Source organism: Microtus pennsylvanicus, chromosome 4 (genome assembly GCF_037038515.1).
Source record: "Microtus pennsylvanicus isolate mMicPen1 chromosome 4, mMicPen1.hap1, whole genome shotgun sequence".
NCBI lineage: Eukaryota > Metazoa > Chordata > Mammalia > Rodentia > Cricetidae > Microtus > Microtus pennsylvanicus.
This window is the reverse complement of record NC_134582.1, coordinates 143,301,254-143,372,295: the sequence shown is the minus strand read 5'-3', so window position 1 is coordinate 143,372,295 and position 71,042 is coordinate 143,301,254. Positions and strand designations below refer to the sequence as shown.

Here is a 71,042-nt window from a genome sequence, read left to right as displayed (position 1 = left end):
TATGAACTAAAATGTCCTCCAAATTGTTGTCTGCTAAACTGTGTACAGACAACAAGGCTCTAGCCTAGAGGGACATCACCATCATGCCGCTGGCCAGGAGATGGACAAAGTGAGGGCCTAGGTGGTCACACAGGACCAAGGGTTCAGAAAGACCTTTCTTTGCGTGTTCATCTTTTTGGTTTTATTTTAATTTTTAGGTTTTACTAAATATTCATGATATTTTCACCTTTATGAGGTAGGACCTGGTTAGTAGAAGTAGGTCATCTGCCTCTAGCTTCTTCTGTCTTGTCTCCTGGGCTGCAGCTGGTGAGCAGGTGCCTCACCAGCGGACAAACACACCCACTCCCCCTGCCTCCCTCACCATGATAGACTGCCACTGTGAGCCAAGACAAGCCTCTCTCTCCCCTAGGCTGTTTCTGCCAGGCATTTTGTCACAGTATTGAAAAAAACAACCAGTGCTTCCTTAACCATTCTTGGTCCTGTCTCTCTAACACTGTCCTTACCCACAGGGAATATGGAGTCTTCTCAAAAGGAAGTTATGTCTCCATCTCCTAACACAATGATTGTGGCTATACCACAGCTACCTCCTTCCCTATTCCTCCCTTAAGATCAGACATGCAGCCATGTGGTGGTGCACACTTGTAAACAGAGAATGCTCGCTCATTTCCTAACTGCTCAGACCCAAATAATCACACAGAAACTATATTAATTACAACACTGTTTGGCCAATAGCTGAGGCATATTCCTAGCTATCTCTTACATTTTAATTAACCCATTCTATTAATCTGTGTATCACCAGAAGGCTATGGTCTACCACTATGGTCTCTCTCCTTCATCAGCTACATGGTATCTCCCTGACTCCGCCTTCTTTCTCCTTGCATTTAGTTTAGTTTTCCCACCTAGTTCTATTCTTCCCTGCCATAGGCCAAAGCAGCTTCTTTATTAACCAATGGTAATAAAACATCTTTACAGCATACAGAGGGGAATTCCACATCATCTCCCCTTTACTGCCTAAACAATAAGGAAGGTTTTAACTTAGTAAAATTACATATAACAAAACAGGTATCAAGCAAGAATTACAGTTACAGTATTTCTTTGTGAGTCTAAAGTTTTATATCTCATTTATCTTTTATCATAACTAAGGAAAACTATAACTGTCTTCAACTCCATCAAAAAATCCCAGAAGGATATAATATTACCTAAGTAAGCAGGAAGTACATTGTAAGCAACTTCCAAACTTCTAGATGACAGTAAGCTGCTTAAGACACCATATATTTGGGTCTTAAATATGGAAAAATTAACCTCACCTTGTTTCGGGAAATTCTTCCCCTCTGGATAGCTTTCATAGTATTGCATAGGAAACACATCTATTGTCTTATCCAATGCTGGACTGTTCCAGGCAAGATGTGTCCACTGGTGCAGTAGAGGCTGCTTTCTGATTTCATTTGAAGCCTGCCTCTCAGAAGGGTTTAGTGCTATAATCCTGGCCAGAAGATGATAACTGGGAAGAACAGAGCCTGCTATTGTTACTTTGTGAAATGGTTATGTTGCCAAATTGCCTTCTAAATATTTATGTCTATGTCAATATACCTGGACTGCTCTCACGTTTGAATGGAGAAGCTTCTTTCTTCAGCAGCTTCAGTCTCCCTGACTCCGCCTTCTTTCTCCCTGCATTCAGTTTAGTTTTCCCACCTAGTTCTATTCTGCTCTGCCATAGGCCAAAGCAGCTTCTTTATTAATCAATGGTTAAAAAAAAATTCATAGCATACAGAGGGGAATCCCACACTTTTAATCCCAGAACTCAGGAGGCAGAGGCAGAGGCAGATGGATCTCTATGAGTTTGAGGCTAACCTGGTCTCCAGAGCGAGTTCCAGGACAGCCCGTGTGGTTACAAAGAGACAAAGAGAAAACCATTTGATTAGAACCTCCAACTCACTCCTGCTTGACCTGGAAAGCCCCATTCTCTCTCTCTCTCTCTCTCTCTCTCTCTCTCTCTCTCTCTCTCTCTCTCTCTCTCTCTCTCTCTCTCTCTCTCTCTGAATCTCTAAACAAAGGAAAGGCACCAAAAAACCCAGTTCCGCATCCTTGGTGGCTGTGGTGACTTGTGACAGACAGGTCATCACCCCTCCCACAAGCTATAGAAGCTCCCTGCTTTAGTGTGGGAGTGTGACTTCCCTTGCCTCCATCTCCATGGATGAGAGCTCACTCAGGAGTCACTTTGCTCAAATAAACCTGTTTTTTCACCTTTTCAATTTGGCTTGATCTTATTGCATTGTCAAAGAAACCTATTATCATGATACAGAAAATCTATTAAAAACCTGTCTCAAAAAATGAAACAAAAAAGAGTGGTTGTACGTTTTAAACCTTCCATAACAGAACCTGCCCTGCAATTCTTTACCAGCATGAGAGTGTGACCCAGGGCACCCAGCACATGTGTGAACTGATATGATCGTCAGTGGTCACATGCTCAGCACATCTGGGGCAAGAGCCACAAGGACTTGCTCTGTCCACGTTTCATCCCGAGGTGCAGCCTGTATGAATGCTTCAGAATAGGAAACCCTCAAATGCCTGAAGGCGCAAAAGGGTGTGTGGGTATTTAGTGCAATGGTGTTAATGATCAAATCTGTTCTCCTCTCCAGGCACTGGGACCAGTTGGCTTCCCAGATGCTCATCCAAATTAGGAGAAAGGCCTTCCGCCTCTCGCAGCTGCGGGACTTTGCAGATGACCATCCCCTGATGTACATGTGCTCACTAACAACCTGACTCCATTCCCACACAGCAGCATTTCCCCAACTGAGGCAAAGTAAGCACCCTTCATAACATAGACAAGGGACACCCACTTCTTCAGAGTCTGGGCCCAGCAAAGCCACCAAGAGACCAGATGCAAAGCAAAGAGTCTTTTTAATTACAAGTTTGCTTGTGTCCTCCATCTGACACAGTGGGTGGAGGAGAAAAGACCCGGAGCTGGAGTAGGGACGGACGTACACTGGGGATAGAATAAGCGGGGGTCTAGGAGTCTGGGAGTCTGGGGGTCTGCTATTGCGATCTCAGGATTGGCGCACCTCCGGGCTGGGTGAACCTGTCCTGAGTTGGTCGCTCAGCTGCAGCTGCGGAAAGGTTGCTGTACCTGGAGGCCATCTGAGAGTCATTGCTACAGACAGCACTCCATCGTTGTCAATAAAGCACATCCTTCTGATTGGCTCCTTACCAGATGGAGGAAGCCTGGCAGTTTCTTCCCAGTAATTAGGGCAAGGTCAGGCACGTCCTGCTGAGTCAGGGGCAGACATCTTGCTGGGTCTTCTCTGTAGCCTGTCATGGCTGCCAAAGCAGGAGGCTGGGTGAGTTCTAACACAGCCAAGGAAACCGTGTTTAGTCTGGAGAAACTAAAACAAAACAAACAAACAATAAACTAACTCAAAGAGTTTCATTTAAAAAGTAAACTATATAAGCGTACCTGGTAGTGCACTGTTTAAATCTTAGCACTCAAGAGTAGATAGGACGAACCCCATGAGTTTGAGGCCAGCTTCATTTTGTTGTTTTGTTTTGTCTTCTTGTTTTTTGCCTTTGTTTGTTTTGAGACAGGGTTTCTCTGTAGCTTTGGAGCCTGTCCTGGAACTCACTCTACTGTAGACCAGGCTGGTCTCGAACTCACAAAGATCCACTTGCCTCTGCCTCCCAGGTGCTGGGATTACAGGCGTGCACCACCACTGCCCATGGAGGCCAGCTTCATTTACATAGTGAATGCATTCAAGTCTAGTCAGAGCTACATAGACAAATGTGGTTTAAAAAAAAAACCATAAGTCAAGAATATTTCTCCATCACTTTACTGTCACTAAATAATTTGACAAAAGCACAAACCCTAGCAATCAATTCAGACATCTCTTTTAACTGAAATTTACTGAACAAAGTCTCTCCAGGCATTTTGATTATAAATGTCAAGAGTAAATTATATATAATTACCACCGAAACTGTGAATGTACATGAATCAGAACTATTGGTACAAGTTTACAGAAAGCAGTCCCTCCCCCTGTGAGCACATCCTCGCCTCCAGAGATTAAGCTGGAAGCTATATTTCCTGACTCTTTGATTCCTGTTGGGAACAGTCCAGTAAATTGACGAAATACTCAGTCACTTACATTGCATAATTTATTTTATTTGTTTTTAGCAGGTGCCATTAGTATCCCCACACATCAGTGAGCTACATGTTTACTTTAAAATACTGGTGTTTTACAGTTTTAAAATTTTTATGTGTGGGGATGTTTTATCTGCATATTTTGTCTGTGTCCCACATGCATGCAGTGCCCTCAGAAGCCAGAAGAGGGCACCAAATCCCCTCTAACCTGAGTTAGAGATGGTTGAGACTCATTCATTGTGGAAGTGCTGGGACTCAATCCTGATCCTCCCCTAGCACTGCACTCACTGAGCGCATTCATTTTGGGGGCCCAGGGCCCCTCAGATATTTTTATGCCTCATTGCTTCCTATAGCTAAGAACGTGAGGGGACCACTTGGAGCGCTCCTCGTGCTGTTCTGATTTTTTGCTTTTTGTTTTGTTTTGTCTTGGTTTTGTTTTTCCTTTTCAGACCTCTCATAAGGGTCCTCGCTGCTGTAAGGACTGCTCAGAGCAGTCCTAGCCCCTGGTTCCTGAGCAGATGGGCCGGGAATCAGCTTGGCTTTATTATCAACCCCTGTGCTAGCCTGGAGACGTCCAGCTAGTTGCCCTGGGGTTTGCGCAGTTTTCACTGTTCTCACAATTTCAGCAGACAGCTAAATTTAAGTAGTCACACCACAGGGACAACCATGGCTGCCGCCATTTTCTTTGAGCTTAACAAAGGGAGGAGCCAGAGGTTCCGCCCCTAGACAAAGAGCACAGCAGTAGGCTCTCCACATGAAGTCCCACCCCTAGCCAGCTTCCTTTCACTCACTTTTCATTTAACTCTATGTGTTTAAAACTTAAATTCAACTAGGTGTAAATGCACGAATACTTACTGTTAAATGTTATAATTGTCTATTCATTGTATCTCATTCCAGAGTACAAAACCATAAGTCTCATGTTTTAAATTGGTATGTACCTTTAAGTCTCTTACAAAAAATACGTATATGTAATCCAACCCTGCTTTAAATATATTAAGCCATTCTCCACTACTGTCAGTTCCACTGTTAAACTTCCATTGTGAGCAGTTATTTCCTTCTTTGTCTTTCCCATGTATAACTATCTTACCTGTTAAGTTGAGAGCCAGTACAGTCAAGCTTGGACCCAGCTCTTCAGGCAGATTCTATATGTAGTTATAACTTATCTATACCCAATAAACAGCCTTCAACTGCTTGGAGATCTGGGGAATATGACGTTTCAATGTTTAATTATTAAAAGATTTCTCATAACAGAGAGAGCACAGGCTGGAGAAGGTGGGAGATCCAATTGCCTCAGCAGAAGGGGAGGGTTGGGAGTGAGCAGGGCTTTTTTCTTAAAGGGACAGGGTATCCAGGTGACAAACCAGGCCAACAGATCATAACACCAAGACCTGGGAAAAGTTGAATGAGACTTATCTTGTGTGGATCTGATCTGTTCAGGTGGGTGCAATTCGGCTCCCTGGAGCTTATTAGAATTTTTAAGTTTATAAAAAAGGTAAGTTTTAGACACATTAAGAAGCAACCAAAGGAAATTTAAAATTCTGAGCTGTGGTTAGTGTTTTGTACTCTGCTAGAGTGGTTGTTGTAATCTGCTGGCCTGTCACTTGGGTATTCTGTCCCTTTAAGAGAAAAGCCCCACCCCCTAGTGCCCCCCCCACAAGGCAAGCAGATGTCCCACTCCCTCTCCAGGCTCTCTCTCTCTCTCTCTCTCTCTCTCTCTCTCTCTCTCTCTCTCTCTCTTTCTCTCTCTCTCTCTCTCCCCCTGCCCCATCCCTCTTCTGAAGGGATAACTACTGCCTCTCTCCCTTCTCCCCTTCTCCCTCTTTCTTCTCTCTCCCCTCTCTTTCCTCTTTTTCTGACCCCCTTTCCCCCCCTCATAACCCCTTACTCTTATACTGTTCCCAATACCCACTCAATAAACTCTATGCTCAAGCTTTCTCCACATGGTGTATCTGTCTGTCTCCACATGGTATATCTGTCTATCTCCTGCCAGGGTTGGGCCACCATGAATAATAACAGTTTGCTATCAAGGTCTCTGTGGACAGTCACAGAGAGGGGGGGGGGGATATTATCAATTAAACTTTTTAATTGTTACCTGAAACAAACTTTATGGCACCCGTTTTTCTCAACACCATTGTACATCCAGGAGACACAAATGGCTAATAGCTGAGGGCAGTCAATAATAAGCCTTTTATATTAAAATCTGTTTTGTGAGTCTCTCTCTTGAGTTTGGGGGTGTGACTGTCTCTGGAGTGTTCCTTATCACCTGGGCATCTCTGAGAGTCTTTGCTGCTCCAGCTCTGTGGCTAATGGTGGTCCCTGTAACAATAGCTGAGTAGTTGACCTGATATTTGAGACACAGAGTGAAACTGGTGAAGCAGGGTATGTTCAGTAGAGACAGGAGAAGAAGGAGGAAAATGTTTAGGGTTCCCAGTCCAGAAGAGTTGATACGGTTGTGGGGTGAGAATTCATCCTTCTGGAATTGGAGATGAAGCAGTTGATCTCGGTGTCCTGTGGAACTTAAGGGAATAGGGCCCTGTTTGAGTCTCTGTGTCTGAGGAGAGCTAGGTGAATTCAATGAGGGAGGCCCTCCAGCTTAGCAGCTGTAGGCGTTACAAGAATTACCTTAAAGAGGCCCTGCCATTTAGGGAAAAGGGGTGAAAGGTACTGGTGTGGAAGAGAGAGAATGGCCTGCTGACTGAGGTTTCTGTCCCATCCTGTCTCGCAGTCCCAAAGAAACACTCAGAAGTCTACATTAATTATAAACTGGTTGGCCTGTTAGCTTAGGCTTCTTAACTCTTGCATCACAAATTAACCCATAATTCTTGTCTGTGTTAGCCACATGGCTTGGTACCTTTTATCAGCAAGGCATTCTCATCTTGCTTTCTCTGTGTCTGGGTGGTGACTGTAGACTGAGCCTTTCCTTTCCCAGAATTCTCCTATTCTGGTCACCTCACCTATACTTCCTGCCTGGTCACCCTGCCTATACTTCCTGCCTGGCTACTGGCCAATAAGCATTTTATTGAACCATTACAACTGACAGACTTTTACAGAGTACAAGATCATTGTCCCATGGCAAGGACCTGGTCCCAGAGGTTGATTGGAGATGGCAGAGGTTGGCACATGGCTGAGGTAGAGAGTGGTCAGGAAAGTTCCATAGGAGGAAGAGAGGTGGTACAATAATGGGGTAAGTGGGTGGTCAGTGAGGGGTGAGGGTTCAGATGAGAGACTAGGAGGCAGAATTGGCCACTCGTACATGAATTCAAATGGAAAGATGGAAAGGGGTCATTTGGGGAGAGCCCTGAGCCTGGAAAGAGCCAAAGGCAAGAGCTATACCCAGTCAAGGTGAAGTTTCTGTGACCTTTTTAATAAGAATATTTTCTAAGGAGCAGTTAGTTCTTTCTACCTTCCCTGAGGACTGCGGGTGGTATGAGATTTGAAAACGCCAAGGGATGTTGAGAGCTCTAGATAAACTTTGAGATATCTGAGAAGTGAACTCAGGACCATTGTCTGTCTGAAGAGAGGTTGGAATTCCAAACTGGGGAATAATTTTCCAGAGAAGTATGTCAGAAACTGTCTGGCCCTCTTGTTAGAGGCTGGAAAAGCTTCTACCCACCCAGATAGAGTATCTACTAAGACCAGAAGATATTTAACCCATCTGACTGTGGGCATGTGAGTAAAATCAAGTTGCCAGTTAGTCCATGGAAGGGAGCCTGGCCTGGTGGGTAGGAAAAGGGAAGCTACAATATTTGGAATTGGGATCTGACTTTTGATAGATTTTACAAGAGGAAGTGATAGTTTTTAGAACTGTAAGTCCTCAGGAGTGAACTAAAGGTGAGACAAAGGGAGACAGAGCCTGGCTATTAGAATGAAGGAGCAGATGTAGGTAGGATAGAATTTGCCAAGTGTCAGGGGGTAACTGTGAGGATGTGGGTTATAGTGTATAGACTCCCTGAGGTGGGTGAGATGAGTCTGGGCCTGGAGTGCTGCTGCTCTGGCTCTCTGGTCAGCTCGGTTATTTCCCTTAGAGAGATGATGGAGCTGTTGGTCTGATGAGACTGGCAGTGAATAGTTCCAATAGCATTGGGGAGATGGGAGGCTTTTAACATGGCTGGAATGTGACCTGAGTTGGTTATGGATCCTCCTTTTGATGTAAGTCCACGCTTTCTTCAGATAGCAGTGTGGGATGGGAAGATATGAAAGGCATATTTGGAGTCTGTGTAAACATTTAGGGATTGTCCCTGTGCCAATTTTTTTTTTTTTTGGATTTTTCGAGACAGGGTTTCTCCGTGGCTTTTGGTTCCTGTCCTGGAACTAGCTCTTCTAGACCAGGCTGGCCTCGAACTCACAGAGATCCGCCTGCCTCTGCCTCCTGAGTGCTGGGATTAAAGGCGTGTGCCACCACCGCCCGGCTTCCCTGTGCCAATTGAAAGGCACGGGTGAGAGCTATTAATTCAGCTTGCTGGTTAGTAGTGTGGGCAGGGAGTCCGTGTGCCTCTATCACCCCAGTATCTGACAATATGGCATAGGCCACCTTATGGGTCCCCTCATGTAAAAAGGAGCTGCCATCTGTGTACCAGGTATAGGTGACCTGAGGCAATATGTCCTTCTGTGTGTGTGAGGGGTGGGGAAATAGTTCTTCTAGGGTTTCAATGCAGGAATGAGATGGGGGAAAAGTCAGCATTAGGTTGAGGGAGAAGATTTGAGATATTGAGGGGTTGGCAAGATTGCAAAGTAAGTGTGGCATCTTCCGCTAGTGCCACTTGGAGAGAAAGAACTCAGAAAGGAGGTAAAATTTGTAAGCCTTTATAAATTAAGAGGTGGGACAGGTGTTGGTGGGAGAAGATTGGTGACTCAAAGCTTAGTCTCTTCAATTTATGAGTAAGGAGTTCAGCAGCTGCTAGAGCACGTATGCAGGGTACCCATCCCTGAGTGGTCAGATTTCTTTGACAGGTATGCTACAGGTGCAAAAGAAGGTCCCAGCTGATGACCTAGGACCCCAAGGGCATATCCCTCTTTTTCTGATACATAGAGGGAGAAAGGACGAGCTAGGTCTGGGAGATGAAGCTGGAGCCTGAAGAAGAGCCTGTTGGCACCTCTGGAAGGGCTTAGTAATGGGAAGGAGGAGGGGCTCTGCCTCATATAAGGGGCAAGCAAATAGAGAAAAAGAGGAGATCCAGAAACACAGGTGTTAGGGACTGCAGACTTTCAGACCCTGAATTTTCTGTGACCCCTTGCCTGCCGGAATAAACAACTTGTTTTCCTGTGCTTGCAGCTGCTCTGGGCATGAGACCTTCATGAGTTCTTGATGGCAGGGGAGTGGTTTCTGCTGAGCTTGCAGCTGAAAGATCCTGAGAGCTAGGACATGGCCATTAGTCAAGGAGACCCCTATATTCAGTGCCCTGAAACACAATAAAAGTGGCATTCTTGTTTCAAGAGTGACTCGTCTCTCGTGTGTGTGTGTGTGTGTGTGTGTGTGTGTGTGTGTGTGTGTGTGTGTGTTTCAATCTCCAGCCCCTTGCCCGACATGCAAACCATCACACTGTAGACAGGCTGTAAGGTACAGGTAGACTGTACACACAGGAAGTCAGCTATTCTTAGGAATGATAAAAATCTCCTCCTTAGTAGAAGGGACTGCAAGAGACTGAATTAGGTTCTTTCTGTCTAATGTAATAGCTTTGTGAGTTGAGATGATGGTTAGTCCCAAGTAGGTGTGTTGTAAAAGGAGCGGCGGACTGTGTACCACCACCCAGCTAGCTTAAACCCCCAAATAATCACACAGAAATCTGTATTAATTAAATCACTGCCTGGTCCATTAGTTCTAGCCTCTTATTGGCTAACTCTCACATCTTGATTCAACCCATTTCTAATAATCTGTATGTCACCACGAGCTCGTGGCTTACTGGGAAAGATCCAGCATGTCTGACCTGGCAGCTTCATGGCGGGAGGCTCTCTCTGACCCTGCTTTCTTCCTCCCAGAATTCAGTTCTGTATTCTCTGCCCATCTAAGGGCTGCCCTATCAAAGGCCAAGGCAGTTTTCTTTATTCAACCAAGGAAAGCAATATATAGAAAGAAGACCCTCCTACACATAGGTGGCCTGGGGAGTAGATAGTTGGCCTTGGAAGGTGAGACTCTATAGCCTCTGCTGGACAAGAAATTTAGAAGAGTGGAGGTATTCATTTGGCTAATTTCTAAGAACAGACTGCAAAGTAAAATATCATCTATATACTATATGAGTTTAGGTTTGGGGAGAGTAGATCAGAAGCTAGAGCCCGACCAAATAGATGCAGGTGTTGAAAGAGGTTGCTTGTTGGTTCCTGGATGCTCAGCCCCAAAATACTCACACATAAACTATATTATTTAAATCACTGCTTGGCCTATTAGCTCTAGCTTTTTATCGACTAACTCTTACATATTAGTTTAACCCATTTCTAGTAATCTGTGTATCACCATGTGGCTGTGGCTTACTGAGTAAAATTCCATCTGGCTCCAGCAGGGCTACATGGCTTCTCTCTTCTCTCTCACTCTGCCCTTTTTTCTCCCAGCATTCAGTTTAGTCCCCCCCCCCCCGCCTACCTAAGTTCTTCCCTATCAACAGGCCAAGGCAGTTTTCTTTATTAATTAAACAATAATATTCACAGCATACAGAGGGGAATCCCATATCACCTCCCATTTTCTGTTTAAATAAAAAGGAAGGCTTTATCTTTAACATAGTGAAATTACATATAACAAAACAGGTATCAAGTAAGAATTATAGTTACAATATTTATATCTATTGTATGTTTTATTATAACTAAGGAAAACTATAACTATCAATTATCCAACTCCATCAAAGACTCCAGAAGGATATAATATTACTTAAGTAAACAGGAAGTACATCATAAGAAACTTCCAAAACTCTAGAATTGACAGAGACATCTCACTATTTGGACAGTCACCCAAAGTTCTTCTGTACCTTTAGGGCATCCATCTTCAGCCTATAGGCCCATAATATCTGGCAGACTTTTCCATAAAGCAGGAAATTTTAAAGACAGTTCCACCTATATTGGCAGTTTGTCAGTCACTTTCTTCTGTGTCCTGCAGAATGTCTAGCAGACTTTTTCATGAAGTAGGAACCCTAAAGGACCATCTCATATTTAGTCAAGTTCAGCAGTCATTTTTCTGTGGGTTCTGCATGTCAAGCAGTCCAGGCAAGAGCAGCTTCTTGTCCAAATGGCTAACAAACTCCATAAGGAAACTCTTCAATTCCCATCTTCCTCTGGAAGTAGATTGCCACTTCCAGGAGCAGATGTGTCTCATTGACACAAAAAATCCTAAATTCTTAAAATATTTAAATGCCATATTCTGTAGCCTTTGAAAGGTTTGAAGAATGCCTATCTATCTGAAACACATCTCTCTACATCTAGAAAACCTAACATGACTACAAGCTTGACTATTATGGATGATTATCTATTAAGCTATATTTCTTAATTATATGTTACATTTTTAAATGAGCTATACAAACACAATACCTTAATTGAGAGCAGAAATATGCATATAACTAAATTGACCTTAAATTTGTATCAATAAAGCAAGATCCATACCAATGCAATATCTCCTTTTAAATATGGGCATAGTTCTCTAGACTACTTCCTGCTCACTGGGGGTGCTATTAATCAGGTCTTTTGTGGTATATCATGTGTTCTAGGTTCATCTCAGTCAGCAGTTAGGTAAAGTAATTTTTAGGGGTATTCATGGTGACCTTTCAGGGGGTCTTGGTCCATCAAACCACATTAGTCTGGAATGAATCCACAGGTTCTCATCTTCTGTGGAAACAAAAGAACAACCTCTCTTTCAAAGCAACATATCCTTAGACCCATATTTTGAAGTCAAGACACCTTTAAGATATATGGGTTGGTTTAGCTTAGCAGCCTGTACAATGAAATGTCTCTCTGTACTTAGCTCATTCACAGTAATATATACATAATCCAGACTCTCTGTGTATTCTTCATCTTTATGTGGCTTATTTGTTTTAAATTTATTAGTTTTTACTTCTTTTTTATAACTGTCTATATTCTTTTTCTTCTCTCTCCCAAGCCTACATATATTTATTCAACACTGTGACCCATTTAGAGTTCTTTTCCATCTGAATTTGTCTTTATTGTGTATTTATAATTATTTTCTGGCCAAGAACTGCTTCTTAAAATGCTAAGCACTTCTTATAAACTGAAGTGGCACCATCGCTAGGGGAAATATGGCACTGCCTGCTTGCCCTGCCCAGTCTAGCATGGCGGAGCAGTTTGCTGCCTCTGAGAGCCATGCTCACAGCCCCAATTTTAGGCACACAGCCAGTCTTAATGTCTCCATTAAGCAATTTGTAGTGGTCTGCTCACAAACTCCATTTAGTTTTTTAAATTTATTTATTTATTTATTTATTATGTATATGGCATTCTGCCTGCATGCATGCCTGAACACTAGAAGAGGGCACCAGATTTCATCATAGGTGGTTGTGAGCTACCATGTGGTTGCTGGGAATTGAACTCAGGACCTCTGGAAGAACAACCAGTGCCCTTAACCTCTGAGCCATCTCTCCAGCACCCACAAACCCCATTTAAATGCTCCATAGTTGGACCTCCTAAGAAAGAGTTTGCACTGGCAGCATGGCCCAGAAAGCCGGCATTTTAAAACTGCAGCTTGCTTTCTGCTGCCACTGAATCAGGAAAACCTCTCTTAAAGGAAATGCAGTATGCCACCAGCAAGTAAGCCCATTCAGGGAAAAAAATGTGGCTAAACTTTGTTTTTTAGTGTCTAGAATTCCTTCGCAAGTCCTTTCATATTTTAATTGGCCACGTGGGCACCAATCTGGGGTAGAACAGTCCAGGTGAGCTGTCAGAGAGGTGAGTGTCAGGGTCAGTCCAGGTGAAAACAAAGATATTTTGAGACTGGGAGCAGAGAGGGATAGAGAAAAAGGCATCCTTGAGATCCAGAACTGAGAATGGGAGGTTCCTGAAAGCACACGTACAAGGGGGGTAAGGAGGGAGGGAGGGAGGGAGGGAGGGAGGGAGGGAGGGAGGGAGGGAAAGAGCACAAATGAATGAGGAAGTAGATAATGGTGAAGGAAGAATGTTTGGGTTTTATCCCATGGTTACCTGGGAATCATCCAAAACTTTGATCTGTGGAGTAAAACACATTACAACAGTCAAGCAGGTGAAAGCCGTGACGCAGGCCAGAGACAGGGAGAGCAGCAGGCAGCTGTGGCACAGTTATGTCACAGCTGGGGCCGAGCTGTCAGAAGGTCAGGCAATGGCTGTGTGGCAGGCTGCAGGACATCCTTGCCATTCCTATCCCCAGAACTCTAGAGGCTCCTTCAGGTTCTGCTTCTTTCACTTCATCCAGAGCAGCATTCTTGGCTGCCACACACTCTTACGCTGTCATGCAAATTGACGGAAACCATTTGGTTTCCCAGTAAAGCAACTGTGATTGCCTTGTCTTTGGAAATCAGTATTCCATTCACAACCCTGCAAATGCTGCTAATGATGTCACTGGAGCAGACAGGGAGAGATTGCTCTGAGCAGCAAGGATACTCTGGTTAGAGGTTGGAACTTCCCATTCCACGCTTCTGCCATATATACCTGGCCTCTTCACTAACTACACTGTTTGACCCGTTTGCCTTCATCCTCCTCCTATGGCTAATGAAACATGAAATTATGACAACCGGAATAAGACATCATTTCATTAAACTCTGATATTGAAAGACCTGGATAAATCCAGACCTCCCCAGCAGGAAGAAAATAGCCAAAAATCTAAGCAGGAAGAGAAGAATCAAAAATCTAGGATTAGCCGGTTCAGTGGCTGTGTTTCAGGAACTAGCTGAAGATAAAGTTAGATTGTAATCTTAAGAATAATCTTGAGAAACAGGGAGTTTCCCCCTTGTGATTTTAGGAACTAGCTGATTATGATCTTGAGTGATCTTGAGAGGCAGGGAGTTGTCCCCTTGTGACTTTCTGTGACACCCTCCCTGCCCTTATTATTGGGCTGTGGTTTCTTCCTATAAAAATCCCTTCTCCAGCTCACTCGGGGTCGAACTCTTCCCCTGCGTGGGTTATGAGTCACGGCCCCAGTGCACTGGTTCCTGTCTCATCTCATCAATTAAAGTCTCGTGTGATTGCAGCAAGGACAGTTTCTCGTGAGTTACTGGCGGCGGGGGGGGGGGGGGGGGGGGGGGGGGGGGGGGGGGGGGGGGGGGTTCGTGTTATCCCGAGACTTGAGTGAGAGTTTTCCCAGCACTGGGGGTCTTTCAATATAACTAGTAAGATGGTGGCTCTGCCCACGGAGGATAAAAGCGGGGTTTAATCTTGGGACAAGTGGCAGATATAGTCCCCTATTTTCTTCTTCTTGCACAAGATAATTCACAGATTAAATCAACTTTCCCTAAATGACCGACCCTCGGACTATAAAGGTAGCAATAAGACTGTTAGGTCCCAATGCCCACACTTTAACCCCCTACCCCTGCCCCAAGATGGCAGCCTGGGCTCAGCTCAGGAAGGACTCTGACCTGGAAATGTTCAGAATTCCTCAGAAACCTTGTAAACTGGGTTTCTCTTTGCCAGGAAAAGCCATTGCAGTCTTATCAGCTCCTGCAGCCCCAAACCTCAAGAAGGCATCTGGTTCTCTAATAATAAATGGGGACCAGTCATGAAGGCTAAGTCTGGGCAGGTCATTCAAAGGAAGTTCTTCACTTGCAACCATTATCACCTGGGACTCTGGCCATCGATGAATTTAAATGGAATCTGGAGTCTCAATAATTTACCCTGAGACAATGCCTGGCAGGCCAAGATTGCCCTACTCCCACCCAAGAGCAGACCATTCAAAGGAAATGCCTGACATTCCAAGAGCTGTAGACAAAGACACCTGCCAGTGCATGTCACCAGGACACCCCTAGACACATGTCAGCCAATCAGGGGTCCTGAACCTCAGAGACCCCTCACTCCACCTTTACTACTATAAAAACCCAATTCTAATTGAGCTCCAATTAGAATATTGGCCCTCCAGATATTCCAATACATGCAGAGAGGCTGAGTTTGCAAACTTGATTGAAATAAAGGCTGTTTGCTTTTACATATGGGACTCAGTCTCCTTTGTTGGCTTTTGTGGGGACCCTGCAGATTTGGGCATAACAAAAAATTGAAACACACCCGAGTTCTTAGGCTGTTCTAGCTAACCTGCCCTCCTCCCACCACAGAATAGTCACTTACAGTTGGCAGGAATCTTCCACCATTTCTTTCTTTCTTTCTTTCTTTTTTTCTTTCTTTCTTTCTTTCTTTCTTCCTTCCTTCCTTCCTTCCTTCCTTCCTTCCTTCCTTCCTTCCTTCCTTCCTCTCTCTCTCTCTCTTTCTTTCTTTTTCATTTTTCAAAACAGGGTTTTTCTGTGTAACCCTGGCTGTCCTGGAACTAGCTCTGTTCACCACACTGGCCTTGAACTCACAGAGATCTACCTGCCTTTTCCTCCTGAGTGCTAGAATTAAAGGTGTACACCACCACCACCCAGCCTCTTCTACCATTTTTGCTACCTTCTGTATCATCATAGGCCTGGCAATTGCCAGTCTGTTCCTTTATCTGCCTTTTCTCTCTGTCTCCAAGAGGTAGTAGCCAAGGCAGACTCCCCCAGATGCCTCTGACTATTCTCTCTCTCTCTTATCTACAATAAAAACCTTCCCCCAACCATGAATCGGCCCAGTCAGTGGTTTCTTTATTACATCTCACCCCTCACTCACACAGACCATATAAACCACATTGCTGCCAGTTGTGATGGTACAAGCTGGTAGGATTTGCTGAAGGAAGCAGAGGCAGGAGGATCACGAGTTCAAGGCCAGCCTGGGCTACACATTAAAAAAAAAAAAGAATCACACTGCTGTCAGTTCAAGTCAGTTGGTTGACTAAGAACAAGTGGAATCAGCCTGTATCTGAGTTCTAGGGCCCTCACTAAAGATTCTAGGCAAAGAATTCTAGGGTCTCGCTAAAGATTCTAGGGCTCTCGCTAAAGATTCTAGGCAAAGAATTCGACCAGTGACATAAGATTAGAAACAGAAACAGAGACAGTTTATTGGGAAGGGAAAGCTATAGGATATTTACATAGTACACACCTGTATAAACTGTCAACATGACAATTCCAAGGCACGGCTAAGAGGAAGATTGTTGTTTGAAGGGCCACTTGTTAGTTCCTAGCTGCTGAGCCCTGAAATAATCACACAGAAACTATTATTTAAACCACTGCTTGGCCCATTAGCTTTAGCTTATTTGTTAACTCTTACATATTAATTTAACCCATCTCCATTAATCTGTGCATCACCATGAGGTTTCAGCACGTCTGTCTCTAGTGGCAGCTCCATGGCTTCTCCCTGACTCTGCCCTTCTTTCTCCCAGCATTCAGTTTAGTTTTCCCTGCCTACCTAAGTTCTGCCTTGCTATAGGTCGAAAGCAGTTTCTTTATTAATCAATGGTATTCACAGCATACAAAGGGGAATCCCACATGAGGAGATTTCTCTCTCTCTCTCTCTCTCTCTCTCTCTCTCTCTCTCTCTCTCTCTCTCTCTCCCTCTCTTTGGTTTTTCGAGACAAGATTCTCTGTTTAACAATCCTACCTGTCCTGGAACTAGATTTGTAGACCAGGCTGGCCTCAAACTCAGAGATCCACTTGCCTCTGTCTCCCAAGTGCTGGGATTAAAGCCTTGTGCCACCACTGCCCAGAAAGGGAAAGATTTTTTTATTTTGATATGAGGGAGAGTACAGGGCAGAAAGAGAATGTAGTAGGCTGAACTTGGCCATGAGGAGGGCAGAGGTGGTGAAATAGAAACAGAAAGAGAAAAAAAAAAGAAACAGAAAGAGGCAGGGACCAAGTGAGAAGGAACAAAGAGAGCCTGAAATCACTGGGTTACAAGGGAATGAGGGACTGGGGGAAAGAAGTCCATGAGCTGGAGAAGTTTAGGGTAGAGGACAAAGTGAGAAAAGCTGAGAGGAGCCGTGGGTTCTTGTTATACTGAGGGGCCTGGAGGTCAACATGGGCTTTTGTCACGGCCAGCCTCGTCCAGCAAGGATGACACACGGCACACCGGAGCTCTTCTCACTGCAGTTTATTCCAGGACCTTATTCACCTTCTCTCTCTCCCTCTCTCTTCCCCTCTCTTTCCTCGGGCAAACCTCTCCCAGCCCTTAAAAAGGCATGGGCTGCCAACCCTGGATTGCCAGGTGGGCACTGCCCATGGGCCCACACATATGCAAGCAGCTGATGATCATTGTGTGATAATAGCATAAGTCAGGTCTTAGGCATAATTAGGAGCTGATTATCAGATGTGGCTTCACGCAGCTTGCTACAGGCTTTAGTACGATAATAGGCACCACAGATGTCTGGGTTGAGTTTCCTTGGGACCAGACAATGAATGACCACTTTTGTATACCAAAGACATTTCTTGAACATGATCTATTGTGTGAAGCCCAGGTGAGAGGAGTTTGTGTCTTTCTCAGACAACAGGTCTCTTTCATATGTTAATCTTGAAACTTCTATCTTCAGCCCATGCTCCCCTATTGCAATAGGTAACATTTCCCCTGATTTCCAGAAGCCAGCATACAGATCATCTGTCCCACTCTCTATAAGTGTGAGTTGTCCCCCAGGGATACACAACTGATCCATCCTCTATAGCCCTTCTCCATTTCTTTGCTCTCATAGCTAATTCTAAATAATGTCATTTATTGAATATTTACTGTATGTAGTGGTGAATAAGAATGGTCCTAAAATGCTCGTGTACTTGATGTTTAGTCACCAAGAATTGGCACTATTTGAAAAGGATTTGAAGGTGTGACCTTGTTGGAGGAGGTGTGTCACTAGGGGTGGACTTTGAGGTTTCAAAGAGTTTCTCTCTGCCTGCAACCAAAGTTGTGACTCTCAGCTACTGCTCCAGCTCTCTGCCTGTAAGCAAGCCAATGAAATGCTTTCTTTTATGAGTTGCCTTGCTCTGCTGGGTGGTGATGGTGCATGCCTCTAATCGCAGCATTTGGAAGGCAGAGGCAGGCCGATCTCTGTGAGTTCCAGGCCAGCCTGTTCTACAGAGTGAATTCCAGGACAGCCAGGACTGTTTCACAGAGAAACCCTGTCTCAAAAACCAAAACAAAACAAATAAACAAAAAAAGAGTTGCCTTGCTTATGGTGTCTCTTCACAGCAATAGAAGAGTCACAGGGACACTATTGTTACAAGAGAAAGTAGGGCTTCCCTTTTATGGATCCATTAATAAATGAATTCAGAAATGGCCTTGGCAATAGGTCTGAGGGCAATCTAATTAGAGTTTGGGGGTATATTAGTTAGGGGTTCTATTGCTGTGAAGAGACACCATGACTATGGCAACTCTTATAAAGGAAAATATCTAATTGGGGTGGCTCACAGTTTCAGAGTTTCAGTCTATTATCATCATGATGAGGAGCATGGCAGTGTGCAGGCAGATATCGTGCTGGATAAGTAGCTGAGAGTTCTACATCTTACAGTCAACAGGAAGTGAACTGTGTCACTCTCAAAGCCCACCTCTACAGTGACACACTTCCTCTAACAAGGTTACATCCACTCTAACAAGGTCACACCTCCTACTAGTGCAACTCCCTTTGGGGGCCATTTTCTTTCAACCACAATATTCCACTCCTTGACCCCCATAGACTTGTAGCCTTATCATAATGCAAAAATGCATTCAGTCCAACTTCAAAAGTCTCCATAGTCTATAACAGTCTTAAATTTAAATGTGCAAAGTTCAAAGTCTCTTCTGAGATTCATGCAATCTCTTAATTATTTTTTTATTTTATTTATTTTCTTAATTATTTTTTAAAGATTTCACTTTCCCAGGCAAACTTTTCAGACAAGGGCAAAAAGCAGCCAATTCTTCACCAAAATATCACAAAAATGATCTCTAGGCAACATACTAAAAATCTTCTCCTCTGACTTTTTTTTTTTTGGTTGTTTGAGACAGGGTTTCTCTGTGGCTTTGGAGCCTGTCCTGGAACAAGCTCTGTAGACCAGGCTGGTCTCGAACTCACAGGGATCCGCCTGCCTCTGCCTCCCGAGTGCTGGGATTAAAGGCGTGCGCCACCATTGCCCGGCTCTCCTCTGACTTTTGAGCCAAACCCCCCATGGTTCAAATCACCCTCACCACCATTGTCTTCCATGCTCCTACTAGGATGGCCCATTCCACTGCTTTTCTAATCCACAGTCTAATCTTATAAAGGAAATCATTTAATAGGGTGGCTTACATTTTCAGAGGTTAGTCCATTAATAGCTTTGCCTTAATGGACCTCACAGGACCAAGACACCTCTGCCTTTTCATGTGATAAATTCTAAGAAGGAGAGAAGCTGACCTTCTGGTTTCTCATATACTAGGGAGGGGCATAGAAGAGGGAGGTTTTTCACTAGCTCCCTCATATGTACTTGCTTTATTTGACATTAAAATTGATATGTTTTTTACCTTACTTTTTGGAAATTTAAATGTTTGCTAGCTGAATTCAGGCAGGCCAAGTCACTTAGGAAGGTCCAGGGTGTGCATCTACAAATATGGGTAGTGGCTGTGCTACTCAGATGCTTCTGGCCTGTGTTCCACCCACAGGTCCCATCATCAGCTGTACCCATCATGGAGGGGACATGTTTGTTTAAGAATAAAGATGTTCTGCTCTCATAGGTGTGCCCCATGGCTGCTTTCTGTTCGCACAATGGCCCTGATGGCTTGGTAGCAACCTGGTGTGGGAGAATTGTCTGTATTTTGTCAATCATGTTTTAAATAAATGCTGATTGGCCAGGCAGAAAGTATAGGTGGGAAAACCAGACAGGAAGTAGAGATGATACAATGAGAACAGGAGAATTCTGGGAAGGAGGAAGTTGATTCCTCCCACTCCTGCCCAGATCACCGAAGCAGCAGGATGTGATCTGCCTCACTGAAAAAGGTACTGAACCACATGGCTAATATAGATCAAAAAAATGGGTTAAGCAAGATGTGAGAATTAACCAGTGAGAGGCTAGAGCTAATGGGCCAATCAGCTTATAATTTATGGAGACTTATGTGTGATTTTCTTTGGGGCTAAACAGTTGTGGGGTACTGGGTGGGACAGAAACTCAAACAAGCAGGCTGGCCCCCTCCATGTTATAGAATGGCACCCACATGGATAACTGCATCCACATAAAACTTGAGAAAGCTTGGGAAAGACTAGAGTAAAGCATTTCAGTTTTCAGCTGTAGTAGGAAAAAAGCTGAGCTGTTTTAAAATGCAGGCTTTCTGGGCCGCCCTGCCAGGGAAAACTCTGACTCTTTCAAGCAGGCGGTCCGGACTATGGAGCTATGGACACAATGTTGCAGCTTGCTTCCTGGCAAGGACCTTGAAAGGCCATAGAGTTGTGGTGATAAACATGGCTTCGACCAGTACTTCAGCCAAGATTGCTTACTGAATTAAAGGCTCATGTGGTCAGAAAATGAGAGATATACAGTAAAGAGAGATTCAAAGAGGAAGACAACTTCTAAATGGTTTACAGTGTGTTAAAATATATATACAGGCTAAAGGTTAAAGTTCTCAAAGTAAAAAATAAAGAGAGTAGCCGGTTGTGGTGGCACACGCCCATAGGATTTGCCTGGGAGGCAGAGACAGATGGATCTCTGTGAGTTCAAGGACAGCCTGGTCTACAGAGTTATTCCAGGACAAAGATATACAGAGAACCTTTCTCAAAAAGTAAACATAAAAATAAAAGAAATAGAGATTAAAATAAAGCCATGTAAAGATGGGAAATACACAGAGAATCTTGATACTGTATGTTATTATGCTCTCTTTAAATTGTTTGAATGCTGAGGAAGGAACAACAGCTGCTAAAAGATATTTGCTTATAAATGCTATTGAATTAATGCAAGATAGGTATTTTGAAAATATTTTGGCTTCAAAATTGAAGTCAAAAGGTATGTTACTTTGGAGAAGAGATTTTGCTTTTGTTTCCACAGAAAATGAGAGGCTGTGGATTCATTCTGAGATAAGAAAAATCAGTTTTGATCAAAAAAGACTACCTGAGAAGTCAGATGTCTGAGTTCTTCATCCAGAACAGGTTCAAGACTGCTTCCTGAGATGATCAAGACTCACAGGATACTTCAGTCAGGACCTGATCATAACTCTAAATTTTCCTTAGGTCCCCATAAGATTATCAGCGCCTCCAACCAGCTGGAAGTAGCCTAAAATACGATGCCCACATTCCTAAAAAAATGGACTATGAATATTTTCCTTTGCTTTTTTTTAAATATTTATTTATTATTTATTATGTATACAATAGTCTATCTGTGTGTATGCCAAAGGTCAGAAGAGGGCACCAGACCTTATTACAGATGTTTGTGAGCCACCATGTGGTTGCTGGGAATTGAACTCAGGACCTTTGGAAGAGCAGGCAATGCTCTTAACCACTGAGCCATCTCTCCAGCCCCTGCTTTTTTTTTTAAAGAGGGGGACAGAAACCCAAACAAGCAGGCCTGGCCCCCCTTCACAAATGCAGATGCTAAAGTAACAAAAACATTAAAAGTTTATAAGGCCGAACAACGCAAAAAGTACTGCACAAAAGCTAGCAAAAAAATGTGTTATAGGGGCTGGAGAGATGGCTCAGTGGTTAAGAGCACTGCCTGCTCTTCCAGAGGTCCTGAGTTTAATTCCCAGCAACCACATGGTGGCTCACAAACATCTGCAGTGAGATTTGGTGCCCTCTTCTGGCCTGCAGGTATACATGCAGGCAGAATACTGTATACATAATAAATGGTGGAAGAGCCACTATAACAGTAGGTGACACCATGCCTTGGATTGGGATCCTGGACTGGAGAAAAAGGAGGCTCCAACATTCATCTCTGTCTGCTTCTTGGCTGTGGATGCAAGACTGCCACAATGATGTCCCCACCATGGTTGACTGCACCCTCAAACTGTTAACAGGTGCCCATCAGAGATGACCACTCAGACACAGTTTATAGAACAATTGAAAGTTTTTATTCCAGCCAGCTGGGACTACACTCAGATATTCAGAACCCAAGTGTTTAGGGTAAGGGGCTTTTAAGGGCAAACAAACAAAAAACCAAAAAACAAAATAAACAAAAAAAGCAAGACAGAAACAAACAAACACCAAAAAAACAAAACCTGGTATTTTTCTGCATTCCGGGGGGAGGGGGGAGGTTTTGAGCAAGCAAGCAGTTGAACAGAAACTAAGATAAGCAGTTAGTTGGAAGGGAGGCCGCACAAACTGATGTTTAACAGAGGCTAAGTTAGCTGGGGTGTCTTGACCTTGGATTCCTAAAATGAGTAATTATCCATTTGAGTCTCTATCAAGGAGGTCAAATTCCGTTAAATGAATTTAACTCTAAACTCTAATTCTAAAAATGGCCTGAACAAGAATACACAATGAAGGTGTAAGCCCTGGTCTCTGGTCTCCATCTTTGGAGGCCCCACTCCTGTGCCCACCAAGTCTTGACCCTTCCCCAGAGTAGGGTCAAGATGAGCCTGCCAAAATCTTGACCACACCCTCAGTCTATTTAAACTGCTTCCCTGGAAAGTTTTCTTATGGTCTCTTTCCTCTCCCCCTACCCCATGGTGGTTTTTGTGGCCTCCTGGTTCTCCCTCAGGGCCCCCTGAGGGTGCAGGAATCCCATTAAACCTGGATATTTCTTAATTTGGCTTGATTGGGATTTTTGTGTTGGCAGAGAGCTTGCATTAGGAAAAATTCCTAACATCTTGGAGGCCCCACTGGGATGGGCCACCTTTCTGTTTGGTCCTAGGCCACACATCAAAAGTCCCCTAGGCCACAACCTGAGCTCTCCACACCAAGCTAAAACCGGCTCCTGGGCTACAGCAGCTGTGTCTTGGTGAGTCCCTTTTTCTTGTCTATGCTATAGGGTTTTTAGGGGACCCATTCATACTTACTTTTGTCGATTATCAGATTCTTGTTGAAGCTGTGAGTTCACGACAAGAGTTTGGTCTCAGCAGCAGCCAGACCGGCAAGACGGGGTCTGGCTGGGGTAGACTTTGTTTGCTCCAGGGACGTCTAACATTCAATTTCCATGACTGTTGTGCTTTCCTGTCACTTTAAGGGACAAGCCACGCCCACTCCCATTACCTCTGACCTGCCTGCCGCCATCTTGGGCCCTTCCTTTTCTGCTTCCTTGACGGGCTTGCTTTTTATTATAAGGAAGACCTGGGAATGTTATGGTTTTGGTCCCTTTAAGAGACAAGCCACACCCATTCCCCTCCCCATCCGCTGAGGCAGGCTGATCTTCAGCTTCTGGCCTGAGCTCGCTCTCTTTTCCATCTTCCTCTCGGAGAGGCAGCTTCGCTTCTGCCTCTCTCCCCACTTCTCTGCTTCCCCCCTTCTCTGTCTCTTTCTCCTCTTCTCTCTCTCTCTCCCTCTCTCTTTCTCTCTCTCTCCCTCTCTCTCTGTCCCCCCTTCACCTTTCCTCCTCCATAACCCCCTGAATAAACATTCAACCTCACCCTGCATGTCGTGTCTATCCATGTTTCTGTCTTCTGCCCGCCCGCCATGTGTCTCCCTGCCTGGGACCAGCCATTGCTCGGGGACCAGCAGCCGTCTCTGCCTGGGGCCCACTGCCTGCTGCCACATGGCCCGCCACCACTGCTCTGGGACCAGCAGCTGTCTCTGCCTGGTGCTGGCTGCTCCCAGGGCCCGCTGTCTGCTGCCACATGGCCCGCCGCCACCACCGCTTGGGCCGCCGCTCTGGGACTGGCAGCCATTTCTGCCTGGGACTGGCTGCTCCCAGGTCCCGCTGCCTGCCACCACATGGCCCGCTACCACCATTTGGGACCTACAGAATTTCTGCTGCCTACTGCCGCGGGGATCTTGGAGCATTTTTAAAAAAGAACAACAATGACCCTGTTAGGCCTGAGAGGTATTTTAGCGAACTTGCTGTAATAGGCTACTTGGTTGGGTATAGACTTTAAAATGGGCACTTGCAGTTCAATGCCAGATTCACTGCCGCCCCTGGTATGCCTCTTACAAAAATCTTTATAAATTGAGACTGTCTGATACAATCTGTCCCAAACAGCTAGTTTCCCTATTTTATAATTTTTTTTAAAAATGCTGCAAGATCCCTGGTGGCAGTAGGCAGCAGAAATGCTGTAGGTCCCAAATGGTGGTAGCGGGCCATGTGGTGGCAAACAATGGGCCCTGAGAGCAGCCAGTCCCAGGCAGAGACAGCTACCGGTCCTCGAGCAATGGCTGATCCCAGGCAGAGAGACACATGGCAGGCGGGCAGAAGACAGAAACATGGATAGACACGACATGCAGGGTGAGGTTATGAAGGGAAAAGGGAGAGAGAGAGAGAGGAGAAGAGGAAAGGGGGGGGGAGCAGAGAAGTGGGGAGAGAGGCAGAAGTGAAGCTGCCTCTTCGAGAGGAAGATGGAAGAGGAAGAGCAAGCTCAGGCCAGAAGCTGAAGATCAGCCTGCCTCAGCAGATGGGGGAGGGAGTGGGCGTGGCTTGTCTTTTAAAGAGACCAGGGACCAAAACCATAACATTACCAGGTGTTCCTTATAATAAAAAGCAGGAGATTAGACACCACAATTTGAAGGAATTGGGGTGGCAAATTCTCAAAACTGCTTGCTGCTGATTTGTAGGCATCATCTTGAGGGAGGGGGGAACCTGAGAGAAGGCTGGGTGCTGGCCACATTCTGGCATAGCTGGTCTCTTTGCTCCTGTCCAGTGTCTGTGGCATGGAAATGTCTGGTGTCTCTTATCCTGTTTAAGGTATTGGCAGAACAAAGAACAAAGTTAAATTAAGGAAAAAAAATTTTTTTGGACCAGGGAATTCAGGGGGTATCTGACCTGTTTAAGGTATAACACCCTATACACTAAGATTTGGCCTCAATATAATCTTGACAATGGGACACGTTGGCCACCAGAGGGAAGCCTTGAGCTTACTGTCCTCTGGGACCTAGAAAATTTTTGTCGCCATAAGGACAAATGGACAGAGCTTACATCTGTCCATGGTTTTTGGGCTCTGAGCTCTCGCCCTTCCCTGAGTACCCAGTGTCTCACAGCACCAGTCTTGGTCGCTAAGGCCACAACACCTTCAAATTCCCGGTCATCTGGGAATTGGGACCCCGACAATTCCAGCTGGACCATGCAGCCAGAGGCACTGGCCCCTCTCCCACTCCCTCAAGCCCACACTACCCAACCTCCTCACGTGGAGCAACATTCTCCACATTCCTCTCCTTTCCTGTCTACCCCTCCCTTCCCAATCCAGAGGTTCAAGGTCAACCTCCACCTTACCCACTTTCCTCCTCCTCCTCCTCTCCTCCTCCTACCTCATATCCCCACCCTTGGACCCCCTAAGCACACTGGGCCCCTCCCAATCCTCCGCATTCTCCTCCCATACCAGATCCCACCATAGCTCGGCCCTTCTCTGACCTGTCCAGGAGGTGGCATGAGTCGATGGCATGATAAAAGTTCATCTTCCCTTTTCTCTTCCAGATCTCTCTCAGATAGAAAAGTGGCTAGGTTCCTTTTCTACTAATCCTTCTGCTTACCCATTTTATTTCTCAATCAGCACTAGATATTAGGAAAAAGTTAAGAAAGGTTGAGGAGGGTCCCCAAATCCCTATACAGGAATTAGTGAAGATGGCCTTTAAAGTTTTTAATGCCTGAGAAGAAACAGCTGAGTCTTCCCATGGGAAAAAGCTGCAACAGGCAGCTAACCTACAGGCCTACACCTTAGCAGCTGCCCTAAGGTTGCAGGAAGGGGGGCAAGGAAAGCCAACGACAAGGCTCAACTAAGTCGACCTCACAGGCAAGCTGTTTCAAGTGTGGCCTAAATGGTCACGTGGCACGATATTGCACTATGCCTCCTCTGAGGTTATACCCTATCTCCCAGCAACCTGGACACTGGAAATCACAATGTCCCCGTGTGGGTTCATCCTCTATGCCATGCCACGGAGATCGGGCTTACCAACATCGGCAAGTGAAACTGTGCCAGCATTCAAACTTCTCAGCCTTGCAGAGGATTGATGCTGCAGAGACTTGGTTTATCCCATAACCCTATCCAAGCCTAGGGTAAAGCTGCAGATAGTGGGTAAGTCCATTACTTTTATTTTGGACACGGGAGCTACCTATTCTGTTCTAACATCTCACCTGGGCCTTATATTCCCCTCACCAATTTCAGTTATGGGGGTAGAAGGGACCCGTCTCCCCACCCACTTAAAACTTTGCCACTGCCCTGCATTCTTATAGGACAATTTTTCTCTCATTCTTTCTTAGTGATACCTGCTTGCTCAGCACCTTTACTGGGTGGAGAAATCCTTAGCCAGTTCCCCAAAGCTTTGTTCTGTTCCTTGGAGCTCATTTTTGACCCCACCCATCTTCGAGATTGTATTTTACAGGTTCACTCCTCCTGCCAGATGTGTGTTCAGGCCAACCCACAAGGGGCTCTCCACATATGTCAGTCTCTACACCAGCTTCGCGGACACCAACTGGGCAAAGATTGGCAGGTTGATATCAGTCATATGCCTACTCATAAAAAACTCCGTTATCTCTTATCACTTGTGGACACTTTTACAGGATGGATAGAAGCCTTTCCAGTCTCCAGGGAAACAGCAGATGTGGTGGCTCAGGTACTCCTGGACCACATCATTCCTCAGTTTGGTGTCCCACGGACCATCCAGATGGACAAAGGGCTTCACTTCCAGGGTCATGGAGCTCGTGTCAGAAGCTCTCAACATCTCCTGGAAATTCCACATCCCCTATCATCCACAATCCTTGGGAAAGGTGGAGAGGGCTAATGGACTCATCAAACAACAGCTAACCTAGCTCTCCATCGAACTCAGGTTATCTTGGCCCTCCCTTCTCCCCATTGTTCTGACTCACCTCAGGGTCACTCCCACATTCCCCTACTGGCCTGAGTCCTTTTGAGATGGCAGACCCTTTCTCCTTAACCATCACCTCCCAGTCCAAACTCCTCCACTGGCGGGTACCTACCCTACCTCTCCCTTCTAAGGTCCCTTCTCCATTTACACGCTGACAGCTGTCTCCCTGCCCCCACACCAGTGGGCCCTAATGCCCCTAAACCTGCCCTGCTCTCCCCAGGGGACAGGGTACTCCTCAAACAGTTAACTCCTACATCTCTCGAACCTTGATGGACAGGACCTCACACGGTAATCCTCACCACACCCTCGGCTGCCAAGCTCCTGGGACACCCATACTGGTACCATCTCTCCAGGCTCAAGCAGGCACCTATTCAGGACACTTGGTTTGTCCAGCAGACAGGACCTTCCACCCTCCGGTTTTCCAGGATGCCATAATGAAGGGCCTACCTGCTCCTCATTCTGGCACACTCATCTTTGATGATAAATCAAGAGGATATAGCCAGGAAGAAGGATTATCCTCATTCTTCCCCTCTTCCTTCAACAGTGGATGCATGTAGACCTCACTGTGTAATAAAAATCACTGAGTTGGGAGCTGGAGAGATGGCTCAGAGGTTAAGAGCATTGCCTGCTCTTCCAAAGGTCCTGAGTTCAATTCCCAGCAACCACATGGTGGCTCACAACCATCTATAATGAGATCTGGTGCCCTCTTCTGGCGTGTAAACATACATGGAAGGAATGTTGTATACATAATAAATAAATAAATCTAAAAAAAATCACTGAGTTATATATCGGATCTTAATACCTGGGAATTCTTTCTTTTTCTCTCAGGCCCTCAGTCTCTGTGTCTCTGTTTCTTTCTGTTTCTGTCTGTCTATCTGCCTCTCTACCTCTCTCCATTTCTTGCTTTCTCCATTAAATTTTTGTAGTACTGAAAATTGAATCCAGAGCAAACACTCTACCGTTAAGTTATACCCCCAGCTCATGTGTGTGTGTGTGTGTATGTGTGTGAGCATCTCTCCAAATTGGCCCAATTTGCATCAAATTTAATCCACTTTCCTCAGTTTCCCAAATAGTAGGGATTACTGGAGTATACTACCACAGTTAGCTGGAAACATTGCTATGTGGGTTTTTATTTGTTTGTTTGTCTGTTTTTGAAGAGCATAAACCAGGCATTGTGGCCCAGCACTTGGGATGCCGAGGCAGGTGGGTGGATCTATAAGCCGGAGGCCAACTTATGTAGACATATCAAGTTTCTGGAAAACCAAGACTACATAGACCCTGTCTCAAAAAGAGGGCGTAATGAAAATGTCAACTCCCACAGTACTAGAACCACGTGGCAAACTTGGTAGTCAGTAAATCGTGCAAGCAATGCATTCTGCTTTCCACACTTGATTATCACGTATGTGTAATGATGCAGCCACAACAGGAAGGATTAGAGCTGCACTTGGAAGCTCTTGGTGTCCACACTGCAGCTGAGGAGAGCCTCAAAACATTCCTCAACCAGCCAGGTCAGGTAGCCTAGGGCAGGAGCCCCAACTAGTCCAGAGGCTGAGGTGGGGCAACCTCCAGCGTCTCAAGGTCTACCTGAGCCACAGAGTTGAGTTCAAGGCTGTCCTGGGAAATTTAGTGAGACTCCCCTGGAAACAGAAGGTAACAAGAGGGCTGGGGACACAGCTGGACGACAGAACACCTGAGAATCCCATCTCAGACACCAGCGCTCTTACAGAAATAAGCTGTGGTTGTGTGCACACAGACTGGGGGGAGGGGAGAGCGTTGGACCCTAGCATCCAATCACCGAGGAGGAGGAGTTGCCCCAAGAGACCATCTCTCATATCACAGCTGATGTAAAAGCATGAGGATTTTATTAATTCTGTCATGACAGGGTCTTCCAGCAGTCAGGAGGCTAGAAGACCCTGAATGTCTGGTACAGGCTATTTTTAAAGGGAAAAACCACAAAAGGAAGGAGTGTCTGGGGGTTGTTCTTTAACTATTATGATTGGCTTATTCATAGTCAAAAAGACTATTACCAATAATTGGCTGGAGAGTGATTGCCAGAGCAGATGAGGTAAAGGGAAACTTCTGAGGGTCACTTTGCCCCTTCCCAGGGACTAAGTCAAAACATCAGTAACTGAGTCAACTCCTAAGGGTTATCTTGCCCCTATTCAGGGAGATGGAACATTCCCAACATATAAGTACATGCATGCATAGCTGTTATGTCCTTGGTTCCCAGGGGAGGAGAGGAAGTACTGAGAGTTGTCAGAAATGGCTTCAGAATTGTCTTAAAGTTCTGCAAGAGAAAGGTGGCTTTGGTGCTGCTTGTCTTGGAGTCTGACAGACTCCCGATGTGCAAGGGTGAGGATGAGCCCAGTGGAGAGCTCTTACCACAGGCAAGGCCTCTGCTTCCAACCCAGCACTGAAAATAAAACAATAAAATTTACATAATAAAAGAGCGGGAAGTGATATAAATAATAAAGAGATTGCTGTTTATGTATATGAGTGTTTCGCCTACATACATGTATGTGCCTGGTGCCCTTTGAGGCCAGAAGAGGGTGTCAGAACTCTGGAGACTGGAGTTGCAAATGTTACAGATGGTTATGAGTCACCAGGCTGGTACTGAGAAACAAACTCCGGGTCCTCTGAAAAAGCAGACAGTGCTCTTATCCACTGATCCATATGGACAACCCCCCTGTAATTTTCTCATTAATTTGGTAATAATAATTTTAAAGTTCGGGAAGTTCTCAACTGCGGTGTCTGCTGTATTGAAACCGCTTGGATTTCTATGCACTTACCACTAGAGGGCAACCTAACTGCAGCCATCCTTCCTGTTCACAGTCAGCACCAAGCTGTGGCCCTTGGACCAACCACTCAGAGCACTTGCCAAATACTAAGGCTAGCCTGACTAGAGTTGCCGGTAGAGCTGCATCAAGCTATGTCTAGCAGGCACGAATTCCCAATGACCCATAAACCAATACTGTTTGGGCACAGGCCTACAATCACAACACTGGGGAGGCAAAAGGATCAGAAGTTCAAGGTCTTTCTTGGCCAGCATGGGCTACCTGAGACTCTGTCTCAAAATAAACAGATGAATAAATAAAAATAAAATATAAAAAATGCAGGCTCCAGAGCACCTCTGAGCTCAGGATGAGTGACAGGCACAGAGGCTGCAGGAGCCCTGTGTGGAACTTGGGGGTCACAGTGGCTGTTTGTTTAATTTGCCAGACCCTAATTCTTCCTTTGTATGTCTAAACTCTCCACCCTGGTCCTCCACATTTTCCTGCTAGAGACATCAGAGTCCCCCTTTCCGCAGAAGTGGACAGTGTGGGGGAAGCAGGGGTGACTCTCCAGACCACCCAGCAGCACCACCGTTGCTGCATTCTCACGCTCCATACTGCAGAGTCCCCCTTTCCGCAGAAGTGGACAGTGTGGGGGAGGCAGGGGTGACTTTTCCAGACCCACCCAGCAGCACCACCGTTGCATTCTCACGCTCCATACTGCAGAGTCCCCCTTTCCGCAGAAGTGGACAGTGTGGGGGAGGCAGGGGTGACTCTCCAGACCACCCAGCAGCACCACCGTTGCTGCATTCTCACGCTCCATACTGCAGAGTCCCCCTTTCCGCAGAAGTGGACAGTGTGGGGGAGGCAGGGGTGACTCTCCAGACCCACCCAGCAGCACCCACAGTTGCATTCTCACGCTCCATACTGCAGAGTCCCCCTTTCCGCAGAAGTGGACAGTGTGGGGGAGGCAGGGGTGACTCTCCAGACCACCCAGCAGCACCACCGTTGCTGCATTCTCACGCTCCATACTGCAGAGTCCCCCTTTCCGCAGAAGTGGACAGTGTGGGGGACGCAGGGGTGACTCTCCAGACCCACCCAGCAGCACCCACAGTTGCATTCTCACGCTCCATACTGCAGAGTCCCCCTTTCCGCAGAAGTGGACAGTGTGGGGGAGGCAGGGGTGACTTTTCCAGACCCACCCAGCAGCACCACCGTTGCTGCATTCTCACGCTCCATACTGCAGAGTCCCCCTTTCCGCAGAAGTGGACAGTGTGGGGGAAGCAGGGGTGACTTTTCCAGACCCACCCAGCAGCACCACAGTTGCTGCATTCTCACGCTCCATACTGCAGAGTCCCCCTTTCCGCAGAAGTGGACAGTGTGGGGGACGCAGGGGTGACTCTCCAGACCCACCCAGCAGCACCACAGTTGCTGCATTCTCACGCTCCATACTGCAGAGTCCCCCTTTCCGCAGAAGTGGACAGTGTGGGGGAAGCAGGGGTGACTTTTCCAGACCCACCCAGCAGCACCACAGTTGCTGCATTCTCACGCTCCATACTGCAGAGTCCCCCTTTCCGCAGAAGTGGACAGTGTGGGGGACGCAGGGGTGACTCTCCAGACCCACCCAGCAGCACCACAGTTGCTGCATTCTCACGCTCCATACTGCAGAGTCCCCCTTTCCGCAGAAGTGGACAGTGTGGGGGAGGCAGGGGTGACTCTCCAGACCCACCCAGCAGCACCCACAGTTGCTGCATTCTCACGCTCCATACTGCAGAGTCCCCCTTTCCGCAGAAGTGGACAGTGTGGGGGAGGCAGGGGTGACTCTCCAGACCCACCCAGCAGCACCCACAGTTGCTGCATTCTCACGCTCCATACTGCAGAGTCCCCCTTTCCGCAGAAGTGGACAGTGTGGGGGAGGCAGGGGTGACTCTCCAGACCCACCCAGCAGCACCACAGTTGCTGCATTCTCACGCTCCATACTGCAGAGTCCCCCTTTCCGCAGAAGTGGACAGTGTGGGGGAAGCAGGGGTGACTTTTCCAGACCACCCAGCAGCACCACCGTTGCTGCATTCTCACGCTCCATACTGCAGCTGCTGCCGTGTTTGCCTTTCTGTGTGGCATGACGTTCTGTGTGGTTTAACCAAAACACCAGTCTTTACCAGGATGCCACATTTTTCAGGGAACATTTTAGTCCTTGAAATCAGTAGTCTAAAAACCAGAGCAAGATGAAAAGCAAGAGACAGAGCGAAGGGGCTGGGGTTGGTTCCCAGTTGGTAGGAAGAGCAACCTGAGCTCGATTCCTGGAGAGCAGGTTCCCGAAAGTTGTCCTCAACACCCCCACCTCATCTACACAAAATAAAACAATTGCTTTACTTTTTTTTAAAAGAATGAAAGCAAGATAATTTCATAAATCATTGGAAATTCTGTCGTAATTGTAAACCAAAATTCATTCAATGAATTTTTTAAAAGGTGAAATTCAAGTCTACTCAAATAGCAATCAAAAAAAAAAAAGAAAGATGGGCTGGAGACCTGGCTCAGAGGGTAAGAGTACTGGCTACTCTTCCAGAGGACCCAGGTTCAATTCCGAGCACTCACGCGGTAGCTCACAACTGTCTGTAACTCCAGTTCCAGTAATCTGATGCTTTTACACAGGCATACAAGCAGGCAAAGCACAAATAAACATAAAATTAAAGTAAGTTATAATAAAAACCCCAAATATTCCAACACAATACAATCCAACAATATGCAAATTGCTGCATGGAGCAGCAGTGAAGGACCAGGATAAATCCAGACCCCCTAGCAGGAAGAGTAAAGCCAAAAATCTAGGTTAGCCAGTTCAGTGACTTTGTTCCAGGAACTGGCTGACCACAAAGTTAGATTATAATCTTGAGAAACAGGGAGTTACCCTCTTGTGATTATCACTGGTATTTTCAGAATCTTCCAATGACGCCCTCCCTACCCCCTTTGGGTTGTGGTTTCTTCCCTTAAATACCCCTTCCCCCAGCTACTCAGGTTTGAATTCCTCTACCTCTGAGTGGGATATAAGTCTTGGCCCCTGTGTGCTTGTTCCTGTCAATAAACCTCATGTGATTACAGCAAGGAAGGTCTCTCGTGAGTTCTTGGGGGAGTCATGTTATCCCCAGACTTGAGTGAGATCTCTCAACTCCGGGGATCTTTCAACAGTATGGATGCAATTACAAGTCTTTGTTTTCTGGCTAAATTCAGCCTGTGTCCTGAGAACTTCAGTGAGGTGGAGTTTAGGAGTGATGGACTGGGCCTGCAAGATGGCTCAGTGAATAAGGATGCTTGAGACCAATCCTGCTGTCCTGAGTTCAGTCTCTGGGACTCACAAGGTGGAAGGAGGTCACCAACAACTCAAGATACACACTATGACCCTGATACCAACATCCACAACTCCACCCACACCTCACACATGAGTAAATAAAATGTAATAATTTTTTAAGTGATAGACTGGCTTATTCAGCAGAAGAAGGTCCCAAGGCAGGACTACATTCAGTCTGTGGCACAGTGATTGCTCATGGCCCCCATCTAGCGCTACAGTGAAAAGGAACACCAATGGCATGTATTAGTGGCTTTTCTGTTGTTGGAATAAAATACCATGACCAAAGCACCTTATAGAAGAAAGAGTTAATTTCAGAGGAGTGGTTTCCAATGGGAGAGAAGCTGCTGGGGCTGGAGCAGGGAGCCCAGAGGTCACATCAACCACTAACATGAGACAGAGAGTGAACTCACTTTTTTGGTTTTAGTTTTGTTTGTTTGTTTATTCTTAAAACCCACCTCCATGACATACTTCCTCCAGCCAGGCTCCACTTCCTAAAGATTACAACCATCCCCAAACCCTGCACACATCAGGGACCAAATATTCAAACACACAAACTTATGGAAAACGTCTCTCACACAAACCACCACAGGCAGAAAAATATAAAATGTGTACAACTTCCTAAGGAAAAGAGTCCAAATAAGTTTAAAACCACAACCAAGACATAGACGGAAAGAAGCTGAACCGTTAAGAGAGCCACCTGCTCTGTGCTGGGACAATAGGAAACGGCTTTAAAGGCAAGGTCTCACCCATCCACGACTCCAACTTATGAAAATCCAAATATATCCTGAAAGAGAGAATGCTGAAGGGGCATTTCCCTGCCCTGGACAGCAACTGCTCAGGAAAGCGCTTCACTGGGCTCAGCACACAGAGGCTGCTGCAGCTGTGCTCCAAGGGGACCACACCCTAAGATAGCAGAATTCGTCATTCATGTGTTATTGGTTTTCATGCATGGAGGCTAAGGATGTCATAGAGGCTTGCACCACAGATCCAGGCTACTAATGCCAGGCTGTAAGTGAAAGTTTCTATCCCACCCAGTCCTGCAGCTAAAATGTCCTGCGGAAATGAGGAGCACGAGACACAAACAAACCCACGTGTGTAAGTTTATTAAGAAGATTTGTGCAGACAAGCTCAGTAAAGCAGTGAACAGAAAGGGAAGAAGAGGGCATGGGAATGGCGCGATTAGCTTTTAAAGGTTTCCCAGCACATGCACATGAGGGGGAAAGATGTGCCCACGTCAGACGCTGATGACGGGTATGCTACGCCCTATGTCTGCATGGGGGGGGCTTCTACGTCAGACGCTGGTGACGCAGATGGTGGGCGACTGTCACATGTGCACCTGGGATCCATGTGCCGGCCTCAGAAACGAGAAGTGCAGCCTTACAGGTGGCTAAAAGGAATTACAGCAGCTATTCAATCTCAAAGAAACACAAAAAAACTGTATTAATTATAACACTGTTTGGCCAATGGCTCATGCATATTCCTAAGTAGCTCTTACATCTTAAATTAACCCATTTCTATTATTTTATGTTTTACCACAAGGCTCATGGATTGTTACCTCACATCTTGCTTCTTGAGTGGCTACATGGCATCTGGATGATGACTGCGCCTCAGCCTTTCCTCTTCCCAGAATCCTCCTAGTCTGGTCAGCACAAGTGTACTTCCAGCTTGGCCTTTGGCCAATCAGCATTTCATTAAATCAATATGAATGACAAACTTTTACAGTGTACAAGAACATTATCCGACACCAGGCAATCTGGCAAGGTTGCTGTCTTAGTTACTGTTCTATTGCTGTGAAGAAACCACAATCAAGTCAACGCTTATAAAAGAGATCATTTAATAGGGGACTTGCTTGCATTTTTAGAGGATTAGCCATGGTATTTCATTCCAACAACAGAAAAGCAACTAATACATGCCATCCGTGTTCCTTTTCACTGTAGCGCTAGATGGGGGCCATGCCTGGAAGCAGATAGGCATGTGTTGGAGCAGTAGCTGAGAGTTTTGCATCATGATCTGCAGGCAGAAAAAGAGAGAGACTAGTCCTGGTGCGAGCTTTTGAAACTTCAAAGTCCATTCCCAGTGACATATCTTCTCCAGCAAGATCACACCTATCCCAATAAGGACACACCTCCTAATTCTTCTCAAACAATTCTACCAACTGGTGACTAAGCATTCAAATATATGAGCCGACAGGGTTGGGGGGCATTCTCTCAAACAAACTCAGTTACAGTCTCTCTTAGCAATGTTTCCTGTTTCTGTGACAAGAATGACTTAAGGGTCAAAGAGTTTCCTTTAGCTCAACTTGAAGATACAGTCCACCGTGATGAGGAAATCATGGTGATACAGTCCACCGTGATGAGGAAATCGTGGTGATACAGTCCACTGTGATGAGGGAATGAATTATGGTGACTGCATCACCGTTATGAGGGAATCGGGTGACTGCATCTTGAAGATACAGACCACTGTGGTGAGGGAATCGTGGTGAATGCATCTTGAGTCAGTCACCTTACATCTGCAGTCAGCAAGCAGAGAAAGAATGCTTGCACTTGGCTCCCTTTCTCCTTTTTCTAACGCCCAAGATTTCAGTCCAGGCAATGGTGTTACTTACTGTGGGTCAGTTTTTCTCACTTCAACCTTATTAGAATAAGCTCTCATGGTCATGCCCAGAGTCCTGTCTCCCACGTAATTCTGTTAATAGGTCTCAAGCTGACAATTGAGATTACCATCACTGAGTTCCTGTAAGAAGGCCCTCTGAGGCCATGTTTAAAGCTGTGAAGATGAACCCTAAGCTTCAGTAAAGACCCCACAATGTTGGAGGTGTCAGAACTGCAGGGTATGACGTGAGTCCCAGGCATCAAACTCACATTACCAGGCTTGGTGAAAAGCACCTTTAGCCTGTGGACCATCTCACTGCCTTGTTTTCATATATATTTAGTATGCATGTTATTTCTTCAGGCTCAGAAGCAATCTTAAAAGAGAATTTAAATAAAAGTTATAGAAATTTCAAATGAAATGTGATATCTGTGTGTTTGTGTGTGTGTGTGTGTGTGTGTGTGTGTGTGTGTGAGAGAGAGAGAGAGAGAGAGAGAGAGAGAGAGAGAGAGAGAGAGAGAGAGAGCGCTGTAGGGCTTGGCCTGATCTCTTTAGGCTGTGGGACACCTAGAACAGATTTTGAGCAGGGCACTAGCTTTTAATCACAAATCCCTTCAAGCATGACAGAAAGGAAGGCACACTCAGGGAAATTACATTTTACCAGAGCAAAGGCCTCAGAGCTTTCCTGACATTCAGAGCCAACATGGCCACACAAGGCAAAGCCTGAAAGACGTTGAGATAAGAAAATAAGAATAGGGGCTGGAGAGATGGCTCAGTGGTTAAGAGCATCGCCTGCTCTTCCAAAGGTCCTGAGTTCAATTCCCAGCAACCACATGGTGGCTCACAACCATCTGTAATAAGGTCTGGTGCCCTCTTCTGGCCTGCAGGCATACACACAGATAGACTATTGTATACATAACAAATCAATAAATAAATATTTAAAAAAAAAGAAAAGAAAATAAGAATATCAGGGCTGGAGAGACGGCCCAGTGGTTAGGGCACTAGCTGCCCTCCAAGTTCAATTCCAGCACTGTCACGGAAGTTCACAAATGTCTGTAACTTCAGCCAAGACGTCTGCCACTCTCTCCTGGCCTCCATGGGTGCCAGGAGAACAGTAGTGCACAGACACACATACATACAGGTGAGACATCCATGCACATAAAATACAAAATAGAGCTCTCTCCTCCAGCCCGGCAAGGTGCCCAAGGGAAAGAAGGCCAAGGGGAAGAAGTTGGCCCCGGCCCCCGCCGTCGTGAAGAAGCAGGAGGCGAAGAAGGTGGTGAATCCTTTGTTTGAGAAGAGGCCTAAGAACTTCGGCATTGGGCAGGACATCCAGCCCAAGAGAGATCTCACGCGCTTCGTCAAATGGCCCCGCTACAATAGGCTGCAGCGGCAGAGGGCCATCCTCTATAAGCGGCTCAAAGTTCCTCCAGCCATTAACCAGTTCACCCAGGCCCTGGACCGGCAAACAGCTACCCAGTTGCTTAAACTTGCCCACAAGTACAGGCCAGAGACCAAGCAGGAAAAGAAGCAGAGGCTGCTGGCCCGTGCTGAGAAGAAAGCTGCTGGCAAAGGGGATGTCCCGACTAAGAGACCACCTGTCCTTCGAGCGGGCGTCAATACAGTCACCACTTTGGTAGAGAACAAGAAGGCTCAGCTGGTGGTGATTGCCCACGACGTAGACCCCATTGAGCTGGTGGTCTTCCTGCCTGCTCTCTGTCGCAAGATGGGGGTCCCCTACTGCATCATCAAGGGAAAGGCCAGGCTGGGGCGGCTGGTCCATAGGAAGACGCGCACCACTGTTGCCTTCACACAGGTTAACTCGGAAGACAAGGGTGCTCTGGCCAAGCTGGTGGAAGCTATTAGGACCAATTACAAAGACAGATATGATGAGATCCGCCGCCACTGGGGAGGCAACGTCCTGGGTCCTAAGTCTGTGGCTCGAATTGCCAAGCTGGAAAAGGCAAAGGCCAAAGAACTCGCCACTAAACTGGGTTAAATGTACTGCTGAGTTTTCTGTACATAAATATAATTATAAAACTTCCAAAAAAAATACAAAATAGAGCCTGGAGAGAAGGCGAGGTAGTTAAGAGTACTTGTTGCTCTTGAAGAGGACCAAGGTTCAGTCCTAGCACCCACACAGTGGTTCAAAACTTCATAATTCCAGTTCCAGGGAATCTCATGCCCTCTTTTTGGCTTCTGTGGGCATGAGGCATGCATGTGTTACACATACATATTCTTATTCCTAAAGATGTTTCTAAGATGTTTGCGGTGCAGCTGCTAGCCCCGAAGAGATGGTTGTCCGTATCTGTAAGATCCCCGGGCAGGCTGGCAGAGCCCGCCATGCAACAAGTGGCTACAGTTTCCCACCAGCGGGAGGGTACACTCCGCGCGGACACAAAAATAGGCATAAAGCTAAAATATTTATTACAGGAGAAAGAGAAGGAGAGAGAGAGAGAGAGAGAGAGAGAGAGAGAGAGAGAGAGAGAGAGAGAGAGAGAGAAAAGGAGAGGAGAGACAAAGCCCTGTGTGTACACTGGGAGAGAACAAAAGAGAGAGAAATGGCGGCGGAGGTCAGAGGTAAAAAAGGAGTGGGCATGGCTTGTCCCTTAAAGCGACAGGAAAGCACAACACATATATGCTGCCAAACACTCATACACATATAATTAATTACTTAATCGATTAAAAATACAGTATTTGACAAGTATGGTAATTCATCTCTTTAATCCCAGAACTTGGAAGGCAGAGGCAATTGACCTTTGTAAATTCAACTCAGTCTGGTCTACATAAGGAGTTCCAAGCTAGCCAGGGTTACATAGTAAGACCTTATGTCAAAAAAAGAAAGAAAGAAAGAAAAAAGAAAAGGCACATATATGTGCTTCTGACTTGTATGTATGCATTTGTAAGTTGTATATACATATAGAAGATAGTTACATATGTAAGGATACTTAATGGATTTCATAGTCCACTTGGGGAACTATTCCTAAAACGTTGAATGCAATCCCAATTTTAATTATCCCTACTGTGTAACAAACACTAACATAATCATACACAGCCACATAAAGAGCTGACCTTTATTTCCAGCATAGACCAAGCTTCAGGAGCCTGGAACACAAAACTCAAAACTGTGTTGAACCCAAAAGTTATTTTAGTTGTTTGTGGTGTTGCGGGAGTGTGCATACATCTACCAAAACATAAAAGACAGGCAGAGACTCCTCCTTCCTGTCGAGGGCCTTCTCCCACTGAAGACTGCACCTGCCTCATTAGGTTGATGTCAGTGACTCGGTCCTGTGCTTGGATGCATTGCTAATCCCAGAGTTCCCCTGACACTCCACAGACACTAGGAAGTACACCACCAAGGTCAAATTAGGTTATTGAGGCAGAACAGATTTGCATAGTTGGAATTGTGGGACCCTCACCCCTTATTCTCAAAGGGGCAAGAAGAAATTTCCTAGCAGAATGTTTTCTCAGGAAGATAGTGGCCTTCCCCTCTCCCACCTGGGAGATTTGGAGCACAAGGTCACTTAGCTCAGCCCAGACAGCCACCTGGTACAGGCTGATAAAGATGACCTAACTCAAGAACAGTGGCCTTGCTCTAAGAACAAGGAAAAAACTGACTTAACAGAATGGGAGGGAGCAAAAGTCCTTGTACCCGTGCCAAAGCAGCTTCAAAGATTCTCTTTGTAGTTATGCCTTTAAAAGCTTACCCCACAGAGGAGATACAACTCCTCTCTACCTTGTTGTAACGGGGATGGAGATGAGTTTCAAACAGGTTTGTATTATGCTGATTAAACCTTGCTTATTACAGTTTGGGCCTCTCTGGTGGTCTCTCTCTGGGGGTCATAATCTGGGCACAACGGGAATATTTTTACAGTCTGGGTTAAATAATCCTAAATAAATCACCTTAACTACAGGTCTTTTTTATAAAATAGTGCTGTGAATTTTCAATACAAAAATCTCTGACCTCTGTGGAAATCTCTAAAAGTTTGCAGGACAGCACATTTTCCTCTGACAGAGCCTGACCTTGTAAAATGTTGGACCAAGACTGCAGTGGGTGATGCCAAGAGCGCATTCACCTGGGAGGCCAGGCTTGAACATGACCTTGTCAAGCTACTTCCACCTAAAGCCCAGAGGACAGTGATGGGCAAACAAACAGCCTTTTCCTGTGATCTAACCTCAAGCCAAGCACACCAAGAGATAAGGAGTCGTGAAAGTGTGTCTTGTACCTGAGCCTGTAGGCAACTTGAAGGGTCTCTCCTCTCTTTGATCTTTCTACTCTGAAGATGAGAAAATGTTGAACTGAAAATATCAGGTGAAAAGAAGACACTTTCCCTGCTCATGCGGAGCTGTGTTCTTGCCCTCTGGACCCTGGTCACCATTGTGAACGGCCACAGAGCAAACAGGGACTGCGCTTTCAGATGAGAGCTACTTGCAAACTCTCCACCCTATCATTTATCCTCCTCATCCATCCTACTGCCTCTTATTCCCCATCCACCCACATCACTCATGTGTGTGAGGATTACCATTGCTTCCAAAGTTCTAGTTGGAATATGTCAGCAAAGAAGCAAATAGGACCATCTAGTCTACAACAGCAAAGCTCTCCACTAGCTGAACAGGGTGGACAGTTTCACAGGCAGAGGGGGAGAAAAGCAGGAGCAAGGAACTAACTCTGGCTCCATCATTTCGAGTTTGCTTCCTCCTACTGAAATCTTGGCTAATAAGATTTGTTTAGCATCTCTCCTCACTATAAATTACAGTTTACAGGGAACAGCTTTGGTGAAGTGGAATTTGGCAGACGTGACTCCATTTGCTGCCTGCTTTCCTTGCTTTTTTTGGTTTTGTGAAAGGGTCCTTCCACATAGCTCTGGCAGTCCTGAATAGAACTCACAGAGATCCGCCTGACTCTGCCTCCTGAGTACTGGGATTATAGGCGTGTGCCACATGCCCAACTCCTATATTTTCTATTTGGAGGGAATAGACATAAGTAAGTCAGATCTACAAGTAATTATATGTTGAGGATAAATGGTCTGAAGAGAAATACCGTAGAAGCTGGAGAATATGTGTACATTGTGATGTTTCTTTCTTATTACTGTGTGTTTGTGTGTGACATGTGCATGTATTCACGTGTATGGAGCTCAGAAGACCACTTAAGGGACTGGTTCTCTCCTTCCACACCAAGAGCACAGGGGAGAGGTCTAGAGGCTGGGAGCCAAATGGCTGAGCTTATATTGGGAAGAGCCCCTGTGGGCAGTGCTGTGAAGTTCAGGGAGGGAGAGGTTGCAGGTAGGGGCAGGGTGAGAAGTGCTGAGGAGCCAGTGTAACATGAGGGGTCCAGGCTGCTTGTTTGTGTTTTCTGTCCTCCCATCAGGTCCCTCACAACTATTGGGCGCCAATCTGTAACATGAACGGCTGGGGGCCTGCTTGTTGTTGGGGTTTATTCTGTCCTGCCCAGTACCCCCAGCTGTTTAGCCCCAAAGAAAATCACACAAAGATCTCCATAAGTTATAAGCTGATTGGCCCATTAGCTCTAGCCTCTCACTGGCTAACTCTCACATCTTGATTAACCCATTTTTCTGATCTATGTTAGCCTTGTGGCTCAGTACCTTTTTCAGTGGGGCAAATCACATCCTGCCACCTTGGTGATCTGGGCAGGAGTGGGAGGAATCAACTTCCTCCTTCCCAGAATTCTCCTGTTCTCATTACATTATTTCTACTTCCTGTCTGGTTTTCCCGCCTATATTTCCTGCCTGGCCAATCAGTGTTTATTTATAACATGATTGACAGATTACAGACAATTCTCCCACATCAAGCCAGGACTTTGTAATGGGTAGGAACAGAGGGACTCTGGTAGCCAGTCTTTGATATGTTAACTCTGATATGTTAAGTAGGCACATCAGCCATTTGTTCTGGGTTTGAGATCTAACAGAACTGACGTCAGGTTACAGGGCTTAGCAGCATCTTTCCCTACTGAGCCATCTTGCCAGCTCAATGGTTCTTGGTTGCCAACTTAATAGATTTTGACTGTCAACTAATGGGACTCAGAATTACCATGGAGACAAATCTCTAGGCAGACCTTCAAGGTCCTCTGTAGGTTAGATTCAGTGAGGTGAGAAGACTCATCCTAATGAGGATGGGTACCATTCCATGGCAACCCCTGGACAGAACAAAAAGCAGAAAGCTAAGCACAGGCATTCCATGCCCTCTACTCCCAGACTATAGAAACAATCTGACCCGTAGCCGCCTGCTCGGGCCACCATACCATCCCTGCTGATGCCTCCAGAACTGTGAGCCAAAATAAACCTTCCCTTTAATGCCAAAACTAAATAATAAATAGCAATGTATTATATTCCTTGTGGTAGGTGTTAGATAAACCCCATTAGATCAATAAATCACACTACAGAATCTGCAGAAAGGGGAGCAGTTACCTCCACATTAAATATAAAGAAGCTGAGATTTGAAACAACTCACCTCAAGTCAAACAGTTAGCTGATAGGAAAGCATGACCAGTTCTAATGGTGTCCATCTCACTGAAGTTCAACATGCAAGTTTGCCATAAAATAAAGTAATTATAATAATGGCACCTTCTTTACAGGGAAATTATTCTTAATTACTTTTTTGTGTGTGCTTCACATATATTAAGTGGATTCTCATATATGTGGTATACTCAGCCTTTCAGATGGGAATCTCTACCTTTTTTAAAAAAGAAAAATTTATTACTAGGTGTGGTGGTGAATGTCTTTAATCCCAGAACTCAGGAGGCAGAGGTAGAGGATCTCTATAAGTTTGAGGCCAGCTTGAAGCACACAGTGTTCCAGGCCAGCCAGAACTACATAATGAGATCCCACAGTTAAGATCTGTGCTTATTCCCGTTTCCAGCAAAAAACCAGTGGCTCACAGCCATTCAAACTCCAGTGTCAGGGGATACAGTGCCCTCTTCTGGCCTTTTTTGGTACTGCAATGCACCATTCACTGGCACACACAGGCAAAACACCCTTACACATAAAACACAAAATTTGCCTGTACTTATGTCAGTATACCATATGCAGGCAGTACCCAGGGAGGTCAGAAGAGGGCACTGGTTCCCCTGGAACAGGAATCATGAATAGTTGTGGGCCTCGCTTGTGCTGGGAGCTGAACAGACCTTCTGCAAGTGGACCACACTCTGACTCCAGAGCTGTCTCTCCAGTACCCAAGAACAAGGCGTTTTCTGCTTGCTTATTTCCATGCTGTCAGTAACACTTTCTGTCTGGGACTCATTCCATTCGTAAGTGTGCACACCACTCTCTGTCTGGGACTCATTCCATTCGTAAGTGTGCACACCACTCTCTGTCTGGGACTCATTCCATTCGTAAGTGTGCACACCACTCTCTGTCTGGGACCCATTCCATACCTAAGAGTGCACGCCATGATCCTTTCTTCTTCCAGCCTTTCGTCTCCTCTGTCCTTAGACCCTTTTCCATTGATGAAATCCCAACAATACTCAAAGATTTCCAACCAGTGAGCAAGAACCTGTGGGCTGTTCGGAACTACAAGGTACTTACCATCCTTAGTGCTGTTATGCCCAAATCCGCCAAGTCCCCCAAAAGCCAACAAGAAGACCGAGTCCCGTATGTAAAAGCAAAGAGCCTTTATTTTATGCAAGTTCACAAACTCAGTCTCTCCTCATGTCCAATGTATTGGAGTAAACGGAGATCCCCGAGCTCAGTTAGAGTTGGGTTTTATAGTAGTAGAGGTGGGGGTGAGGGGTTTCTGGGGTTCAGGACTCCTGATTGGCTGACATTTCTAGGGGTGTCCTGGCCAGTGTGCTTGCAGGTGGTCCTATCTACAGCAGTTGGAATGTTAGGTATTTCCTTTGGATGGTCTGTTTTTCAGTGGTGCTCAGGTAATCTCAGCTGTGGTTCTTCCTGCAGCCAGGTATTGCTTCAGGGTAAACTACTGAGACTCAGGTCTCTTTTTTTATTGATATTTACTGAGTTCTACATTTTTCTCTTCTCCTTTTCCTGCCTCTCCCCTCCCCCTTCAACAATCTCCCAAGGCCCCCTGGCTCCCAATTTACTCAGGAGATCTTGTCTTTTTCTACTTCCCATGTAGATTAGATCTATGTAAGTCTCTCTTAGTGTCCTCGTTGTTGTCTAAGTTCTCTGGGATTGTGATTTGTAGGCTGGCTTTCTTTGCTTTATGTTTAAAAACCACCTATGAGTGAGTGATAATTGTCTTTCTGTGTCTGAGTTACCTCACTCAAAATAATGTTTTTTAGTTTCATCCATTTTCCTGCAAAATTCAAGCTGCCGTTATTTTTTTCTGCTGTGTAGTACTCCATTGTGTAAATGTACCACATTTTCCGTATCCATTCTTCAGTCAAGGGGCATTTGGGTTGTCTCCAGGTTCTGGCTATGACAAACAATGCTGCTATGAACATAGTTGAGCACATGTCCTTTTGGCACAATTGAGCATCCTTTGGTTATATACCCAAAAGTGATATTGCTGGGTCTTGAGAAAGGTTGTTCCCTAATTTTCTGAGAAATCGCCACACTGATATCCAAAGGGGCTGTACCAGCTTGCATTCCCATCAGCAATGGAGAAGTGTTCCCTTTTCCCCACAGCCTCTCCAGCATAAGTTGTCATCAGTGCTTTTGATTTTGACCATTCTTACAGGTGTAAGATGAAATCTCAGAGTTGTTTTGATTGGCATTTCTCTGATGACTAAGGATGTTGAACATTACCTTAAGTGTCTTTCAGCCATTTTAGATTCCTCTGTTGAGAGTTCTCTGTTTAGGTCTGTACTCCATTTTTTAAATTGGATTATGTGATCTTTTGGTGTCCAATTTCTTGAGTTCTTTGTATATTTTGGAGATTGGCCCTCTGTCTGATGTGGGGTTGGTGAAGATCTTTCCCCATTCTGTAGGCTGTCATTTTGTCTTGTTTTTTTTAAAAAATATTTATTTATTTATTATGTATACAATGTTCTGTGTGTATGCCTGCAGGCCAGAAGAGGGCACCAGACCTCATTACAAATGGTTGTGAGCCACCATGTGGTTGCTGGGAATTGAACTCAGGACCTTTGGAAGAGCAGACAATGCTCTTAACTGCTGAGCCATCTCTCCAGCCCCTCATTTTGTCTTGTTGACCATGTTCTTTGCTTTCCAGAAGCTTTTCAGTTTCAGGAGGTCCCATTTATTAATTGTTTCTCTCCGTGTCTCTGCTGCTGGGGTTATATTAGGAAGTGGTTCCCTCTGCCAGTGCATGCAAGTGTACTTCCCACTTTCTCTTCTATGAGGTTCAGTATGACTGGCTTTACGATGAGATCCATTTGGACTTGAGTTTTGTGCATAATGATAGATATGGGTCTATTTTCATTCTTCTATATATTGATATCCAGTTATGCCAGCACCACTTGTTAAATATGCTTTCTTTTTTCCATTTAATAATCTTTGCTTCTTTATCAAAGATCAGGTGTTCGAAGATGTCTGGATTGACATCTGGGTCTTCTACTCAGTTCCATTGGTCCTCCTGTCTGTTCTTATGCCAATACCAGGCTTTTTTCAGTACTGTAGCTGAGACTCTGGGCTCTTATTAAATTTACCAATGTCTGAGTCCTACTCTGGCAGGAGATAATGGTTGGAAGTAAAGAACTTCCTTTGGGTGACCTTTTTTATTTAGTTTACCATGGCTGGCTCCTTCAAGTGCTACCTCACAAAGTCCGCATGGCTTGCAGGACACTGAAGGAAACTCTGCAGGCAGAGCTCTCCAAAGTCATGGCCTTCAACAACAGGGCTGATACGACAAGCTACAGGGAGAATATTCTGTAAATGAAAAAGGAACCAGCTGCTCTCGGTAGCAGTTATGTGTGAGAGGAGATTGTCATGTAAATATGGATGGGATTTCATTTATTTATTTCTTTATCGTTTTTGGAGAAAGGGTTTCTCTGTGTAACCCTGGTTGTCCAGGAACTTCCTTTGTAGACCATGCTAGACCATGCTGACCTTGAACTCACAGAGATCCATTTGCACCTGGCCCAATTTCTTATTAATGATTACTAGAAAAACCATCTAAGCACTGTATCTACATGACATTTCAACTAATAGCAAAATTGAAATTAAACAACCACATGGGTCAAGTTGGAAGAATTTCTCAACTCTGACTCAACATTACAGCCATGAATGAGGAGCGCTCCTGATATGAACTCTCAGAATAAGCAGATTGCGCCCCCTGCAGGCATTCACTGGTATTTGCTTCCTCACCCAGATACCAATGAGGCTTCAGAGGCAACTGCCCGATGCTGCAGGTGACAAGACACAATGTATTTTTCAGAAGTAATGATTTCTTGATCCCAGTCACAGAGTAGGATGCTTCTGCAGAGTGACCTTGCTTCCCTCCATCTTTAAGAAGTAAAATATATGTATGGGCTTATCCTTTGAATAACACACTGTGGTAGAAGTTATGGTCTGTGACATCTAAGGATGTGTCAAAAGAAGTGACAACCCTCATGCTTGCAATCCTGAGCCACGAGCTTAACAACTAGAACTGCATCTGCGGCGCCAAGCTGAGAGGAAGCCCAAGCTGCATGCGGAGGTCTTGTGGGACACTCCTGACAGTGGGCTGCTTCTCACATCTCACCTGCCAGCAAAGGGGCAATGGCTCCAGCCCCAGTCACGGCCCCACGTATGGTGCAATCTCGCCATGCACCGTTTGAATTCTGGAACCCAATGTCCGTATTCAAATCTGCCGAGTTTGCAGCTCTTTGTTGCACAGCTAGAGTAGATTTTAAAGAGGGTAGACGCTGAGACAGGGGGCTAAGCAAGATTCAGCTGCTGGTAAGACTCTAACAGGAGCATTTATCAAGCTACGGGAAGAAGTACACACACTCACACACTCACATCTGAGGCTGAATCTTAGCAAGTATGCATGAATAAAGAGCAGATTAGAAGATGGACCGCCGGTGTTCTTCCCAATAGAGCAAGGCCATTGGGGAACACAGACCTTGAGCTGAGTCCTAATTCTGAGTGCTAAATTCATACTCACCAGCAATGAACTTGACTGAGCTATGTCTGTTTATCTTCCTCTACTCCTTGTCTATAAAATAAAAACAGTGATGTGACCTGGGGAGGTAACTTAGTCAGAGCAAAGCCCCTGCCTTGTGAGTGTGGAGACCTGAATTCAGTCCATACCTTACCTGTACCACCACCAACTGTAGGGTTAAGCCAGCCCCTTGAGGAGGGGGGTTTGCCTCGGGCGAATGCATACCGATAAATGGGCGCACGGGAGGCGGCTCCCCCCTTTTTTCCTTTCCTACCTCCCGGGCAACGCGGGAACCTAGGTTCTGTAAGTTTATCATTAAAGTGGTAAATATTCTTTTTAAAAAAAGGGGGGGATTAACTGGTTTGATGGGATGATTGGTATTTGTGATTTACTGTTTTTAGAAAATTATATTGGTACTGTTTCTTGTATATTGATATATTGAATATTGATTGTGAGTGTTCCTACCTCTATTTTTGTATAAGAGTATGCTTATATTGTATGGATACATCTATCATATCACAATGTACATTTCTACCTCTGGTACTATTTATGTAATAACATTGTTTACATTTTGATATGTAATGACATTGTTTACAGATGAAGATCATTGTCTTCATATATTGCACAGTTGTTTATTCTCTTAGTTTTCAAATTAGATAGGTATTGAGAATTATATGTTTGTCATATTTATTTTTAGGTTAATCAGGTCTTTTAGATACATAGAGATTATATTTAGTATAGATAGTATAATCTTCAGCCTCTTTGAAGAGCTGTAGAAAATGGCCTTTCATCTAATCTAGAATTCTGTGCCAACGAGACACAATTACTCCTGGCAACACCACTCTACTCCCGAGAGAATGTTGAGCACCAAAGACACTCCACTGGGAGCTTGTCTTCTTGGCAGAACTGGCCTTTGGGTTAAGAAAAGCCCATACCTCAACTACTGACTAAGATATGAAACAGGATTGTCTTATCTTGCCAAGACAGGGTAGGATAATTCTAAGAAAGTTCCTTGCATTTGATAATGTTATGTCAGTTATGTTAGGCCTTAGCCAAAGTTGGTTGACTCAACATTGCAAACGAGACTTTGGGTGATTGCCCAGGTAGTTAGTTGTCTCTGTCGTTTGTTGCACATTTTGGATATCTCTCATTTGTTAAGTAATATTTATTCCCTTCTCAGATCTTTGATGGAGTTGAAGATTATTTAATTGTAGTTACTCTCTACATTATTTAGACTCCTTGAGATAGAATGTCTAGCAAAACTTTTGTTCTCAATATTGTTTGTTATATTTATCATTTGTTATTATTGTTTATAGTTATATTTGGTTTAGTTCTGTCTTATTTAGACAAAAGGGGGAGATGTAGGGTTAAGCCAGCCCCTTGAGGAGGCGGGTTTGCCTCGAGTGAATGCATACCAATAAATGGGCGAGCGGGAGGCGGCTCCCCTTTTTTTCCTTTCCTACCTCCTGGGCAATGCGGGAACCTAGGTTCTGTAAGTTTATCATTAAAGTGGTAAATATTCTTTAATATCTGCATTGCATTTATTTACGCCGATACAACCAACATCAACATCCCACCCCCAAGAAAACCCAATAATACCACCAACTGATAGGGTGGTATATCAATAAAAAATAGAGGATTTGACTGGCAGGTAGACCCACTGGACGTGATGGACATAATATCAGGATACAGCTTTCTTTTTCTCAATTATCCACAGATAATTCTTCAGTACAGAACACAATTAGGCAGCAAAATTATTTGTACACATTTTAAAATATCAAAACCATATAAAATTACTTTCTAATCAAACTGGAAAGGAAGTAGAATACAGCAGTAGAAAAAAATTGAGAAACCATAAATATCCAGAGTCATTAATAACAACCACAAGAAACAAATCACAAGGCCAGCTAGCTAGGAATACACAGCATAGCAAAAATAACTTGAGAGACTCTGCTTTCCCAATATGAAAGGAGAGAACCAATTTCTGACCTCTGCATGTATGCCATGACATACATGCACATGCTGCCACCAACAACAATACCACCAATACCAACACTAATACCAACAACAACAACATTACCAACAACAACAACAATACCACCACCACCAACAACAACAACAATACCACCAACAACAACATTACCAACAACACCAATACCAACAACATCATTAATACCACCAACACCACCACCACCACCAATATCACCACCACCAATAACAATACCACCAACACCAATACCACTACCAACAACAACCCTTAGCTTTGGAGGACAGACCCAGGCCACGAAGGGCATGTGTTCTCTATCACCTTTTACCATAGTAACGCCGGTTATCCCTAATGAAGCGATCAGAGATCGAAAGTATTGTAAAGCAAAAAAGCGCCCATGGCATGTAACACACGGAACGCTGCATGGGAGAGGATTGTTCCGCGGCCTGATATCCTTGCTCACAGCGCCCAGCAGCTCTCGAGTGCTGAGCAGCGCCCACAGGAGTACCTAGCTACAGCTCCTGCCCCGGGAAAAGGTTAAGCTTTAAAATGAAAGTCCTTTCACACTACCGTGAAACGGAAAAATCTCTGAAGTCAGGGACAATCTGGGAACGTGAGTTGATTGGCAACTATACCAAAGAGACAGCTTCTATAGAGTGTATATGGAGAGAGACGGAAGAGGAGATTTACAATGGGAGCCTTTGCAAACTACAGGGGCGAAGAAGCCCCACAGTCCTCTATCAGAGAGCTGGAGATCCAGGAAAGCCACAGGTGTGATTCAGTCTTGACTCACAGGCCTGAGAAGCCAGGGTTCCCAGAAACGGTGAGAGGGAGGGAGCTGGTACTGCTGCGAGTCTCAGAGCCCGAGATTCTGCAGACTGGAGTTCAAACCTTCGGAGAGAACTGACCCCATCCTCTGCCCTCTGGCTCTGGCCAGCCCTTGGGGACTGAGTGACCCCCACTCACACTGGTGAGGGTTGATGCTCCTTACTCACCCTACATGTACAAATGATGATCGTTTTGTGGAACACTTCCAACAATGCCCCCAAAATAATACTTTACCAGCATGGGGGCCCTCCCTTAATCCCCTCGACTTGACGTGTCAGATTGACCACACTGAGGTTCAGACGCAGGTCAGAAACAACACCTGCTTCCTCCTGTCCTTTCCCGGATCCCTGCCCATGTCTGTCCAGAGCAGCTCAGTTCCTCGTCCCTGTGAGTGCCAGCTGGATACCTCAGATGCTTGCCACGCATGCACGTCGGTATTACATACTAGACACTGTGCCGCACACTTATTATATCTGGGTTTCCTAACTCAGGAGCGCCTGCTAGAGCGCCAGCCATGAGACTAACTTGTGAGATAATGTTGTAAAAACACTGGAATGGTGCTGGCCGCACGGCCATTTACAGGGTGAGAAAATGACCACACCAAAAGAGGGCGCGTGGTAGCCGTGTGTGACTCCACCACAGAGGCTCCCTGAACTGTGAGGTGTCACGGTAGGACCATCACTCTGGCACAGGTGTGGAAGAGTGGGGAGCACAGGTGCTAGAGTAGGTGGGGGGATGGGGATGCTCTGTCTTTTCACTCTACTTTTCTCTAAATGTAAAACTATTCTAAGCCGGGTAGTGGTGGTGCACACCTTTAATCCCAGCACTCAAGAGGCAGAGGCAGGTGGATCTCTGTGTGTTCGAGGCCAGCCTGGGCTACTACAGAGCAAGTTCCAGGACAGCCAGTGCTATTGCACAGAAAAACCCTTTCTCAGAAAACAAAAACAGAAAGCCAAACAAACAGGGAAAAAAAAACTATTCTAAATGAATAATATTTACTTTATTGAAAGGCACAAGAAGGCACTGGAGAGGGGCTCAGCAGTTAGGGTATTCAGTTCTTGTGCAGAAGGCCTAGGTTTGGCCTTGAACACCTTTTGGAGGAAATCACAACTACCTGTAACTCCAGTTTCATCTCTGGCCTCCACAGGTACCCACACATGTGTGCTTGTGGGAACACATGCACACCTATGCATATGTGCATAACACACACACTCACACATAGACTAAACTTCAAGGCATAAGAACAGTGCCTGGACTCATAAGAACGCAATCTCTTAAGTGACAACAGTCAGGAAAGAGTCCACAATGGCCAAAGCTTCACTATCCCAGCAACAGAGCCAGCCCATCTCACCACAAAACATGCATATTCCATATGGAATAAAGTCTGGCAACAGCTTAATCTTCAGATTTACATTTTAAGTTCATGTAAACAGAGACTGCACTGTAGTTTCCTGGCCACCCAGACCCGAATAATCACACAGAAATTTTATTAATTACAACACTGCTTGGTTAATAGCTTAGGCATATTCCTAGCTAGCTCTTACATCTTAAATTAACCCATTTCTATTAATCTGTGTATCACCACGAGGCTGTGGCTTACCGTTAAGGTTCTGGAGTCCTTCTGCTTCACAGCTACATGGTGTCTCTTTGACTCTGCCTACTACTTTCTCTTTATATCTCTGTTCAGATTTCCCACTTGGTCGAACAGCTTTATTCATTAAGCAGTGAATAAAGGACAAAGAATTAAGGACATCCCACATCAAATTCGCCTAGCGGAAGTCAGTTAACTTCTCTGAACATTCAATGAAGAACACTTCAACAATGCAATTACCTTCTAAAAGAGAGGTGTGAACTGGAGAGATAGCTCAGCCATGCAAGCCTGAGGACATGGATGTGATCCCAGAACTCATGTAAAAAGCCAGGTGTGGTTTATATGCCTAGAGTCCTAGCCCTGGGGAGATAGACACAGATGGATCCCTAGCTCACTGGCCAGCCAGCCTATCCAAAAAACCAGACAGTGCCTGAAGAATGACATCTGAGGTTGTCTTCTGATCTTTATACACATGTATAAACACACATGAAAATTAACACATAAGTACAAAATTAATAAATGTAAAGCATTAATTATCTCTCTTTTTCAGTGAGACTTAATGACATAGTCCTTTTTCTATACATACACAGTAAACATGCCCAGACCTTGAATTTTATTGTTTACAGTGATTGGGGTCACCTGACATTTCCGTTGTGACAAACATATATATCCACCACTATATATGTGTCACATATAAAAGTCTCAGTTTCTTCAGTTGTATATTAAGAGTATATTCCCTAGGAAAGTGTCCGTCAAAGTAACCTAAAGACAGGTTGAAATCATTTCACACATTAAGTTCAACATTAGAATTCATTTTGTTTGTTTTTTAAAGTCAGGTGTGTGTGTGTGTGTGTGTGTGTGTGTGTGTGCTCCACATATGATGGGCGTCTAGGCTATCTTGCTCTTGTCAGTTGAGCAGCAATGAACGTGGGCATATGGTGTCTATGAGAGGAGTCAGAGTACTTTGGGCATGCGTAGTAGTAGCTCAGCCAGGTCACTCTCTATGTAGTCCTGGCTGTCCTGGAACTCCCTCTGTAGGAACTCAAGCAGGAACCACAGAAAGAAGCTGCTTACTGGCTTGGCTCCTTGGCTTCCTCAGCTACTTTCTTCTATAGCCCAGGGCCACCCGCCTAGGGGTGGCACCACCCACAACGGGGTGGACCCTCCTGCAGCAGTTAGCAAGCAAGAAGATGCCCCCACAGACATGCTCACAGGGCAATCTGATGGAGGCTCCACCTTCCCAGGGTACTTTAGCTAGTGTTGAGTTGACAAAAATTAACCTGGACTAAGTAGCCAAGAAAAGTAATAGGCCCTTCTCTAACATCTGTAACAGAAACCTTGTGGACGGTTTTACCTTTCCGACGATGGATTCTGTTGAACTGAAGTGAATGAAATCTAATTTTATCTTGTGTATGGTGGTGGGTGTCGCCATGGGTGTTTGGAGGTCAGTAGACAGTTTATGGGAAAATTCTCTCCTTCAATGTGGGTCCCAGGGATCAACCCCGAGTGGCGGCAGTGACACCTCTCCCTGTCAGCCATCTAGCCAGCCCTGAATAGGTTTATGTTTTAAGCTCTCAGACTGACTGCAGAGAACCGTGTGTTCGACACTGTATTCTGTGCCTGGTGTGTCCAGGGAGAACTGGCAGGATTCTCAGCCTCTTCCCCAGACTTCAACCAAATGCCTCACGTCAGAGCCCTGCTGGAACCTGGGTGCACACTCGTCCCCGTGTCACGTCAGTAACGATGGACACCTCAGTTGTAGGCTGAGCCCGTATTCCCCGCCTACTGCCTCGGAAGTGCAGAGAAGCATGCCCTTCCTCTGCCGGGGCTGTTTGCAGTCACATCAGTGGGGAGGACAGTTCCATTTCTGCGGAAACTGTTCCATTGTCCATGAAGATGAAGGTGTCTGTGAAGATCTTTCCACTCCTTAAAGTCTGTTCCTCTTTCAGATCCAGCCGAGCTGGTGGGAAGCATTCGTGTGCGAGGGATTTCTGAGGTGAGCAGCAGGAGGCGCCACTGGGCCATTTCTATCAGAGCCTCTTGGCTCAGAGCTGAAAATCTTGACTTCCAGTGTTCTGCTCTCCAAGTCTCACAGGTTAAAAATTAAACATGTCTCAGGTTTCTGGCTTCTAGAAACTATGTAATTGTGAATTCTAATTTACCCACAAGATCCTTCTCTGATAATTTCAAAGTAAGGTCTTCCCTCAAGCCCCCTTTGGCTTCAAATCACGGGACTCCCCTGGAGCCAGAGTGAGACCTAGCCATAACATTAAGCTGCATCGTCTCCAGTTTTTCTCTCCTTTATCCTTATCCTCCCTCCCGGCATTTGCAGATGCTTTGCTTGTCCTGGAAGGAGCTCTTTCCACAATCTAACAACTGGCCTATACCTTGGTACCAGCTATCTGCTCTTTCCTTCCCCCGCAATGTGCCAGGACACCAGGCTCCCCAATTCCCTTTTTCCTGGCTCACAAATACTTCTTAGTATGACCCTGCCCCACACAGACCTACACATATATGCTCAACCACAGAGGTCTAGAGTGCTGTATTATGTGTGTTTTCATAAATAAAGCTTGCCTGAAGATCAAAGCAAAGCAGACATATTAGTCAGCCACACAGACCAGAGAGTAGTGACACACACCTTTAATCCCAGGACTCGAAAGACAGGGAGGTGGAGACAGGAGTGATATGGCTGGGCAGAGAGAGGAATATAAAGGGGAAGAGACGGGAACTCACTGGAGTGTGGAGCCTGAGGGTTTGTGGACGCAGGATCTCGCCCTTTTGGTCTGCAGATTTGGCAGAGGTAAAAGGTCTCTCTAGTGGCTGGTTGCTTTGCTTTTCTGATCTTCAGCTTAACCCCCAAAATCTGTCTCTGGGTTTTTATTGTTCATGCTACAGAGGCCACCTACCTGCCTTGTAGAAGGTCCCACAACACATCTCAGAGAGCAACACTCAGGATTTTGGGAAGGGGTGGGTGGATAAGTGCCTGATGGGGGAGAGTCTTCTGCTTTGTGTTAATTTCACCCCTCAGGATACAGTGTTGAGGCCTGTGGCACATTCTCAAGTTTCTCTGGGGGAGACAGAGCTCTCGCTGCCCACAGTGGTCATCTGAGCAATCGCACGCCCAGTCACACAAACTCCATTCAAATCCTTGTCACAGGCTCTGCCTGGGTGGTAACGCAAACAAGTTATGATTCATTCTCATGCATTCCCTTGTTTACCCCCCTAGCTGCTTCGTGAAAACTGTTCCCTTGAGGGTGAGCCTTGGGTATCCAAAAGATGGGTCTTGGCCTTGCTACGCCTGATTTCTCAGTGCTCCTCGAGTTGAAAACCTAATTTCCTTGCAGGGTCTCCTTCCCTCCCTCCCTGTCCTTAAACATTCATTGGGAGTGAGGAGCAGGTGCCGTGCTCCTGACTGTGAAGGTCAGAGGCCAATTTGCAGAAGCTGGTTTCCTCCTACTGCCTGGGTTCCTGGGATGCATCTCAGACAATTTGGCTTAGTGGCCATTGGGCTTAGTGGAGCGCCACCTGTGGTTTATGGCCTCTATAGCGTCTCTTCTGCTGTCTCCTTCCTTCTCTGGTTATCTCTCTTGTCTTTGCCAACTGTGCACTCCAAAGCGTCCTTGTCCCTCCTTGCCATTGTGCTCAGTCCCCTCTGAATCTCACCTTACAGCTGAGCTCCCATTCACTCCCACAAACTCCCTGGCACAGCAGACAGAAGTCACCACTGCCTTAGCTTTAAGCTCCTAACTTGGGGGATCAGGGAGGTGCCATGGAGGACAAGGGCTGGGTAGGGCTTGAATCCCCAGCACCAACCCATGTCTTAGGGTTTCTGTTGCTAAGAAGAGACAGCATAAGCATGGCAGCTCCTATAAAGGAAAACATTTCACTGAGCTGGTTTAGTCCATTATCGTCATGGAGAAAGCACGGTGGCACACAGACAGAATAGTGCTCAAGAAGTAGCTGAGAAGTCTCCATCTGGACTGGCAGTCAAAAGGAAGAGAGAGTGAGCCACTGGGCCTGGCTTGAGCTTCTGAAACCTTAAAGCCCATCCCCAGCGGCACACTTTCTCCAACAACACCACATCCACTCCAGCAAGGCCACACCTCCTAGGAGTGCCGCTCTCTGTGAGTCTATGGGAACCACTTCCATTCAAACCACCACACCCAATGTGTGTCTGAGTTGCTCCCCCAACCAGGTCACAGTCGCCACTTGGAGAGGTTGTCACTAGGTCCCCAGTGCCCATCTTCCTCTTTCTCTCCTTAATATGTGAGAAGACAATTCCTTTTCCTGGATCTCTACCTGTACCCAGGCCCCATCTTCCCTCGCTACCGTTGCCAAGACAGACTGCTTCTGCAGGGGCAGCCCCTCCTGCTGCACTGGAGTCTGCTCCTTCAGGTCCACAGCAGGGCCCAGCTGCAGATCTCTCTTCCTTTGTGTTGTGCTTGGGGAAACCCACTTTGGCAAAACTCCAAAACAAACAAAACACCCAAAGGACAACAAGAAACACAGAAACATTCAATGGCTCACCACTGGCCTTTGAGTTGCAGACTTAAATCTTATTTGAAAAAAGAAATCATTTAATGAATTTTATTTTGAGATTAGGACAGAGTTTCAAACAAATTCTAAGTGTATCTGTGCCATTTTGTGCTATGTTTTTCTATGAAGCAGCATTCTCAACACTGACGATTATAAAATCTAAATACTGATCAACTCTGTAAACCCTGGAGGCGCTCTAGACCTTGCAGCATCTCTGGTGAGATGATAAACATCCACATTATTAGTATGCAAACCTGCTTTCCATGCTTGTCAATGCTAATACCATGTATATACAAAAGCATTGACTTAAAGAAGGATTTGCTTTTACTTTATATGCATGAGTGTTTTGCCTGAGTGTATGTCTATCTGCCATGCGTGTACTTGGTGCCCATGGAGGCAAGAGAAGACATCAGATCTCCTGGAACTGACTGTGAACCACCACATGGGTCCTGGGGGCTGAGCGTGGCTCCTCTGTAAGAGCAGGAAGTGCTCTTAACCATGGAGTCATTTCTCAAGCTCCCCAAAATATTGATTTAAAATAAAGATTTTAATGATTTACTGTCATAGATATCTGATTTGCACAGCTGATTTCTTTCACTATGTACCTGGGGCCATCTAAAAATCCCTGGGGTGAGGAGTTGAGAGGGAAGGAGTCAAGGAGTCTGCTCTTGAGTATCTGTGTACAGGAGTTCCGCTGCCAACTTAATGGAACTGCTGGCTGCTGAAGCCTGTCTCTCACTCACGAGAGGTCCTCAGTGGTTAATTCTCTACATCTCCCCAACACATTGCTTCCTTTTCCGTGTGAACTATTCTCATGAATAGGTTCTCACTGCAGGTGCCATTCACATTTCCCTAATGGCCAAAGATGCCAGTCACCATTTTATGTGCTTTTTGATCAATTGTGCAAAATTGATCAAAATTATTTAGTTTTATTTTATGTGTTTGAATGTTTTACTCTGTGTATGTACTGTGTTTGTGCCTGATGCCCAAGGAGGAGAGTACCAGCTGCCCTGGAACTGGAGATATGGGTGCTGTGAACTAGCATGCGGGCACTGGAAACTGAGCTCTGATCCTGTGCTAGAGTAACAAGTACACTTAACCATTAAGACAATTTTCTAGCCCCATATATCTTTTTAGGAGAAAGGATTGTCTTTCAAGTGCTTTGCCAGTTCATTATTTCTCTCTCTCTCCTTTGTTTATGTGTGTGTGCAAGCATGTGCACGCACATGTGTGTAACAGTGGTATATGTGTGTGCTGTCTGTGAGTGTGTGTGAGTATACATTGCTATGTAATCCAGCTGGCCTTAAATTCTCTGTAGCTAAGGCTGACCTGACTCAAGATGCTTTTGCTTTAGCCTCATGAGTACTAGAATTAGGCATGGGCACTGCTCATCCATCCATCCATCTATTATATCTATATATCTATATAGATACATATATTTTTAAATGAAATTCATCCTGGCAAGATGACTCAGCACGTAAAGACACTTGTCATGCCCCTTTCTGGATGTGGGTTTAAGCAAGTTTGATGATGTCTCTCTTGCCCTGTTTCCCTGTCTGTCTCATGGGCAAACTCCAGAGGAAGGAGGAGTCTGTCGTTGTTTCCCTCTGCAGTATTTCTGGCACCTAGTAAGAGCCTTCTTGTAGTATTTGCTTCATAAACATTGTTGTTACCCCACCATGACTGCCAGTGGTGTACTAAGAACACATTTTCCCACCACTGTCTGCTACAACATTCTTCTGTTAAGTGTACTGTACTGTATTTATTTACTTCCTTATGGATGGGAGCACACACACCATGGCTTACAGACAACTGCTGGGAAAATCGATCTCTCCACCCCAAGTGGGTCCCACAGATCAAACTCGGGGTGTTGGACTTGGCAGCAGGCACCCTGAGCCACTGAGCCATCCTGCTGGCCCCTTCCTGCAACATTCTTGTTGCAAGTCACCTACACAATTCTGACCCTTTCATCAGAGAGGGAGTGGTTTCCAGAACACAGATCACGTGCAGATGTCCTGGGAAGGCTGGAGACACAAGCCCGACTTTTCAGGTCTAACTCCTCTCTTCCCAAAAAGAAGCTAACCCAAACCACTCCTCTTTGCTTTTGACTGCTTTCACAGGCTGATCATTTTCTGGTGCACCTCGTTCTCTTAAAAATATGCCCAGCAGAAATCCGGCTGTCTACTAGAAGCCTTTGCTGACTGCCCTACCTGACAGTTCCCTGAGTCCTTATTCTGACTTTTACAATAGCCACGTCTTTTCTCTCCTGTCTGGATTGTGTTCCTTTGGAGGGGGGAGGTCAATGCCCATGTCCAAAACCTGTGTGTCATGTCAAGCAAGGTGTGGTGACACACGTATGTCTTTAATCCCAGCAGAGGCAGGTAGATCTCTGAGTTTGAAGCCAGCCTGGTCTACAAAGTGCATTCCAGGACAGCCAGGACTGTTATACAGAGAAAGAAAGAAAGAAAGAAAGAAAGAAAGAAAGAAAGAAAGAAAGAAAGGAAGGAAGGAAGGAAGGAAGGAAGGAAGGAAGGAAGGAAGGAAGGAAGGAAGAAAGTCAAGAAATTTCTCCAGAGCAAAGTATCTGTTTACTTCTGGAATAGTCACAGCACTAAGATTAACAGGAGGAACAGAACCTGAAGCCACAGGTCGCTTTGCCCAGGCCCTGCATTCCCTGTCTGTCTCTTTCCTGCTGCACCCAGAAATGTTTACCAATGTGTACATGGGCTCCTTGTTTTTGTTCTGTTATGACTGTCAGGCTCCAGCTCTATTGTCAAGTGCAGATGGCTTCAGCCCTCATTAGTTCTTGGCTCCTGAGATCTGGCCTCTCTCCAGGGATGGGGCATGCTAAGAGGCGTGGCTAGGCAACTGCTCCAAGCACTTACATCATAGGGAGGCCCTGGGGCTTAGGGTTGTGTGTCTGTTCTGCTGTGGGGCCTCTGAAAATTCTTTTAAAGCTTTCCTCTCTGGCTTCTGAGCACCCACTGATCACAGCCATATAACTGCTGTCCATGTCCCTTGCATGGACTTTCACTGACCCCTGCCTCCTCTCTGGCACCATTCCCAGCCTGAGAAGGAATTCTTGTCTCTTTTCCATCCTTTCCACAGACAATGAAACTTCTTAACACATTTCACTCCATACTGAAAGGTGATATTAATTATAAAGTATCAACAGGACAGTTGCAGCCACAGTGTAAACCAGCATGATAGTGCTGAGTCAAGATGAAGAAGGGCAGGTTTGGGGGATGTGGTCTGAGCCTCAGCGCACCTTTAAGAACAACCCATGGTGGTCAGGTTTTATGGTTAAGCTTAGCAAGGGTCTAACCAAATGAACAAAGGAATTAGAATGTAGCTTAGTGGGAGAGCACTTGACCATCATATACAAGGCCACTTTCCTACCACAAAAAAGTCAGGATAAAGTGTTTCATGCTAGATGCGGTGGTACATTGGAGTGTCTGAGGCAGGAGACTTGCAGAGACTTCAAGGCCAGCTTGGATGACATAGCCCATTTGAAAGGGCCTTAGTAATCCCAAGAACTGATGATGGACAAGTGAGAACCTCCACTGTACTGAGCAACTCTCCATCTCCCTTAACACTCTAGCCTAGCTGTTCTAAAATGCTGGCATGCTCATCCTCTTTGGTTCCATCTTGGGAGTGGCTTTCAGTCAGTCACTGCTTCCATGCTGCCCTGGCAACGGTAAACAAACAACATCCCCAGGATACCACCGTCCCCAGCCCCAGTATCCAGAGATCCCGGCCATCCCAACACATGCAGACAGTAAACGGGACACACAAGGCAGAAACTGTTAGTGAGTACCCGGCATGCTGGCACCCCACGACTCCTCCGCTCTCCACACAGCTAAGACTGCAGTTCTCTAGGACAGTCATTCTCAGCCTGAGCTTCGCATGCATCCTGGACTCTCGATCTGAGTCTTCAGTCCTCCTCTGACACCGTGACCTTGACACGTGACCTACCAACTCAGCTGCTTTCTTCATCTGGAAAGTGTGAAATTAAGGGATCTACTTAAGGAGCGTGGAACAGGGCTGGCAAGCTTACCATCCATGATGCCTTAAGTCCTCAGCACTGAAAAAGATAAATAAGGTTTTTGGTAGTGTCAAGAACTTCATAAGTGTACAAAATATCTCTTTTTTGGTTTGTTGGTTTTCTTGGGTTTTTTGTTTTGCTTTGTTTTGTTTTGTTTTTCTGTGTGGATCCAGCTGTCCTGGAACTTGCTCTCTAGACCAAGTTGGCCTCAAACTCAGAGATCCGCCTGCTTCTGCCTCTCAAGTGTTGGGATTAAAGTGGTGTGCCACCATTGCCTAGTAGAGATGGCCGGAGGATCCAGGTTTGAACCCCACTCCTACACGATAGCTGACAATCACTGTAATTCTAGTCCCAGAGAATTTGATGCTCTTTTGCCGCCATGGGCCCCAGGCACACATACCTTCATGCATACAAGAAAAACACCCAAGTACATAACATTACAAAAAACTCCCAGTAATTAACTGAACTGATCCATATTCCTCACCCCGCCCCCAAATTTGATCAGTTTCATATCCTACCATCCCTTCATCCACCGAAGCTGTAGACTCCCTGCACCAACTCGGGAATGGCTTTGTAGTTTGGAAATCTATCACCATTTGGTTTTGGTTTGTTGGTTTTGGTTTTCTTTTGCTGATCCTCAGGATAGACAGTTACACACATCAACTTCAGATTTTCTCCCAACAAGCAAAGAGCCAAGAGGTAAAGGGCTCCTTTTCTCCCAGCCATCTGATGCCATCTGCGGCCAGTGTGTTTTCTCATGGCGGTACTCCCAAGCAGATCTAACTTTATTGAAGGATGGGTAATTTTAGAAGAATGATTTTTAGAATACTTATGTTGTTGGATATTTATAATTATTGGGCCTTTTTAAAAAATCAGTCATGTCTGATAACTCACACCTGTAATCCCAGCACTCAAGGGGAAGAGGCTGGAGGATTACCACAAGTTCTTGGCTAGCCTGGCCTACGGAGGGAGCACCTGTTTTTTTTTTTAGATAAAATAAATAAATAAAAATTACAAAAAGGAAGAAGGAAGAAAAGGAAGAAAGAGCAATAGGAGAAAGAGAAAAGACAAAGTATTAGAATGGAGGGATGGGGTAACCAGTTCCTGTTGTCATAACAAAGTACCTGAGATGATCACTTTAAAAGACAGGTGACTTATTTTGGCTCACAAATTTGGAGGTTTTGGTCCCTAGTCAATTAATTGGCCCTGTTGCCCTGGGCTTGTGATAAAACCTCGTGGCCACGGTACAGGAGAGAAGATGAGGCTGGAGCCTCAACGGTCCCTCAAGGACACACCCACAATGACTTATTTCTCCACCTCCTCCACCTGTCATTGCCTGTCCTGTCACCTAGAAACCTTCTAGAACATCTAACAATGCCACAGGCTGAGGACCAACCCTGAAACAGACAGGCCTTTGGAAGACATTTAAAAATCATAGTGGAGGTCACGTGTAGCTTGCTACAAATGAAACTACCTCACTGGGAGGCTGTGTGTGGGCTACAAGAAAAGCAAGGAGAGCGATGTCACACCTTTACACGTTTGCCAGCAGATCATAGTTGTACAGCCTGTTCTGTGGGTTCCATGAAACGTCAGCTTTCTGTTCTTTCAAAACTCTGAGTGAAAAAGTTTTGCCTGATGCGGGGTCCGGTACTGCAATATCCAGAGCATCAAGACGGGGCAGACCTTGTTAGGACCTGGTAAGGGGCCTCCTGGAAGCCAGGGGTACAGGGATTGTTGGGAACCTCCGCCACCAGGCCAAGTGTTTAGGGCTATCGCATTCACAGTGGCAGGCAGATCACCCAGTCTGAAACTAGTCATTTCCCACCCCCGTACCCCAGTGCTGGTCATAAAACCCGTTATCTGCATCAGAGCTAACTGGAAAGTTTAGAGTTCCTCAGGAAAATGGGCTTCTGGTTGCTTTTCCTTTTTATAACTTTTTATAACTTATTAGTGTACAAAGTAAGGCGCTTCCTTATGACTTGTCCACACATTAGCATATCCTCGGAGCAGACTTGCTCTTTTACCCTTTGTTATCTCCCTCCGCCTTTTCTTCCCTCTCTGGCTCTGTCCTAAATGCTTTGACTGGGTAAATCTCCATTGTGTATAGCACAGTTCTGGCATTATGCTGGCTTGTGATAGAAAGCTACTGACAGCAGGCCATGACAGACAATATGACTCCCAAGCCCACAGAGGAGGAGGCGAGGGTGGTGTGGGGGCAGCGCAGAGGCCTTTTAACTGACTATACAGTGGACGGGGTCTGCTACTTTAGCTGAATGCTTTTCCTGAAGATCTGCCCAAGGCCTGTGTGGAGCAAAACCTCCCAGGAGACACACTTTCTCCCAGAGCAGGCACAGGGTGACTCCCTGGACTCAGCATCCATATCACAGAGAATTCAGAGCCACCAGGTGCTTGGTTTGGTGTCCTCATTGGGTCCTTTCCAAAGCTGATTCATGACTGCTGAACAAGGTCCAGTAGCTTCTTGTGAGATGGGTGTGGTCAGGAAGAGAGCCCTTAGGAGCAAAGACAAGACACTGCAGCTGAGACTCTCTGCTCCCAGACTTGTCCCCTCAGTGAGTGACGCCATTTAGCTGTCATATACCAACAGCAGACCCAGATCACACAGGCAAACCCAATGGATACCAGTTCAACCAGTCAAGAGCAGAACTAACAGCTCAGCTGACCCCAGGCTAAATCAACTGGCTGTTGGCTTGAGTTGCTGTGGTTTGCTCTGGCTTCTTACACATACAAAGCTGACAGATGCACCTTCCACAGGGACAGTCCTGAGATACTGTGACCACCTTGAGGCTACCAAACAGCTCTCACATCCCGGCATATGGTGGTGGGTATTTAAAATACCATGAAAGCTCATGCTGAACTGTGAATATCGCAGCCTTCGGAGGAACCGAAGGCTCTGTACTCATGCCTATAAGAACTTGCAAGTGGAACAGAGCAAACTCACAGAGTGGTGAAACTGGTGAAAGCTCGTTTTTGTCCAATGTCAAAGTCCCACATACATGTGTTTGTACGGGTAGCTGAACCAGAAGCTCATGAAAGGTGAATGGTGGGGAGTGGTGGAGATAAAAATTGGGGTGTGGGAACATGGGAATGGAGAGACAGAAAGAAAGGATACAGCTTCAAAACCCCCAAATCTGCACAATCCTGCTTATGCAAAGGTGTATACATGTATTTATGCCTAAACCTTTCCTGAGATGTGTTTGTGTCTCTCCAGCATGCAATACCAACTTCCAAAGTTGTCCTCTGTCTTCCACATATTCACCCCACATGCAAATAAATAGATGTATTAAAAATATTATATTTGCCAGGCGGTGGTGGCGCACGCCTTTAATCCCAGCACTCGGGAGGCAGAGGCAGGCGGATCTCTGTGAGTTCGAGACCAGCCTGGTCTACAAGAGCTAGTTCTAGGACAGGCTCCAAAGCCACAGAGAAACCCTGTCTCAAAAAACAAAAAAAAAATATTTACATTTATATTAGTGCTGCTCACAACATGGCCAATGAATTTTCTTTTTTTTTTTTTTTGCACTAAATTCTAGTCAATGCAGAGATTCATATCTGGTCAAAGTGTTGAGAATAACATGGCTTAGCCATTACATCCGCTAACTCCCAGCAGCTCTGGTTGTCTGTACAAGATTGAGAAAATCAGTAATTCCAGCTTGGATGGGGAAAGGGTTCACAGCTCCATACCCAGCTGAGGAGGTAGACTGCCCATGCCCATGAGCCAATACTAACAGTGCACTACCTTTTTCTTATTGAGAAGGAGAGCAAGAAGGGGAGAGGGACACAGGTTGATGGGAGGATGCTGTGGGAGTGAGAGGAAGAATTTGGGGATTGTTATGATCAAGATAAATTATATATTACGTATAAATATCAAATAATTGAAATAAGAATAATTTAAGTCTCAGGAAAACTGCCTTATGCAGTGTTAAATGTATTACATAAGAAATAGTCAATATAAAATTTAAATACTTCTCTTTTTCTGTTTGGTTTTTTGAAACAGAGTTTCTCTGTAGCTTTTGGAGCCTGTCCTGGAATTCGCTCTGTAGACCAGGCTGGCTGGCCTCTAACTCACAGAGATCCTCCTGCCTCTGTGTCCCAAGTGCTGGGATTAAAGGCACATGCCACCACTGCCTGACTTAAACAATTCTTAAAAGTTTGACGAAAAGAAGCTGAAATCTCTTCTATTACCCAAGACAGGCTTTACCCCTGGTCTTCTCAGAGTCCCAGCAGTAAGAGCAGACTCGACTGTGTAAACCCTTTCCACATCTACATGTGGCAGATTGATTTGTGTTTTACTAAAGGCATGTAGACAGTGTAAGAGATGCAAACTCAAGAACATGGGTAAAGGGTGGGGCTTATGTGAGCATTCTTGTCATCACTCAGGTTAGGGACTGTCTGCTGAATCTAATGGGAAGCCAGAGTCTTAGAAACGGTGAATCAGAGGGACATGAGCTTGTCATTTCCTGCCGTGTGACAAAGTTAGCACATTTCTGATGAAGTAAGTGCTGCAGTACGTTTCCCAGGACGCTTGGGACGCGGTCTCTGGAAGAGCTGACACCATCTGCTCCATTCTCCCTCACGCTGCTAATGCTCTCAGGGAGGCCTCTCCCAACAGCTGCTGCTTGCACCTGCTCCTCGGAGGCTTCAGGAAATTTCCTTTCTCCTTGGGTCTCATGTATCCAGGGCATGTGCGCGTGCCCATCTTCTTCAGCATAACCTTGGTTTTTTTTTTTTTTTTGGATTTTCAAGACAGGGTTTCTCCGTAGCTTTTGGTTCCTGTCCCGGAACTAGCTCTTGTAGACCAGGCTGGCCTCGAACTCCCAGAGATCTGCCTGCCTCTGCCTCCGAGTGCTGGGGCATGCGCCACCACCGCCCTGCTCAGCACAACCTTGTTAATGAATGTACAGTTGCATACTTCTGCTGGGATTGTCTTTTCTGCCCCTCCATTGACACCTCAAGAATCATCCTGGCCCTGTACCCTGCTCAGTTTATGGCAGCGACATTCGGTGGCAAACTTAGTATTTGACCTTTCCTATTCTCAGGCAAGTTGCTTAATCTCTCTGGGTTTTTGAATCTATTAAATGCAGAGCTGGTAGAGGACAGCACTCTTCAGAGTTTTAATATGAGCACGTCACCCGAAGAGCTTGCTGGCCTGCAGAACTCTGCCCCTCCTCAGACCCTGCAGATGCCTCTGCTGTAGACAGAGGCACCCGGCCTCCACAGCTCTTCCCATCCTTAGCTACACAGCTAAGCAGTCTGGAGGACCAGCACCACTGCTGGGAGCCCCGCCTACAGGTTCTGACGCTGTTGGTCTTTGCAATAGTATTGTTATTGGGTACCCTAGGCTTAAAGGAGTTTGAGAAAGGAAGACTGGAAGACCTAGAGACGAACTCTCATGGAACTGTAAGGGCTTAGCAACTGGCAGGTTTTGTGTGTCAGCTTGACACAAGCTGGAGCCATCAGGGAGGAAAGAGCCTCAGCTGAGGAAAGGCCTGCAGGAGATCCTGTCTGTAAGGCATTTTCTCAGTTAGTGATCAATGGGGGAGGGCCCAGCCCATTGTGGGTGGTGCCATTCCTGGGCAGGTAGTCCTGGGTTCTGTAAGACAGCCAGATGAGCAAGCCAGGGGAAGCAAGCCAGCAAGCAGCTCCTGTCCATGGCTTCTCCATCAGCTTCTGCCTCTGGGCTTCTGCGCTGTTTGAGTTCTATCCTGACTTTCTTCAGTGGTGAACAGCACTGTAGAAGTGTAAGCCAAATAACCCCCTTTCTCCCCCGCCCCCTTGCTTTCTGGTCAAGGTGTTTCATCACAGCAATAAAAACACCAAGAACCTTCCTCTCCTCCACTCTCTGTTTCTTGCCAGAACTTTGAATTCAAGTGGACTCCAGGGCAAGGGGGCCCAGGTGATATATGTCTTCTACAAAGGGCAGTAGAACCCGTGCTTAACCACTGAACTCCCTCTTCAGCTCTCAACCAGAATGTTTTGTTTTTGAAAAGAGTTTCACTATGCAGCCCTGGCTAGCCTGTCACTCACTCTGAAGATCAGCCTGGACTCATACTCACAGAGATCCACCTGCCTCTGCCTCCCAAGTGTTGGGATTGAAGGCGTGTACCACTGTGCTTGGCTGTCATGTAAGTTTTAAGACGTGCAAGCCGGGCGGTGGTGGCACAGTTAGGAGTGTTTGCTGTTTTTCATTCAGTTCTTAGCACTCAGATCAGTGGCATCCAACCACTTGTAACCCTAGTTGCAGAGGGTTCAACATCATCTGTGTGCACGTAGTACAATACACTCATACACGCAAGCACATACACACAAAAAGAAATTATTTTAAAGTATAAGTTTCATTATTTCTGTTGTTGTTTTGCTTTGTTTAGAGGGTTGTTTGGTTCTGGGATTTGAACCTAGGTCTTGCCCACCCTAAGCAAGTACTCAACCACTGAGTAACAGCCCCAGTCCCTACAGGTATATATTTTGATTGGTTTTTCTCTGAAACTATTAAAGTTTTTTCTTTTTTTTAAAATATTTTTTATTTATTTTGTATGCAGTTAGCCAGGAGAGGGAACCAGACCTCAATACAGATGGTTGTGGACCACCTTGTGGTTGCTGGGAATTGAACTCAGTACCTTTGGAAGAACAGGCAATGCTCTTAACCACTGAGCCATCTCTCCAGCCCCCTGGAGTTTTTTCAAGAAGGAGTGTGTGTGTGTGTGTGTGTGTGTGTGTGTGTGTGTGTGTGTGTGATTTCTGCTTGGTATGTTTCCAGGGTACCATAACAGGAGATCTCCCTAGGCTTATTTTCTTAGTCTTTGTTTTTTAATAACTTATTTAACTTTATTTTATGTGCATTGGTGAAGGTGTCAGATGCCCTAAAACTAGAGTTACAGACAATTGTGAGCTGCCATGTGGGTGCTGGGAATTGAACCTGGGTCCTCTGTAAAAGCAGCCAGTGCTCTTAACTGCTGAGTCATCTCTCCAGCTCCCCCCTTTTCCTTAGTCTTCACTGGGGGAAAAAGAATGCATAGAAACTCTGAGCTGGACTCAGGGCAGAGCTGGTGGACTCCGACATTTGAGAGCTCCTTATGGTGACTAAGGAAAGGTCATCATACTCTGGCCCATTTTGATTTTGTTTAGACAATCCTTAGCCCTCTTGTCCCCCAACAACTACATCTGCCTTGGCAGCATAATTGAGATTTCTATGACCTTGACCACAGTCCAGACGTACTAGCCAAAGTAATTAGTAAACTAAAATAACGAGAAAAGATAGAAGTCAAACAGTTCGCTTCTTACATCTAAATTAATTACTAGACTCTGCAGGAGTGAACATTTCAAGGTTGTTTTGATCCTCATCCAACTGATGTAAATTATGGTCTTCGTGGATTTTGAAAACTGTACCCCTGAGCTTGTGCACTGACTTTTCAGGGGCATGAGCCTCCTGAAAAGATCTGGCCATCAGTAAAAAGGACTTAAAGTTTTTAATTGGCTTAATCAGCATGGTTGTCAATAGCTATCTTGCATGAATCATTTCAAACAAGGGTCTATCTGGAAATGTCTGTCCTGCACCACAGAAGCACAGAACAGCTTTTGCTTTGGGCCCGTGGTTTCCTGCTTGTCACTGTCCTACAGCAGGAAAGCAGGGGCTCCTTTATGTTGAAGTTGAGGTCCAGAGCTTTGGTGGGGATTGTATGCTCTGGGGAAAGGAATGCCCTGACTCCAGGGAGCCTATGGGCTAAGGAAATAAGTAGCCAGTAGGGCACCTGGAACTGTAGGAGAATTGATCTCTGACACTGTGTTTTGGGTTTGCTCCTGCTTCGTGATTTCTTTCAAGTCTTAAGTGACGTTATATCATTCTCCCATCCTGGGGTTAGATCTACTGTGGAAATGTGACACTATCATGAATCGGCCAGGCCTGTGGTGATGGCTTAGTGGTTAAGAGGCTGTACTGATCCTCCAGAGGATGTGAGTTCAGTTCCCAGCACCAACATCAGGTGACTTACATCATCTATTAGCTACGGTACCTGAGAATCGGATGTTTTCTTCTGGTCTCTGCAGGCACCTGCACATGGGTGGTGCAAATAAACTAATAAACACACCTAAATAATGATAATAATCTTTATAGCTGGGCATGGTGTACATGCCTTTAATTCCAGCACTCAGAAGGCAGAGGCAGGTAGATCTGTGAGTTCAAGACCACCTTGGTCTACAGAGTTTTAGGACAGCCAGTACTACACAGAGAAAAGAAACAAACTGACCAAGGGCAGTGGCAGAGGGGTAGCAGACTCCAGGACCAGTCAAAAACCCTTGTCCTACCGGGAAGCCCTCATGGATGCTCAGTAACCTGAGGAGAAGGAATCTACGCAAGCTGGATTTTGTCGGGAGCAAGGGGTATTGAATGGAACAGGCAGTCTAGCCATGTTCCACCATCATCATAAAACTGGAGAAAATGGATATCTTCAGCTACACTTTGAGTTTCAAAATCTCTGTGCTTATGTCTAGACTTTTTCCATTTGTTGGTGGAGCCATTGCTCTTTGCCCCGAGTTTCACAAGAGGCAATTGCCTCCATTTCTGACACTCACTCTGACCCTCAGCACAGCCCAGAGAGGGAATGGCTGCATGCCTTCTCTCCTCCTCCTCTACTTCCTACCCATGTCTGGGCTGTCCAAAGCAACTCCTTCCTCTCAGGGTTACAAGACTTTAAGGTCCAGACACAGACAGCTGTGCCCTAGTTCAGCCAGCTCAGAGCATCCCCTTACACTCCTCGCTGGCTTCTGTATGGAAAGAATTCTTAGACCAGCTTGTGCTTCATCATGTTACAGGTGTGAGCAGAGACAGCGTCAGCGTGGCACTCCTGAAGCATCTCACCTAGTCCTCGCTGTCCATTGGAACTCTTCCCTCACCTCTATCCCCAGACTTAACCCCAGTCAGGTGTGGGGATGCGCACCTCTAATCCTGAGGCAGGAGGTTTATAAAATCAAGGCCACCCCAAGCTATATAGAGAACTACCTATGAGGCAAGGCTTTTTCTCAAAACAAACCACAGTTCTGATCCTTCTGCTCTGGGGCTTCTGGACCAAGGACACTTTCTTCCTTCTTGCTTCCAGTGGAACTCCTAAGCCATTATCAGGAAGTTTTATCATGTTCTTAAATATTAATATATTTTAAATAAAAGAGAATATAATTTATAACAATAGTATTGATACCTATATGTAATTCATAGAGTTGCTTTAGGTCCTGGAATAAATTGTACAGATAACTGATATACTCATTAAATACAGAATAAATATTAATTTAATCCTCCCCAAACATTTATACCCTTGTTTAACCAGTCAACAATATTCTTTTTTTTAAGAATTCAAATATTTTCAGCAATATATACACACACACACACACATATATATATATACATGTATAAAATATAAAATGAGATGACTCAGTGCTCTTCTAGTGGACCTGGGTTCAATTCCCAGAACCCACAAGGTAGCTCACAATCATCTGTAACTCCAGTTCCAGGGGATCCAACACCATCATTCAATTCCCAGAACCCACAAGGTAGCTCACAATCATCTGTAACTCCAGTTCCAGGGGATCCAACACCATCATTCAATTCCCAGAACCCACAAGGTAGCTCACAATCATCTGTAACTCCAGTTCCAGGGGATCCAACACCATCATTCAGACATACATGCAGGAAAAATACCAATATACATAAAAATAAAAGTAAATGGATGGATGGTAGTGCACGCCTTTGATCCCAGCACTCAGGAGGCAGAGGCAGGCGGATCTCTGTGAGTTTGCGGCCAGCCTAGTCTACAGAGTGAGTTCCAGGACATCTAGGACTGTTGTACAGAAAAACCCTGTCTTGATAAAATCAAAAATAATAAATAAATAAAAGTAAATAAACCAGTTCTTTCTTGTTTTATTTTTTATTTATTGCTTTATAAATAATACCAATCAAAATTTCCACTTCCTCCCCTCCTTCCCCTTCCCTCCCATTCCCCCATATACCTTCCCCCCTCCCCCTCCAGTCCTGAGACAGGGCAAGGTACCCTGCCCTGTGGGAAGTCCAAGGCCCTCCCCCCTCCATCCAGGTTTAGGAATGTATACATCCAAATAGAATAGGATCCCAAAAAAGCCAGTACACACAGTAGAGATAAATCCCAGTGCCCTTATCATTGGCTTCTCAGTCAATTCTTCGCACCTTGGCTAGCTGTGGGTCTGTGTTATTCACCATCTATTGCAAATAGAAGCTTCTCTGATGAGGGTTGAGAAATGCCCTAATCTATGGTTATAACAAAAGGCATTAGGACTTGGTTTAACACTGTGCTCATTTAGAAGCATAATAATAGCAGTTTTTCCCTAGGGACCATAACCTGTCTAGTCATTTAGGTTCTCGGCCTGATAGAGGCGCTGGGTATTAGTTTCATCTTGTGAAGTGGGACTTAAATCCAAGCAGAAAGTGGCGGTTCATGCCCACGGTTTCCATGCCACTCTGGCATCACTGGGCATGTCTTACCAAACCAGTCATTGTTGTAGCCTGTAGATTTCACAGCTGAAGGGTAATTAATTATAACTTTTCTTTTCTAGTACCTTGCATAGCCCCTGACAGCACTATGGAAACCAGCCAATAGGGATGAAGCTTCCAGGCCCATCCCATATTGATTCCATCATGTTTTGGAAAAGAATGAAATAGTTCACATGTAAGTGGATGGAGCTAGGAACAGTCATTCTGAATGAGGTAACACAAAGGCAGAAAGATAAACATTGCATCTTTTTTCTCTTCTGTAGAAGTTAGCTTTGAATCTTTAGATATGATTTTTTTTTCATTTTAAATACCCATAGATGTCAGAAAATTCCTAAGGAGCCATGGGGAGGGGCGTTCAAAGGAAGAAGGATAGAATACACCAGTGTGAGGGGTTAAAGGTGAATAATGGTGGGGAAGTGGAGGTAGAGGAGGAAGAGGAGAAAGGGCTAAATAACTCCAAAGACCTTTTGAAAGAAAATATGAAAACCTAACAGTAGAAGCTTCCATATATTGGAGAAGAAGAGATAGACAGACAGATAGACAGACAGGGACACACACCGGGGGCGGGGGCGAGAATGGAGTTACCCTATAACAGGACACTGATGCCCCTTACTAGACACCAGAGGCTTACAAGTAAAGATTTCATATCAGGTATGGGTCACTGCTTTCGTTGCTGGTTATTGCTGTTGTTCATGGTTTACCTTCTGAACTTGAGAGCAAGGCCCTGAAGATACCACACGCTGAGTCAATCCTAGCACTCTTAAGGTGAGATGAAAGGGAGAGACACCAAG

General features: G+C 45.5%; 1 pseudogene; it reads left to right on the top strand.

Annotated features, from left to right (window-relative positions):
- Positions 1-34,348: 34,348 nt before the first annotated feature.
- LOC142849087 (large ribosomal subunit protein eL8 pseudogene) lies at positions 34,349-37,761 on the top strand (annotated as a pseudogene).
- The last annotated feature ends 33,281 nt before the right edge of the window (positions 37,762-71,042 follow it).